This window comes from Phaseolus vulgaris, chromosome 8, assembly GCF_051622355.1.
Source record: "Phaseolus vulgaris cultivar YP4 chromosome 8, ASM5162235v1, whole genome shotgun sequence".
In the NCBI taxonomy this organism is placed as follows: domain Eukaryota; kingdom Viridiplantae; phylum Streptophyta; class Magnoliopsida; order Fabales; family Fabaceae; genus Phaseolus; species Phaseolus vulgaris.
The window spans coordinates 54,174,644-54,246,732 of NC_143505.1; the positions used below are offsets into that span (position 1 = coordinate 54,174,644).

At 30.7% G+C, this 72,089-nt stretch overlaps 3 protein-coding genes and 1 long non-coding RNA gene across 8 annotated transcripts; 1 reads left to right on the forward strand and 3 right to left on the reverse strand.

Moving 5' to 3' along the window:
- Positions 1–7,441: 7,441 nt before the first annotated feature.
- Positions 7,442–10,736, reverse strand: LOC137825748 (octanoyltransferase). Of its 3 annotated transcripts, none has more exons than XM_068631506.2 (6): positions 10,548–10,736; positions 9,087–9,137; positions 8,934–9,006; positions 8,722–8,759; positions 7,919–7,978; positions 7,442–7,666 (listed from the first exon to the last, which is right to left on the reverse strand). In XM_068631506.2, exons 1-6 carry the CDS (start codon positions 10,611–10,613, stop codon positions 7,613–7,615), a joined length of 342 nt encoding a protein of 113 aa, XP_068487607.1. In that variant the 5' UTR covers positions 10,614–10,736; the 3' UTR covers positions 7,442–7,612. The 3 variants fall into 3 exon arrangements, with proteins under 3 accessions (XP_068487607.1, XP_068487608.1, XP_068487606.1); XM_068631507.2 differs by having other exon boundaries at positions 8,934–9,000; positions 10,548–10,729; XM_068631505.2 differs by having other exon boundaries at positions 9,084–9,137; positions 10,548–10,729.
- Positions 10,737–14,523: 3,787 nt separating this feature from the next.
- LOC137823480 (ARM repeat superfamily protein) lies at positions 14,524–46,028 on the reverse strand. 2 transcript variants are annotated; one of them, XM_068628642.2, is made up of 35 exons: positions 45,722–46,028; positions 44,845–45,012; positions 44,521–44,610; positions 43,879–44,015; positions 43,398–43,488; positions 42,696–42,778; positions 42,459–42,565; positions 41,180–41,332; positions 40,010–40,074; positions 39,272–39,359; positions 39,108–39,186; positions 35,674–35,782; positions 33,860–33,919; positions 32,062–32,180; positions 30,940–31,306; positions 30,695–30,870; positions 30,524–30,593; positions 29,454–29,598; positions 29,201–29,370; positions 28,548–28,895; positions 26,821–26,988; positions 26,402–26,695; positions 25,862–26,038; positions 24,311–24,574; positions 23,507–23,605; positions 23,229–23,413; positions 21,390–21,725; positions 20,329–20,482; positions 20,103–20,213; positions 19,811–19,978; positions 18,114–18,237; positions 17,435–17,593; positions 17,239–17,351; positions 17,099–17,158; positions 14,524–14,921 (listed from the first exon to the last, which is right to left on the reverse strand). In XM_068628642.2, the coding sequence occupies exons 1-35, from the start codon at positions 45,905–45,907 to the stop codon at positions 14,736–14,738; spliced, it is 5,409 nt and encodes a 1,802-aa protein (XP_068484743.1). In that variant the 5' UTR covers positions 45,908–46,028; the 3' UTR covers positions 14,524–14,735. The 2 variants fall into 2 exon arrangements, with proteins under 2 accessions (XP_068484743.1, XP_090149876.1); XM_090293750.1 differs by lacking the exons at positions 35,674–35,782; positions 39,108–39,186; positions 39,272–39,359; ... (7 more) ...; positions 44,845–45,012; positions 45,722–46,028 and adding an exon at positions 35,119–35,221.
- Positions 46,029–49,350: 3,322 nt separating this feature from the next.
- LOC137826913 (uncharacterized) lies at positions 49,351–50,700 on the forward strand. Of its 2 annotated transcripts, none has more exons than XR_011083621.2 (2): positions 49,351–49,666; positions 49,775–50,700. It is a non-coding gene; the product is annotated as an uncharacterized LOC137826913 (long non-coding RNA). The 2 variants fall into 2 exon arrangements; XR_016515066.1 differs by having other exon boundaries at positions 49,414–49,666; positions 50,468–50,700.
- Positions 50,701–53,435: 2,735 nt separating this feature from the next.
- On the reverse strand, positions 53,436–55,747 carry ENODL18 (early nodulin-like protein 18). The gene is made up of 2 exons (XM_068631725.2): positions 55,331–55,747; positions 53,436–54,123 (listed from the first exon to the last, which is right to left on the reverse strand). The coding sequence occupies exons 1-2, from the start codon at positions 55,572–55,574 to the stop codon at positions 53,630–53,632; spliced, it is 738 nt and encodes a 245-aa protein (XP_068487826.1). The 5' UTR covers positions 55,575–55,747; the 3' UTR covers positions 53,436–53,629.
- Positions 55,748–72,089: the final 16,342 nt, after the last annotated feature.

Consider the following 72,089-nt stretch of genomic DNA (forward strand, 5'->3'; position numbering starts at 1 on the left):
TGTAATAATTATAATTTTTTCTTATAGATAACATATCGTATTTTAATCTATTTAAATATAAATAAAACATAATATTAATGATTAATTATGATAAACCTTCCAGCAGACACATTTTTCTATTATTAAACTTTAGGCCCGGTTATAAAATAAGAAATATTCATCATTAAATGTTTAAGTGTATAAAATTTTAAATATTTTCCTATTTCTTATATTTGACAAAATGGTATGGTTTTAGTTCTTTACTAACAACTTAAAAGCATGTATATATAATGGATAATTAAAATGACATACTTTTAGATATGAAGGTTATAAATTAATGGAGAATTATATATCTATATCTCTCTATATATATACTTGTTCAGATAAGGATGTAAGAAATTAGACACACGTTTCATTTTTAGTTGATTTTTAATTTGATATTTTTCATTTTTTAAACCTCGTTTAAAAACATTATTAAAAATATGTTGTTAATATAAATTTATAATTAAAAAGAATAATTTAAAATCATAAAAAACTCAAAATCAAATATATTATTGAATTGATTAAGATTAATTTTGTGTCAAGTCTTATGAAGTTACACAATTTTATAAGGATTTATTATTGCAATTCAAATAAGAGAAAACAAATGGAGAAGGTGGAATGCCTTCGAATTTATTTTTGTCGTACAATTTATTTTTATTGAAGTAAAGTTTAATATTAGAGAATAATGATTCGTATCATCGTCTCTCAAATATAAAAGTTTATAGTCACTTTTGTTTCAAAAATCTTAAACTAAATTAAAATTATATTTAATTAATTCGTTTTGTATTTTTGATAATTTATTAGGATAAGTAATAAAATGAGTTTTACATTTTCATTGAATGTTTTTCTAATATTCCGCTGGGATTCAAACCCAGATTTCAACTCATGAAATTAACCAGGTGTGCTACTGCGAATCACATATTAATAATGTTCATGAAAATATATTTACTTATGTCTATTTTTACTTAGAACTTTATAAAATTAATTTAAAGATTACCCTTTGAAGTTTTGCAGTGATGCAGATAACTTAACTATGAATCATACAAAGTGGTTAAAAATAATATATTTTGTTATAGTAAAAGATCTCTTCCTCTTTTGCTGATGGCTTCTTCTCCTCATTTATCTATATTGTTCTCTCGTTGCAGATCAAGCTTAACGTAATTAATTTGACATGTTAAACTAATACGAATACTTAATAGTGGTATTTGTTTTAATTATGTCCAATACTCTATAGTTTCAATTTGACTCTATAAATAAGTTGACCACAACCAAGCCAAAGTACACATTCTAATAACATTTATTACTCCAACTTTACCAAATATTAAAGACTGACTAAAGCGTTGAATGACTTTTTGTAGGTACCCTCCATGCAAGTCGACTATCGAGACCAAACCAAGACCAGACTAAGAAAACGCAAGCAGACAAACAAGACATTCCCGGTCTATACAAAAACAATTAAAAATAATTTTGAACTCAAATGATTTTTCATTAGTGATAAGTCTTATAAAATTATTAAGCAGGAGAGTGTTATGAAGATTTATAATTTAATTCAAATAAGATAAGTGGTGAAGGTGGGAAGGTTTGAATTTCATGTTCTAATATAATAATTTATGTAGTAAAATCTTATATTTGATAAGAATTCAATGTTAGAAACATAATTTTTTTTTTCAAATAATAATGCAACTAATTTTGTAGGATTGGGTTAGACTTAAAGTTTACTTTTTAAGATGATATCAGATCCTAGTGCGAGTAAGGTATAACAAACGCCCAATCAGTCTTCTATATTTGTCTTGATTCAAAAGTAACCAACCTTCACTTTTAGAGAGAAGACATGATGGTTCCATGGAAGAAGTGGTAGGTTTGCAAGCCAATAAACCTATATATATCTAGACAATATTTTTGTTGGTTGAGAATAATACCAAAAGGTGGAAAACTTATTTCAAATCCCAAGAAATAGTGAAGAGTACCAAGTTCTTTGATACTAAATGAGTTATGAAGATACACGTTGGATTTCCTATAGATTATTACTAGCCAACATAATGGTATCAACATATATCCACATAGTTATGAAAGAATGATTGTGTGTGCGAAGAAATAAAAAATTATCAGTTGCACTTTCAACATAACCAAGTTGTATTACAGTTTGAGTTAGTATTGAGTTCCATTGCCTATTTGTCTACTTTAGTCTATATAAAGATTTATAAGTTTACAAAGTTGCGTTGGATGGAAAATATTAAGACCTGTGGGAGGAGTCATGTAAAATTCTTCATCAAGATTGTTATGAAGAAAGATGTTATTCAAATCTAGTTGATGAAGAATCCATCTTAGCACTTGCTAAAGATTTAATAAACCGAATGGTGATAATTTTAACCACTGAAGAGAAAATCTCAAAATACTTATGTTTAGCTTTAAAAACCCATTTACACCTAATATGATGCTTTCCAGGAGGCAAATGCACCAACTATCAAGTTTCGTTAGACTCAAGAGCATAAAGTTCATGTTGCATAACTTCTTTCCAACAATCATGTTTTATTGTCTCTTTAAAAGATTTAGGTTCTTGGATGAAAAGAAGAATATGTAGATGAAAAATTATAATAAGAAAGATATTTTTTAATAGGATATTTAGTACCTTTAATAGGATATTTAAGTACCCGAAGAATGACTGGTAGCATTTTGAAGAGAATAAAGTAGTGTGATAGGCCTTTAAGTATCTAGGTTGTTGTTTCAGACGAGTAAAAACTCAAACAAATGGAGGTTGTGGAATGTTGGTGTTGTAAGACATCAATATCAGTTAAATGTAGGGGATTAGAAGAATCAATAGAAAGGGTATTGGATGGCAATGCACTTTCAGAAACTGTGAAGGAACAATATCACTAAAAAGTGTAGGCACAACAATATCATTATCATAAATAAAAGGAAACAAATCCTTAAATGGATATGTTTTTCCAAATTGGTATCAATTTTATCATCTAGGTGTAGGCACAACAACATCATTATAAGAAATAGAAAGAAGAAAATGCTAAGACGGACCATGTTTGTCCAAATTGATATCAATTTTATTATCAAGTAGCACCTCACAAGTTGAAGCATGTATATATTTCATGTTTAGCTTATATTAGTTGTCACAAAATAACTGAGGATATAGAGGTTTGGTTAACATATATCTTAAAAGTAGACTTTAAATCTAACTCAATTTAAAAATTTGGCTTGTAAGGTGAAATTTGCATCCACTTATATATTACGAATTATCTTTATCTCAAGTCGGTGTGAGATATTTAACACCCCTTTACGTCTCTTATGACTTTCTTAGATTTATTTTAGTACTATTTCTTTCTATTTTTACATAACTAATTGAAAAAAATCATAATAATATTTTTTGTATTAATATCTTTATTTAAAAAGTATCAATGTACATATATTTACAAAAGAAACATTATAAATATTAAGATTGTAAATGTTAGTTTAATTAATTACTTTGTACATCATTAGTAAGTTTAAAATATATATATATATATATATAATATCATTAATACTAAAAAGAAATATTTTTCAGTGTAAGAAATTAAAGATCAATCTCAATTTTAGTTGATTTTTAAATTGGTATTTTTTTTAAAAAAAACCTCTACTTTTTAGTTTTTAATTTTGAAAAAAAAAATATATTAATATACATTTATAATTAAAAATTTGATTTAAAATAAGACAAAATTCAAACTTGTCTCGATCAATTTATTAATGTATTGTATATACCGAGATATATCACACGTAGAGATACGATCACATTACTGAACACGTCTCGATCCCTAAAATTACATCTAACTAATTATCAAGCTTAACGTAAATAATTTGACATGTCATACTAATACGAATATTTAATAAAGGTTTTCATACTAACTAGCCCAACACGTTAAGAGACAAATTTGACTATATAAATAAATTGATCATATCCAAGTTAAAATAAATATTCTAATTGCATTTATTACTTCAACTATTAAATATCAAAGATTAACTTGAGAGTGTCAGTTCACCTTTTTGCAAGTACCTCCATGCAAGCATATTACCAAGATCAATATGAAACCATATTGAGAATGTAACTAGACATTCTCAATATGTACCAAAACAATTAAAATTAATTTTGAACAAGTCATTTTTTTTTTGTGATAAACCTTATAAAGCTATTAAGTTGGAGAGTGTTACGAAGGTTTATAATCTAATTTAAATAAGATAGATAAACTGTTGAAGGTGGGAAGGTTTTCAATTTCATGTTATAATAATATAATTTATGTACTAAAATCTTATACTTACTAAGAATGAAAAAAAAAATAATTATATGAATTTTAAAATAGAATGTCAAGAATGTTTTAATAATTTAAATTGAAGACAAATATAAAATAAAATAGCAAATATATGAACATATACATCTTCTAAGTATCAAATTTAAAAAAGTTACATATTATTAATATATCCATACAACTTACAACTAATATCTTTAAATAAAATTATGGAATATAATAAAAATGATGTATAACTAACTGTCACTCTCTTTTTGAATAAATCATTCTCTTTTATCTGCACAAATATCTTACTTAAACTTATTATTTCTAATTGTATATTTTAATCTATTTAAATATAAATAAAATTAATATTAATGATTAATTACGATTAACCTTCTTGAAGACCCATTTTCTATTTTTAAACTTTTAGGCTGGGTTATAAAATAAGATATATTCATCGTTAAAATGGTATGGTTTTAGTTCTTTACTAAGAACTTAAAAACATGTATATATAATGGAGAATTAAAATGAAATACTTTTAGATATGAAGGTTATAAATTAATGACAGTTTTATAAGAATTAAACAAATACGTGATTGATTTTTAAGGATTGATATTTAAATATTTAAATTGATTAGATAAATAAAAATGATAACCTTTATTAAGGACTTTTTGGGAGGCTTGTACCATTTTTAAAAGCAAGAAAAATATAATGATGAGGAAGAGATGAAGAATTTTGAACCCAGTCTTAGAAGTTTATGAAGCTACACAATGTTATAAAGATCTATTATTGCAATTCAAATAAGAGAAAAAAAATGGTGAAGGTGAAATGCCTTAAAGTTTAATATTAGAGATTAGTGATTCGTAACATCGTCTTTTCAAAAAAAAAAAAAAGAATTCCGCAGCCGGGATTTGAACCCGGATTTCAACGCAATGAAATTTAACCAAGTGTCCTACTGCGGATTATGTAGCAACAATGTACATGTAAATATACTTACCATCTCCTATTTTCACTTAAAACTTTATAAAACAAAGTTAAAGATTACCCTTTGAATTGGCATGAACTTTAATCAAATGATCCGCAATAGCACACCTGATAAATTTTGATTTTGAAATTCGGGTTCAACTCATTTTTATCAAAATGAAATACTTTTTTAAATTCAATGGAAATATAAAAGTTTATTTTATTAAACATTGTAATAAATTAATAAATCAAATATTTATAATAAAAAATAAATAATTTTTTTAATTGATTTTTTATAATAAAACTTGGAATAGATTTTTAGTCTTAAATCTTTTTTATTACACAGATAATAATGAACATTTTTAATTCCATAAGAATTAAGCAAAAGATCTATCAACAAACTCAACTTGAAAAATAAAATGGGTCCTCTATTATGATAATGATGAACCGAAACTATCAAATACCAGAATTATCTTATTTTTAGGGAGGTTTCCTGATTTCCTTACTCGAATTTGATGAAATGTGTTGATTCTCTACAACTGCTTTAATTACTATTTATTATATCTGCTTTAAATATGTTCTAACCCAATTGGCAGTCACCGAGGACCAAGTGACATGACTTGTTTGATAGCGACCGGTACACTAAGAACAAATAAAACACATTTTTAGTCGATTTTTAATTTGATATTTTCCATTTTTTAAACCTCGTTTAAAAAAAATTATTAAAAAGATGTTATTAATATAAATTTATAATTAAAAAGAATAATTTAAAATCATAAAAAAATTAAAATCAAATATATTATTGAATTTATTAAAATTAATTTTGTACCAAGTCTCATGAAGTTACACAATTTTATAAAGATTTATTATTGCAATTCAAATAAGAGAAAACAAATAGTGAAGGTGGAATGGCTTCGAATTTATTTTTGTCGTACAATTTTTTTTTATTGAAGTAAAGTTTAATATTAGATATTAATGATTCGTATCATCGTCTCTCAAATATAAAAGTTTATATTCACTTTTGCTTTCAAAAATTTTAAACTAGATTAAAATTATATGTAATTAATTCGTTTTGTATTTTTGTTAATTTATTAGGATAAGTAATAAAATGAGTTTTACATTTTCATTGAATGCTTTTAGAAATTACTATAAAAGATATTTATTCAAAAAGGGAATTCCGCAGCCGGGATTTGAACCCGGATTTCTCAACAGAAATTAACCATGTGTGCTACTGTGGATTAAATGATAATAACGGTCATGCAAATTTATTTAAATAAAACATTTGGGAGAGAAAGGGTTATTTAAAGAAAGATTTTGTGGTAAGAGGAAATGTGGGAGAGAAGTAACATTAACTTATTATCGCTTGCCGTAAACCCAAAATACAAGTCAGATACAGTGGACATGACATAGACACGTTTGAATAAGAATTTTTATTTTTTATAAATTAAAATAAAATAATCATAAACTTAAAAAATAGATAATTTCCTTCATAAATATTTCTAAAAGGAAAAAAAGTGAAAAACTATTTCTTAGAATTTTATGTTTTAACAGTCCATTTTAAATGTAATGTCAAATTTCACTCTTCTTGTAAACATGACACAGGCACTGTAGTGTCAGTTTACTAGTAGAATATCTCATTTCACAAAAGATATTCAATTTAAAATCTAAATATTATAAATAAAATGTTGAATATTGCTTATATAAATATTAAAGATTTCAAAATTAAGAATAAAATCTTATAGAAAATTCCCGAATCTTAAAAATAGAAAATAACATTTTATTAAATAAATATTTTTAAGGCGTAAAAAATTATAATACAAATAAAAACAATATAAAACAAAACTTTATAAGACTCCAGCATTGAAACAAAATACTTAAAAGTGATATTACAGAATCTTAGTTACGCAAATCTATCTGGTTCTTACTCGTCACTTTGCATGATACAACCCTTCTGTTCTTGATTTAAAAGAAACTATTCAGATCTGTTTGCAAACATTACAATCACTTTCAAAAACAACTATTTTTTATGAAATTTATTCAAAACAATTTATGATTTAATCAGATTTTACCGGAAGAGATATTTCTCTTTTGTGATGTATCAGTTTTGTTGGATATACTTTTCTTTTCTGTTTGCAGTTACACATAAAAACGAAGTTCAAACAATTGAAATGAAGAAAAAAGAGGCGGGGGAGAATATTAGTTCTTAATATTACAAAAGAAATAAATAACTACAGATAAAAATAAAAATGTCAAAGATATGAAGTTTATAAAATATTTTGATACAGTACAAAAGAATTACAATGGCGGATTGTTGAATCACAAGAAAAAGTCGAAAGCATGGACAATTGTTTGGAACTCTAGGATGATTTTAAGAAGCTTCGTGCAGCATCTAAACTCAACTCTTCATTCACCTAAAAAATAAAATATAATGGAAAACGTAAAAATCAAACAACAATTTTTTTCATCAAATGCAATACTACTAAGGAAACCCAGTTTCTATTTATTGAATTAGAAGCAACATTTTAAGTTTCTTTCCCCTTTTTTCATTTTCTGTAATTTCAGGGAGAAAATCTATGGTTTTTTACTGTCAACTTGTATAAAATATATCTTTCGTAGTATTTTTCATGGAACAATGAGCTAAATGAAACATAATTGGAACATACTAGTTTCTTATGGACTTGTCGGAATGCCTTGCAAAATCTCTCTGCTTCTTCTGCACCCATCTGTTGGAACATTAAATCAATGAGTTGAGTCTCATTCAAAGCATATGATGGATTCTGAATAACGTCACCAACAAATTTCAGACTTAAAGCAGAAATACTATGACATAACTCCCTTCTCTCTTGAAATAGTTTAAGAGTTATAGTTTCTCTAAAACAGGTTTACGAAAAAGAGAAGTCGCCGGAGAGTAACAGAAATAATAATATGAATGTTTCTTTCCTATAACCAAAAAGTCAAAATCCCATTACATTGGAATGCTTCTATTCTATCCTTATCTTTACAAAGTAAAGTACCCAAAAAAATTCTTGACAAAATAAAGGTTCATTATTAAATGAAAATTTCAACTGGGCAAATCAAGTAAACTAGGTTAGTGTTGCCACAAGGGAAGGAGGCAATGATGCAAAACAACTGATTTATTGACATACCATATGGGACTACAAATAATAATAATAATAATATTATGGAAAATGGAAATTTTGGGTTTAATCAAGAAAATGATAAGCAACTGACACAAATAAAGACCAATGCATCCCTTCATATGTCAAACTCCTCTTATGGAAGGGTAGGTTAAACTATGTATACATCTAAGACATGCCATTACTTCCTATTAAAACTTCACTATTCACATATTCCAGCTTCAAACTTTTTAAGAATTTAGGGTGCAAACAAATTTCTGATTATGTGCTATGATGCTAATTCTGAAACAAATTTCTATGCATATAATAACAGGTGAATTTTAGTGTACCTTCCTAGTAGCCTCCGTCTTCAGCTTGCTCCAAAAATCTGTAGATTTGAAGAATTCACGCAAGAATAACATGCATTAATATTTAAAAATCATAATTCTGTTTCCTACAAGTTATAACCAAAATAAATAATTCTATTGCCCTGTAACTCATGGATGTTGATGTGCTTTCTAGAAAACTGAAGTTGATAAAAACGTCCCAAAGATAGTGGTACCATGTTGATTAATTCCTTGCTTCTCAGAATCCTTATTTCCCCTTTCATCCCATGCATCTTGCCATTGCTTTAGCTACAGATACAAATTTGTTAGCTAACATGCATGACGTATATGCAAACATAAATGCATATAAACAGGTTCAGCATTACCACCTCATCCTGTGGTAGCCCAGATCGAATTTGTCTGGATGACGCTGCTTCTACCTGAAATTTATCTGTTATCAATTTGGTACTTGAATGCATTCACAGATATAATTCGTAAATTATTTAAGCTAAGAAACAAAAATTTTGAAATTTGGATCATATATAGTTTGAGAGTACGCTGAATCAGTATCTCAATTTCAGAAAATAATGCCATTCAAAGGGATAAAGGCATTTAAGGTAGAGAAAACCAATTGATTCATATAAAATAAAACGTCAGCATTGTGCACACTACATATGTAAGTGGACAAAAATGGGAAATTATTCCAATCTTGTATCAAATAAAAAATAAGAATAAGATGAGATAACATTAATTGATATTGACAACTTCCTGGGAAAATCCTAGCAACTGTAAGGCAATCTTCATAATTCAAACATCGCACAAAGGAGGCACAGATATAGAAGGAGAAAGGTCAAGGTTTTGTCTCTAAAATAGGCCAACTAGCATGTGCGTTAACATCATCCTAGCATTTCCCATTCATCAACCAACACAGAACAAAATAAGTAAATTTAACTGAACCTTCAAACCGTAACAAGCAAGAGAAGACTTTAGTTTTTCAGTGTGTTCAAATTGTTTCGATGAAGTTCAAATTGTTTCTGTAAAACAAGTATCATAAAATGAAAAAGAGAAAGAACACAAAAAGGAAGGAGGATGAGCTATCCTCCTAAAAGACTAAATAATAACAATAGAAAAAAAGAACACAACAATGAAACTTGAAAGTATTTAGAACAGATGATTCCTTAAAAAAACATGAGAAGGGACACAGGTAGAATCCATGAATTGAATATAGCCTAGTCCCACGAAAACTCCAAGGAGATGAAAATATCCTTAAACATAAAATCAATCCATTTCAATGAAATGCACCATAGATCTGCAAAAAATCGATAGTCTTACGCTCATTGCTCGCACCTCCTACCAATGCCTCTGGCTTCAACCCCAAGGTAAAACTGACTACATCTTCCCTAAAAATTTATTTCAACTCAATTAGAATATAATTAAATTACCGAATTTCACCACTACAACTGAAACCACATATTTCTTACTTATAAAATCCACCCAATTCATTCCTGAACCTTATCAAGATCTCATACTAAACCCTTCTCATAACTTATGGTATTGGTAACCTAAACCTTTCACCTTAAATTTCCTCAAGAATTGAGACACTACAATACATCAATCTGCACTACCACCTTAAACCAACGTCAAAGCCAAAAAGGATTTGATTGTATTAGAGGGAAGCATTACGTGAATTGCGAAAATCACAACATGGGTCTCTGAAAGATCGAAACTTTAACCCGCAGAGAAGCCAGATTGTTAATGCAGAGTAATAGAGATAAAACAAAAAAAATCAAGGAGAAGGCATAAAATTGTAAACCCTAAACAGAGAGAGGGTGAGAGAGGGAGAAAGGTACAGAGTAATCGCGAGAACGAACAACGGGGAAGAGTTGGAGAAGGCGTTGAAATTCAGCTTCATCCATGCTTGCACTGCAAACCCTTCTTTCTTGTTATTCTTCGTCTTCTTCTTGAAGGTGAAGACTTCACTGAGAACGGAGAAACGCAACCTCACTCACTATGATTATTGCTTTTTAATTTCTAATCATTTCAGTTGTTTAAAAAGGTGTCTATATAATTTTTGGTATAATGATTTTAATAAATTACTTAGTCTTAATTTCAAGAAAAAAATTACTTAAAATAATTTCATTTATGTTTAGCTATGAATGAATTTCACAAAGAAAATGTATACTTATTTATTTTAATATTTAAAATTTATCATAATTAAATTTATTATTCATAAATTTAAATATATTTATTCTTATATCTTAAATTAAAATACACAATTTAAAAAGATAATTTTTTTCTCTCTCTTAACTTTCTTACATAAGATTATACTTTTGATTATTAGGCTTTCTTGTCCTTCCCTTCTCCATACAATCAAACAAATAAAAATACTAATGATAAAAAATATTTATTTTATCAATCTAAACAACATAAAATAATATTAAAAGTTATTTAATTTTTTTCCACTTTTTTTTCTTCTTCTCAATTTCATTTTATTTCCTTTATTTATCCATACAATCAAACAAATAAAAAAAAACTAATCATAAAAAAACAAAAATATGTATTTTTTATTTTATCAATCTAAGCAACAGTAAAAAAAATTCCCATCCTTTTTCTCTTAATTTCATTTCTTATCCAAGCCAAATATTTGTTGTTAACTTTTTTCCGTCATTTTCCTCTCAATTTCATTTCTTATCCGAACCAAATGTTGAAAATGTCCCTCATATAATAAACTACTGTAAACAAAATAATATAAACTACTAAAAGCTAAAAAACTAAAGAAGAAAAACTATATCAAAAAAAAAATTCCAATATAAAAGTATTTGGTGAAATGTTAATATTTAGTTAAGAGAAAATTTTATTAAATTTTATTAAAATGATGTAAGTTTGCACTGATTTTACGATAATCGAGAGATTTGAAAAATATTAAGAAATAGGTAAGTTGTGTGAAGAATATGAGAATGAGAGATTTTAAAATATTAAGAAATAAGTAAATCGTGTTACACTGTATCACTTTCAATTGTTTGAAAAGATTATATTAACGAATTTCGTTTTAAAAAATTGTATGAGAAAATCATGTTCATTAAACACTATTTTGATTAAGGTAAGTATGTTGTTAAGTTTGTTTTTTTTAAAAAAGATAAAGTCTTTAGAGATACGACAACTTTAATATAAAAAATATATACATAAGTCATACATGACTATAATGATTTATTTGCGTTTTTTTTCCACAGAAGTTAGAACATGTGACTACTTCAATTCAACTTTTTATATTTTTTTCATAAAATTAATTTTTTAGTTTTAAAACAAAAAAATTGTGTTAGCATAAATTATAAATATTATGTTGTTTTACATATTTAAATGTGTCATAAAAAAATTGTAGGTTGTGTAAAATAAAATACATACTACACAAACATTATTGTCCTCAAGTTAGTCCAATTTCACCTGTTTAAAATGGGAATTATTGGTATAGTTATGTAACATCAAATTTCATACTTGATTTCCATATGGAATCCATTTAGATAATAAAATATTGTTTTGTAATATTTATTTAATAACATTATCTTTATCTTTTTATTATATCATCTTTATTTTAATGAACTAAATTTAATATATGTTTTTGCAGTAAAAAAATGTTTGTGCGGTATGCATTTTATGTTTTAATTTAGAATATTTTTATTTTAGAACCTACATTTTATTTTTTTATGCCACGTTTAAATATGTAAAACAACACAATATATATATATATATATAATCTATGTCATCACAAATTTATTACACATTTTTTTTGCTTTAAAATAAAAAAGTATAACTTTATGAAAATTAAAAAAAAAAACTGAAATCGTCACTGACTTCAGTGTAAAACAAAATACACAGAAGTCAACATAACCAAACACAACTTATGTGTTTTTTTAAACAACTTTTTGTCCCAAGAGACTTTGATTAAATTTAATCCCACATTAAAAAAAATAAAATTCCTAAAGTTATTTGAAGTGATGCAATTCGTTGAGTTGCCTCCAACTACGTTAAATGGTGAGATGTGACATATCAAAACTTTATCTTTTTTCTAACTGAAACAAAACTCTCTTAACCCAACTTCTCAAAAACCTAAACGCTCTTCTCTCCACATGTCCAAAAACCCACACCTCAAAAATCCATTACCGGTGAAATCATGTGCAGTAATTGTAATACTCTGAGTTGTTGTTAGACTTTGCTGCAACAGTTACTAAAACTAGGATTACCAAATTTTTCTCTCCCTTTTTAACTGATAGTCCCTTTTAAAAAGGTATAAGTGAGTTGTGTGGCTTTACAAACTTGAAAGAAAACATCGCATGGCAGTAAACATTAATAAAATAAAACATAACAGAACATACCAATAAAATTGTCTTTGGACTTATCCTACTACAAAGTCCTTCATCCAATTAGGTTCTCTTTTGTGTCTTGTGCTAGTGTTGAACCAGGGTATAATAGTCGCCTTGCAAGTGATTTGTGGTCGTGGAAGATTCAAGATTTTGACATATTTTTAAGGGTTTTGTCATTTTGCCTTGCAACGATTTCATTGATTCCATTGCAGTAAGGAAAGAGAACGATTGGAGAATAATTTTTAGAAAGTTTATTTAGTATTGTTTTGATTTTAAGTTGCCAATTGAGGAAAGAGGATATGAAACTTTCGGTCCAATCTCTTGAAAGAAGAGTTCAGGTTTGTCAATTGCTTTCGCACATTATTCCAGTGAAAAAGACGAAACTGTCTTAAAAAAAATTTTCAAAATATGTTTTGAATTTTTTTTTGAACGAAATTTTATATTATGGATTTTTTTATCCAGAATGGGTTTTCATTTTTTTTCTGGATTTTCATTTCCGAAACATAATAATTTATTTTCTGGTTTTTTTTCCAGAATGTATTATTTTTTAATTCTGAATTTTTTTGTCCGAAATAGAATTGTAATTTTTGTTTTCGGATTTTTATTTCCAAAACTAAATAATCACTTTCAGATTTATTTTTTTGGAATATATTATTTTCAATTTCAGATTTTTATTTCTAGAATTAAGGGCATTTTTTAAAATTAAAAAAATATGTTGGATGCAGGTTAAAAATGATTGGGTGTAGAAAGCATTTGCCTTCTGTTTTTTGTAAAATTGGGTTAAGAGGATTGAGCATTGCGTTTTGCTATTGTCAAGAAGATGAGGTTTTTTTTTCTAAACACTGGAGGACTATTTTAATTTTTAAAAAAATATGAGGACTAAATTGCACAAATGTTATAATTGGTTGTTTACCAGAAAACATTTTATGAATTCCGAATTTATCATTCCAAAAGTCAAAAAGATATTTGATAATAATTTTATCTTTTAAATTTCAACACCTTAACACCCTATTCCAAACGTACCCAAAACCGTTAAGGATGATTTTGGTATTTCAAAATATAAGGGTGCAGGAAGAAAAATTGTAAGAGTGCTCATAATTCAGGATGTTTACGTACCGCGTTAAGATTTTCTTATCAATGTTTTATTTTTATCACCATAATGTTCTTTTAAATTGTCAAAAAGAAATCTTACCATTAATAGTGGGACAACTGTGCATAATATTATAAGTACCATCTTATTTTTAGTTAAAATCACAAATTTATTTTAATAACTTGTATATTAAAGCTAGACACAAGTTACCAAATTACACTCAATTTGTTTTAGAGATCAATAGACAAAACAATATATGTTCTTCTCCTCATCTTATATGTTGCTTTAAGAGTTTTAATTTATCTGCCTTAAAAAAATGTTTTAATTTATCTAGAAACTATAATCATAATACTATGTTACTAACATCCTTCTTATTAACATTTTCCCCAAATACATAATCGAGTAAACTCTTTTTAATTGAAAACCTATTGTCATAATAATTTGTATAAAAATAATTTTCTTAAAAAATTGTAAATCCTTAAGACTAAATAGAAGTATAAAAGTACTAATTCACTACACCAAACAATGAAGAGGAAGCAGGATCATCTGAAAAGATTGTAAAGAAGGATTAAGGCCATAGCTCGTACAATTTATTGTTTCCAGTCTTGAAGAATGTTGACACATTTTCTTAATATTGACTTTGCACCTTCGTTCTTCTCTATCTCGTACTGATGAAGCAGCTCATCCTTGAATCCTTCATTGACGTCGCCAGCTAACGGGACGTCCATGGAAAGTTTCATGATTTCCAGAAGACATTCTGAAGCTGAAATATGAACCTGATTTTGGGCACAAGAATCTCCATTCAGCAAACACACAAAAAGTTACAAATCTAGTCCCTAAATTTCGGGTATTCTGTCAGTTTTGTTCGTTAGATTTTTAAATTCAAAATATTTCCTAATAAAATAATTTTGGCATCATTTCTATTTCCGAGTCTACTTTTGCCGAATATATAAGGCAACCAAATGTAAAGTATGCTGCAGTAAATTTCTCAACACATCGTATCTGTTGCGTTTAGTTAGTATTAAAGATTGGGGTGAAAATAAAATATATCACTGGGCTTTATTCACATCTCTGGTGCACAACCACCTTTTAAGTTGTACTACACGGGAACTGACGCATGTTACAGAGTCATGAGCAATTTTACCCCTCAACCCTCCCAAAAAAATGTTTTGAATACAACTGAGACTCTAAGGCCTATTTCTATAGCGTCTACAGGCTATATATACTCTGTAAACCTTCACTGGTTAATACACTGTTCATTTAACTCACTTTATCATATAATTGGTCTATTAATCAAATAGATGTAAAAAAATCGTTTATTTATGGTGATCTTCAAGAAAATGTCTTCATGATTCAATTCAACCACCTGGCTTTGAAGATGCCAATCCTCATCTGGTTTGAAATTTAATAAAGCAATCTATGGTTTAAACAAGCTCCACGTTCGTGGTGGTTCCAGAAGCTAAGTACAACTCCTTTATCTTTTGGTTTTTCTTCCACTATATCTGATACATCATTATTCATTAAATTTCAAGATAATATTACTTTATTTGTTCTCATTTATGTTAATGATATAACTATCACAGGAAGCTCCTCTGTAGCTATCACATCTCTCATTCAATATCTATAGCAACATTTTCGTTTGAAGGATCTCGGCAAGCTCCACTATTTTCTTGGTGTTGAAGCTTCGTGGACACCTGATGGTTCTCTGCATTTATCTCGACATAAATACATCACAGATCTTTTAACCAAATCTGAAATGCTACACTCGAAGTCTCAACCAAAACCAATGCTTCCGTCCACTCACTTAACTCATGATGGTATGACTGCGGTTGATGATGCTTCCCTATATCGCTCCATTGTTGAATCTCTTTAGTATATTCTCATCACACATCTGGAATTGTCATACAGCGTTAACAAGGTTTGTCAATTCATGCTTTCACACAACATCACTAGAAAGTTGTCAAGAGGATCCTCCAATACGTTGCAGGAACTCAAACTCATGGCTTTCTTCTTCGAAAGTCCTCTCAACTCAATATCACTGCATTTGCAGATGCAGACTAGGGTTCTGATCCTGGTGATAGAAAGTCTACCACAGGTTATACTATTTTTCTTGGAAAAAATCCTATTGCTTGGGCATCCAACAAATAGAAAGTAGTCTCTCGTAGCACAATTGAAGCTGAATACCAAAGTGGGCATGTAATCTTCTTCATGAGTTAAGTATAAAGGTGCAAATTCCACCCTTATATTTTGATAATCTTGGCCATGTGCTTCTTGCTGCGAATCCAATCATTTACTCCAAGACCAAACACTTTGATTTGGATCTTCACTTTGTTCGCGATTCAATACAGTAACGCCAGCTTCGTCTTATTCACGTTCCAAGCACCATAAAAAACGCAGACATTCTAACCAAGCCTTTATCAGCTTCTTGTTTTCACTCTTTTCAGGATAAACTAATGGTAGTTTCAAATCCAACCATTAGTTTAAGGAGGGCTATCAGTTTGTCTGTTTAGCATCTAATGCTTATTTCTATAGCGTCTACAGGCTGTCAGTTTGTCTGTTTAGCGTCTAATGCTTATTTCTATAGTGTCTACAGGCTAAAGTAAACCTTCGTTCACTGGATAAGCAATAAGACACTGTTCATCCGCATATTCTCTTTCCTTTTCTCTTCTATGCTACCTTTCTTTTCTCTCTCAGTTTCTTTACACAATATTTTGGAACTGGTTTCAGTAAACATTTCATAAATTATGTTCATCAAATGTTTAAAGGAATGCAATGAAAATATTCATGATTTCCAATTTAAATTGCACCTGCAACTCATGTCATTATAATTAATTGTGTTGTCTATTGAAAATTACTTCCAAAAAAATGCTGATTACCCCCAGGGATTTTTAGTTTATAGGGCAGGAGAATCTAACTCATGAACAATGTTCAACCAAATAAGACAGTGACGTACCTGTGCAATTTTTATTGTGCTTATGCAATGTAATATTTTTGGTGACAGAGAGTGAAATATCTGAAAAAGAATAAAGTTGATTTTAGATCATTCAAGAATTGAAGTTACTACAAGTCCAACTGAGAGTAAGCCTCAATTACCTCCTGGACAAAAGAAGTTGCACCAGCAAGTTCGTGATTTCCCTGGGAGTCTATTACAGCACTGTGGAGTCTTGAGCAAAGTTCTTTGATGGATAAAAAGGCTGTAGTTTTGACTGCACAACGATGACTTTCTTAATAAAGATTAATAGAAAAATGGAAGGGACTTTGAAAAATGAAAAAAAAGTATAAAGAATACCACTCCATTTATGTTCAGGCAACAGTAATGAGGTATACATGTGCATTAAGCTCTTTTGCTTCTCAAGAATATCATTTATATGTGCCACATGGATACAAGAGGTTAAACAGTCAACAATTTTGTTATATGGAATAGAAATCTCTTCAACACTGTCCAACTCTGAAAAAAAAAGGTTAAAATGGTTGCAGTCAGTAGCACTAAGAAAATTGTAACAACGAAAACTCAAATGATTTAAGTGGCTGGTCATTTGAATAACCATTGAACAGTAACAGTAACAAGGAGAATCGTCCATTTCATCAAGTTTCTAAATAGGGTGAAGTTATAAAACGTTTTCTATTTTCACTTTGTTTCCTATTTTCAGAAGGCTGTATAGGAAAGAGTGAAAGCAAAAATGGAAATAAAAATATTTTCGCTATTTCCTACACAAACTTTTGAAAGTTAAAAACAATGAGACCAAATGACCCCTAAATGAAGAATCTCGGAAAAAAAATCAATTCAATATCTACAAGAAACAACACTCTTAACTATTTGTTTGATCAGCATCAAACTAAACCAACTTGGCATGAGAAACTTAACCTCAAGAACTGCATTAAATGATTCATTGATGGTCATACACAGTCTCCTATAAGGAACAAAATCTGTTGCAAGATATAAATGAAGATCCAGAATTTGTCATAACCTGATTCAGCAGGATTACTGACCAAAGGTGCTTGCCCAGACTTCAGGGGCTCTGAATTGCATAGATCAAACAACAAGGGAAAGACCATATTAAAGAACTCTGGATCGCCGAAGGCTTTTATAACCTGGAAGCATACAAAAAATAAAGCAACTAAATATGAAAAATTGCTGAATTTACTATTGTTCTTATCACCAGTCAAGGAAACATGTAATGTCAATTTTATGAGCTAATAAAAAGAGGTACACTTAAAATAGATATCCTAAGAGCTTTACTAGAAATTTTCTTATCTGGTCTGTTGTTGCCCTATACTTATAATTTAATCAAACTAGAAGTGAATAATAGATCCTCAGATTACCTACTATGTTATGCTTAAACTGTTGAGTAAAAGGTTCATATATATGATTTCAACTTTATAGGAACTTGGTTATTGTGGGAGTCTAAGCCTCACATCAAGTAGTATAAGACGCTTGATGAAGTATTCAAGTGTTAGGTTTTCCCCCCTTAACATCTAGCTTTTAGGGGGTGAGTTTGTGAAGTACTTAGGTGCTTATCGTTGGTCTCAATTGATTATCAGCACCTCGAAAAGGACTACCTATAAAGGGTTATGACTGGTGAAAGGCTAAGTCTCAAATTGAATAGTATGGGATACTTGATGGAATATCAAGTGCTTGGTATCTCCCTTTAACAGCTAGCTTTTAAGGGGATGGGTTCCCCAAGTGCTTGGGGATTAATGTTATGTCTCAGAAGTTCCATTACTCCTTGTATAGATAGAAGCAGTGTCAAAAGAGGCCAGGCAGGCCTACAGGTCACTCACTCCATTTGACCTGAAAAAGTAAATGGGCTAGGACCCTTGAAATCAAAGTTCTGCTTCATCTCATCCAAAGACTTTTCAGAAAATAAAAATGAATGAGAACAGGATAAAATTCTAGAGCATATTTTGGTCATTAATCAACATTTTAGTACGCACTTTATGATGTTATTTTCAGTGTGTTATTATATGAAACGTGGTGCTTCACTCAATCTGTAGTGCTTTTAATGGCATTTTGCTATTTTTTTTAATTACTTTGGGATTTTTATGAATCATTGGGGGGAAAATAAGCCAGTCTAAGGAAGGCCCATGAACCCATTAGAACCAGGCTGCGACTCTAATTTTCTCATCCAATGACTACAAATTAAAATAAGACTGGCACAGCCAAATATATTTTGCTCTCAGTTATTTCTTTTAATTTTTATCTTTCTAATTAATTCTCAATAGTAATTAGAGATAATCAGGGGACAGAAAAACTAAGTGATCCAGAGCAGATGGCTTTGTGTTTTGATGGTTTCATGGGTGCCGTTTAATTTCAATATTTTAAATGTGGAATACAAAAGCATGGTAGCATAACAAGACGATTTGAGATTCTGTAGACTTTACCTAAAGCTTGACTTCTCAATTTCTGCCATCAAACTCATTACTACAATTTGGAGTGTCACCATTCTGTATGCTTTTAGAATTTAGTAGTTCCTAACACGTTTGGTTCGTAACTTATTGTGCATTGAGTTGTGACTTTTATCCATTTTTTTATTATAATTTATATTTTTCTTGAATATTTGATATTGCTTATATTGCTTTGTTGGTTCTTAATTCAATATTTACCCCAAGGAAGAAAACTTTCCCAAAATTAGTAACCAGCACCCACTATAAATAAATTACTAACCTGTTCAAGAGAGGAAAGTGCTGCTTCACGATACTTTTTCCCCTTTCTGGTGCATGCAGATGATACCAAATTCAGAATGGCAATGGAAGAGGAGGAACCTTCAGCTAAAATTGCTTTATGGCAGGATGTACATAGAGCACCTACTGCTAGCAGTAGCACGTCTTTACCCTGCCATATGTAGTAAGAAAAACAAGCCATTAAACTTGAGGCAATCGTCCATGATTGATATTTGATAATAAGTTTTTCTGCCAAATATATAAACTTAAAAAAGTGGCAGTCTTCATTATTTTACCTCCCATAGGCGACCAGGAATTTCCTTCACGAGAGACTGAAGCAAATCCTTATGGTGAGAAGAAAGAGATTCACCCAAAACTTCACTAAGCCTACATATAGCCAGTGCAGACTGCAGGTGACAGCAGGATAAAAAAGTGAACATCTATACACAAATCATAAAATCACCAAGCTGAATGAGGTTATATGAGAATAATAGAAAAGGAAGAAAACAAAGCAAGACTAACTTTTCTTTTACTTGCCCATGACGATGATGACATGCCCTCACAAATAAGTGAAACAATTTCTGTTAAGTATAAGTGGAGAGTGATTCGTTCCCCACTTGTATATTCTTCCCATAGTTCCTCAAATAGACCAGAGACATTTTTATCATCTTCAAATCTGCATGACAATTTTTAGTCCATGTGAAATGAGAATACTTTTATTTTTCAATATGAAGTTCTTAGTTTGTTATACGAGGTTCATACAATAAACACAATTTGCCTCAACTACCTTTAAAATTCAGAATCAAATGCCTACAACAATATATACATGATTTTCGAGAGTTAAATATAAAATCCATAATCAACCACAACGTAAGAGCTTAAGCTTTTAGCAAGTATGAATCCTTACGAGGCTGATGGGAACATACTCCAAAATTAAATTATAATTGGAGACAAGATCTGCTTTGCCAGTGCTTTGAGCTATGTCAGATATATAAAATTATTCCCAGCCTTCCACCAAACTTGTAACTTTAGGAGAGTTGGCCCTTCACAATAACTGAATGAACTTTGTCTTGGTGTTCCCATAATAATAATTTACTAACATAAACGACACTACAACCATAATAAACGACCTCGACACAGTATTCCAACTTCTATAGTAACCTACAGTTTGCTATTTTCAAAATACATTCTCAAGATTCTCTTTTCCAATGGAACATGCAATAATTTCTGAAATTGATGAGAATGCAACAGCATAGAGCATATTGCATCCTTTGAAATTAGTACAAGAGAAATTATAGTAAAAATAAAAGGACAAAACCAATCCTACAAATTCCACAATATAACAGACAAATGAAGTTGTTATATACATAAGCATCATGATTCATAATGACTCCTAGAAGACCAATTTACAAGGAAACACCCAACGCTCACCAAGAACAACAAACAAAAATTCTAAAGGACAGTGGCTGGCAGCCAATGACAAGCTTCTGCTTAAATTTATGATTCTGGATTTGTTATAATGTTGGTTTTTTTATAAAATATCAAAATAAAAAACCACGAGAAAAAAAGAGAATGTTCATAACCTTGAAAAGAAAACAACTGGAATAATAACTGCATGATATCCACCAACAACATCTGCTGCGACAGATGAATAGCTCTTTAAGAGAAATGCACATGCAATTTGAGAATTCTTGTCAACAGCATGCAAAGCCACAGTTTCTTCAATAAGCTTTTGTGCTTGTGAGGCTGGTGTGTACTTTAAGATTTTCGCACAGGCACTTGCAAAGGCACGTTTTGCAGCAGTACTTCTTTCCTCCTTAACAACTGGAAACAACAATCTCACCAGCATATTTGCATATGGCTTGATGTCAACACCAACACTTTCAAGCAACAACGTAATAAAATTGGCAACACCAACCCTGCACAAGCACAGAAAGCATAACTAAGAATGAAAAATAAATTATGAATATTACAAAAGTGCATCTATCAGAGCCAAATTTTAAATATAGATTCATTCCATTTATAAGAATCATATAATTATCAGCACTGCTACAATTGTGCTAAACATTATGTGATTGCAAGGAGAGAAGTAAAAATTACTCAGGCATCTTGAACCATGTATACATGATTGGTTGACACTCCCAAATATCAGAGTATTACAGAAGTTTGCTGTACAAGCTGGTACTAGTGTGTTTGGTTTGCCATTTGGAACCTTAAAACCATTATTTGAACCAAAGTTACAAGCTTTGAACCTCCGCCATCCCAGCAAAGGTTCCGCACTGTTTACTGCCAAGGTTATTCTGGCGAGTACCATCCTCAGACAACTTTTCTAGCTACTGTTGTTTACCTTTGATGTTTTCTGGCAAGTATTGTTTACTGCTGATTTTTTTTGACAGAGTATTGTTAATCACCATGCCCTCTAACATTTCTTAACAAACTTGACTCATATATGTTCCGACTTGAGGACGAGTGTTGAAGATATAATTTGAAAAGGTGATTCACATTGAAGATTGATTGTCACTTTGGCATAGAGAAGTCATGTCCAGGAAATATCTACCGACATTGATTACTTTGACAACTTCAGCAACCAACTGAATTACATGTTTACTAAGTCACTAAGGGGGTCTTGTATTGATGACATTTAAAACCAACTTTTCTCATATGATACATATGCTCAAACTTGAGAGGGAGAATTAGATATATGATTCGATTACATTAAATAAGAAGATATAATATGATTTCATAGAGAAATATCTTACTAAATATTTCCCATTATTGAATATTTATTGTGTTCCTTATTATTGTATATTTTCTTCATAATAAACAATAATACTCTGTGTACACAAGAAAAAAATCAATATATTCCTTCTTGATTTCTCTCTTCTCAACATGGTACTAAAGTGGCACCATCCTCTTTTACCTGTTTTAGCACTAATCCTTTCAACAATACCAATGCTAGGGAGTAAGGATACCTATGGCCATGCACGATATCAAATTTAGAGAATAATAACAAGAATGCTCCCTCTAAAAAATAATAAAGTTCGAATTCATTTGTTCTATTTTTTCCTTGTTTATAATAAAACAAAATTTCAGTAGTAAAGAAAGACAACTGTGCCTCATTGTAGGGCAGAATATTCCCAACAAGAAGGAAGAGGAAAAGCAAAGGAATATAAAAAATCACTAAAACAAGAAAGCTCGAGCATCAGCATCATAAGGGTGACAATATATTAATGCATAACACACAGTGGACATCAGCCAACTACTGATTGTCACTAATCCTACATGCTTTTTCTACTAAACCCACCCTCCTTGAATCAACATAAGCTCCATAAATTTTCAAACGGAAATATAATAACGAAATGACTCAAGGCAAACAATGCAAAAGAAAATACATTAGATGTTATAATAAGATAATAACAAACCTAGTATTGAGGCCCACTCCAGATCGCACTAAATGAGCAAGCCGTGGGATCAATGTGTTCAATGATTCTGCATCAACAACTTTTATGCATGAATCTAAAGTCTCCCACATAGGAGAGCCTTTGGCTATGGAAATTCTCAAACTTTCAAGCTTTTCGGACTGTATTCCTACATTTGCTGCATGAAGCTAATAAAACAAAAAACATAAAAAGTTAACATATAAATAAACAAAAGTTAAAAGTGAACTCATGCAAGAATTGAAAATACCATTCAATCTAACCTCGACATAATTGAGTGATTGATCTTCTAGGCTTGATAAACTTTCAAGCATGCAGCACACTAAATCAGACATATGTGGACGAATTGCAGTTCCAGCATGCTAAAATAAGACAATAATATAAGACGCTTATATTTAACAGCAGCATAACTTAATGGAATAATAGCACTATGTTATCCTTCCATAATAATCAATCATTATTCTTCTTACACAATCACAACACTCAGATAAACAAAGTCAAAGGAAAACCAGAAACTTCACAAAGTATAAACTAAAATCTAACACCAAAATAGACAATAAAAATATCCAAAATTGTGAATGAAACTAGCAACATATTATATGTGCTGGTTGGCACCAATCAAGCTTACTGGGAAATGAATTCTACAACAGTTGGTATTCTATTTAGTTATGTTTTTTGCAAAAGAAATTTGAAAATATAAGTACAAGAAAATAGGATAAGTTATACTCCTGAAACAAATAAACCTGGAAAGTAGTACCAAAAAAACAAAACATCGGTAAGATTATTAGTATTGTCATTGGAATAATGAACAAAGCAGAAAAAAGGAACAACCAACATCATATCTGATGAGAATAAAATAATGTCTAAATAGTCTTGTGGTATATTCCACTATACACACTAGAGCAAGTAAACATATACAATCCTACTAAGTTTGAATTTTTTTGAAGAAACAACTGATGTGAATATACAAAATTTACAATCGGGTGGAAGAAAGTTAAAAAAACAAAAAAGCAAAGTGATTGTATGAAGTAAGTTGTAAAGCTAAGGCAAAGCAAGACATTCCTAACCTTTGTAAGCTTCATAACGACTCCAATCGATGCTTTGCGGACACTGTCAACTTTACTTAGTATACCTTCTGCGAGCAAAAAGGGTAAAACAATATCCATTGCTTTGTGCGCATCTGACTTGTCAGTTAGAGAAACATCACAGAGCCTTGTTGTCAAGGAAGTTACAGCACGGCATAACTTTTCTCCAGAATTTCTGACAGTTTCCTTTATGTCATCCATTGCACGAAATGCTCCAGACCATAATCTCTTTAAATGCTTCCCAACCTGTGGGAGGTGAAGGATGAAAGAAAAGCACAAGGGAAAGAATGAAGACCTGTTGATATGCTTTAGAAATACCAAAATCAACCAGTGCTCAAACTGTAGATAGCGATGATAAAATTAATGGATTAGATAAATTTATCAAATGAAACATGGATGAATTAGATTTTTTAAATAATTTTTTAACGGATCAAAATGGATGGATATCCAATGGATCCAAAATTATTACCTCAGGTCCTATATATAAGAAACAAATATATAATTCATGAAGAATAAAAAAGTAGTTAAATTGGTTAGTTTTCATTAATAATGCCAAAAAAATTATTTTATTTAAGTGAAAGTTATATTTAATGACCCAACTCATAATTCAATGAATCACTTTTCAACTAATAAAAATTACTTATTTTAGTAAATACCCAATAAAGGCATTCATCTATAACAATATCAAATGAGGAATCTCCGCTTTGATGCACACATTTCATATTCCTATTTTATCCTTAATTATATTTTAAAATTGAAAAAATGGCAATAAACTACCCACACACACTTTATAAAGCACAACACAATATACTACAGATCACCCACTATTTTTAAATCTAACCACCATAATTAATTTTATTTTCTTAATCTATGATGACATATAAAGGGGATTCTCCTCTTTGGTGTACACATTTCATATTTCCATTTTATCTTTAATTATATTTTAAAATTAAAAAAAATGGAAGTAAATTACCCAAATGCTAAAAGTATACTCACACACTTCAACAGCCCAACACGTTATAAATCACTCACATCTTTCAACAGCACAATACACTACAAATCACCCACTAGTTTTCATGAAAGGGAATAGCACACCAAATATAAATAGCTCTCTTATCTCTTCAAATAAAAAATACTTAAACTTATTAACCATATTTTGACACCAGAGTAAAGCCAAGTAAACAACACAACAAAAGTAGGAAGGAAAAACAGAAGACCAGAATAACTAGTACTATTCTCCATTGACAAACATCACAAAACCCACAATGGCAAAATTTGCCCTGCTTTTTCCAGATGATGACTCACCATAACAGTAGTTACTTAGGTTTTTGTTGCCAAGTATTAGAGGAGAGAGAGAGAGAGAGAGTGAGAGAGAAGAGGATCTCAAAAGGCAACTTTTGTATTGATAAAATGTACAAACGAAAACAAGGATTCTCTTTATATACAGAATGAAAAGAAACAGTGTTAGAATTGATCAATGACAACTCTAAGCACACTTTTAAACTCAAGAAAAATATAAATAATCTTAATGACCTCATAAAATTTTCGTCCTTGAATAATGTCTGTAAGGGCAAGACATGATGCCTCGCGCGACCGCCAAAGCCTGGATCCACATTGTTCCAGTAAATCTCCAATTATAATATCTAAATTTTCATCAATGGTTTTCTTTGAATCATCCACAAGTGACTTCCATATATGTACCATTGCATCCTGGACAGAAAAAAATGCAAAAGCCAAATCGAATAAGTGCCTGAAAATAAGAATTCGTATACTCATTGGATATCATGCATAACATTGCATTCTAAGGAAAAATGAGTTTTTTTTACTGAAAAAGGTTGGAAAAGCTGCACAAAAAAAGGAAAAATTTTACAAGTAACACAATAGAGAACCAAACCGAAAATTTTAGAGGGTAAAACTACATTGAAGTTTGACAATGACATTAATTATATAATAGCCCTATAATGTTCTATCATAGATTAAAACTAGGTAAAGAACTTTTCTGGATTCAACTGGAAATCTCTTGGTAAGGATTAGATTGAATACCACGCTTACCAGATTATAAATGGAACTTACCTGCACATTTTTGTCAGGATCATATTGGTAGCGTACAAGCCTTGGAATTAAAGAACGTAAATATGGCTTAAGAATATCCCCTGATTGTTTTGCTATTTTAGAAAAGCCAAAAGCAGCACCCCTCTTTGAATTCAGAGAAGCTTGATAATTTGCTAAATCCATGAACTTATATATCAAGTCCGGTTGTCCCATCTCATTTGCTAAGTTACACAACTCCTTATAAGTGCTCAGTTTTCCTCCACTAGCACTTTCACCGAGAGTTCCATCCATAAATACTTCAGTATCTTCAACAAGCTGCACAAAAAAACTTCAGGAATGTAATTCAAACAAAAAATTAAAGGGAGCAAAAAACAATAAATTACCAAGCCTTATTCCACATAAGACAATTTTTAAAAAATACTAGATTACTACCAACTTACTTTGACAGCTCTTTTCCGTTTCCCTGACCCAGTCAATGTAATCACAAGTGCATTCACCAAATTCTTTTTCATTGATTCATCACCAATGTCATACACAATACTCATGCCTTGAGAAGCCAACTCTTGTGTGAGTTCATTTTGCTCACCAAGAAGGTGAGAAAAAGCCTCCTGCATATTTACATTATAATTGTAAATCCAACATCACAAGTTACAGGATTCTGCTAAAAAAATAGACACAGCCAAGAACAAAATAAATGGGTTAATGGTGTTTCTAGTCCCTGAAAAATGAACCATCTTTTTAGTGCCTGACTTTTAAGACTTTTTTTCTGCAAAGTAATAAATACAAAGACGAAAACTCGTGGATTTAAAAGTTGGAAATTAAACCAAAGGTAACCCATTTTTCTCAGACTAAACAAACCATTAACCAAAACAAATTGTAGGAATATCATGTTACAAGATAAGTCGTGGTTTCACAACAAGAAAAGCTCCATCGTAACAATTACAACAATTTATTAGAATGCTAACATGGAAGAACCTCAGCCCAGCATACAATTATATAAGCATATTCTCTGTTAGCTTTATTAAAACAGACATCATGTCCTATAGAATTATGCCCTGCATTTCACTTTTGGAAACCTAGGTCAGAACCTAATTATTACAAAGCTTCTAATTGAGGAATAAATGTAGGTAAGAACTAGTTAAAGTCATTTTGCAAACTGCACATAGTTCTGTCAGTTGCCTGGCTGGACAAACATAAAGTTTGACCAGTTATAACTTTGATTTATTAGGTCCACAGGATAGAGGACGGTTAACTGTTTCTAAACCCAATACACTGACCAAAACAAGCATGTGAGCTCCAAAAATATAAGCTGTATAACAAACCTTTCCATGTTCAAACCACCACACTAACAATGAAAACTTCAGGGGAATAGCAGTTTAATCTGCAGTATTCACATGCAAACCTTCATTTGTATCATAGGAGATCCCGTTCTCATGAGTCATGACAGCATCCATCAACAACCACATTAACTCATTTCCTTACATTACACCCCTATGATCTCGATATTAGGAGTTAGGCTTTTCCTCCAAAATGAGAGAAAGAGCCACAGATCCACTTCAGGTAACCAAAAGTTTGTCTTAAGAAGAACAACTGGCCTAATAAAAAACCACTTCCAATTGAAATTAAAAACACCCAATATCAACTATCAAACTACTCCAGTTGTGATAAATGGGATGCATTTAATATCTGACACAGGGAAGCACTTCCAAATTAAAAACTATTAGCACCCAAAGAATAGGCAAACTGAAGGAATTTCAGTAATGATATTATGTTAGACCATGACTCCTCCTTGGGTATGAAAGGTTATAAACTGGAGTCCAGAAAAAATTCTGAAAGAACTCATAGGACATAACAATATTCAACAAGTTTGAACAAAACAAAAATAAAATTACAACAACGAAGGGCTGTCTTCCAATCCATATATCACACTAACTGCTTTCTGGAATTTCCCTTTTCCTTTTTAAATATACACAGGAAACCCAAATATGGGGAGAACTATATAACTGTAACCATCAGAGATATCTTTAAATTGAAGAAAAACAAATCTCTATTTATATCTCTCCCCATATAACCATCGAAAACAATACAATATTATAAGTGAAGTTTCACAGGTTACTATAGAGATAGGAAGAAAAAAAATAGAAAATTTGTTTTGTTAATGAAAAACCTGAATTTCTGGAAGCATTTGCTGAATAGTAGGATGATGGCTGCAGTACTTTATAAGTGAAACAAGCCAAACAGTTCCAGCACATCTCTCTTCTTTCCTGCTACTATACAAAAGAACATCAAAGAGCTTTTTGGTAATTGCATCTCTCACATTAGCATGATAATCTCCACTATATTCACTTTGTTCATTAGAATTCTGCTTAGCCACAGAAGTCAAATCTCCCATCAAAAAATTTGAAGCCATTGACAGTGAAGTATAGTTTGTCTGAAGAATAATATCAGCATTGAAAGGAACACCACCCCACAAAAAAGAAAGGGCCTCCCCTGCAGCAAAGAGAATATCCTCAACCTGAAAATTTAGTTAAACCAATGTAACACTTTTTAACGGCTGCAACTTATAATGGACAAAATACTATTAGTGTTCCTTTTAGCTCAAAAAGAAAAAGAAGAAAATAACATCAAACTGTTTGCAATCAAGATTAAGGCATCCCAGAAACCAAAATCTAACTTTTCCACAACATAAAAGGAAAAAAACAATAGAGCAAAAATTAGAGAAAGAAAACAAAAAAAGGAGCATCAAAGTAACATCAATCCAACACGAGTCGCCCAAAATAAGCACATCATATAAAAAAACAAGGGGAAAAAATGTAATACCTTAGATCGACAGAGACTGAAAATCAAATTTAGTGCCATATCAAGCTGAGTAGATGATGTTTCTTTTACACATATATGTCCAATAGATATAACAATCTTCTGTATTGCTTTCATATCATGATCCAAGAGAAGCTTGTTCAATTTATCAGATAACATAATTAGAATTCCATCTGCAGAGTTAACCAGACACCCTTATGATAGCTCAACAAATAAAATCAAAACAAGTTCATCAGATTTTTAAACTTGAATTTACCTGAATTAGAATGAAGTGGGGGTAATGAAATACGTAGTCCTATATGACCCAGTGCTTGCATTGCAGTTGCAGCTAGTGCAGAAGTTTCTGAATTAACCACGTTAACCAGACATCTAAGTGTATCCTGGAGAAGTATTTCTGGCATCTGCCAAGATTATGCATGTACAATAAGTATAAACATATTTATAACCAAAGCAATGACGTTATGTGCAACAATTATGATTTCAGTTTCAGTGGATAATAGTAAATTTTAGAACAGGCAACTTTGAGCATGTTGATCAAGATCAAATCACAATTGCACATACTCATACTCATAAAACTAGCATTCTAAGAAACTGTGTTAAATCATTAGTATAAAATCTTAAAGAGGTGTATTCAATTGGGATTTCAAGACTTTTTCACATAAAAAAAGTCCAGTAGAATTTAAAAGATTTGGTAAGAATGTAATGATTTTTTAAGGAAAATTGACAATTATATCAACAGTTTATGAAAAAATGAACACTAGCATGTCACCATTTCCTTCTTGTTTGTTGCTTTCCATAGAATTCTTAATAGCTATATTTTCAACTCGTTGACCATAAACAAGTGGACCATGTTGCTGAAAAACAATCATGGTTAAAGGAAAATGTTTAAAAATTCAGTGAACAAAAGAACAACATCACATATAAAAGCCAAATCAGAAAACAGAAAACCCTTGTTTTCATTGATTGAACAATCATACATAATAATAATAGCAATAACCCATAACATTTGCAGAAAACAATTACTTGGACCAAAAAACATTAAAAATTAGAAGAGATTACTCTACTCATCACTATTGATATTGAGAAAAGTTTGAAATGAAGTAGAAAAGTCTTACATATTTGGATGAGATTGTTTCATGAGAACCATATTTATAAATACAATTAAAAAATCACAGAAAATCCATATAAATCCAGTCAACAAAATAATCCATTGAAATTGTATAATTTTAAATACAAGATGATTCTTTTTTAGTCTTGTAAATCTCAATTGAATACATCCCCCAAACATTGTTAGTAATTAAAAATGTGAAGTAAAATTATACTTACAGGTGTTCTAGATAAATAATTCGCAGTTACATATCCTATTGCACAAAGAGCGCCATGCTGAGTTTCAAACCTGTCAATAAATTAATTCAGCGTGAGCATATATCAAACAGGGAAAAAGCAGCAATTCTGAGAAAGTGAGCTAAAATAATTTAGTTCCACCAGTAAACAAACCTTGACTTGAGTGTTTGGCTGAATAAGGAAGTCAATTCAGAAATAACATCAGGGATTGAAAGAGCAGAAGACACAATACCAAGTATACGTGCAATGGATTCACGAGTCTCTAAATCCACATGACTTAGTAGTTTCTTAAGCCACGAAACCTTTTGGGCAAAATGTGAGGCTAACACCTATAACAATAAATATGTCAGATGGAACACAATGAAGAAAGCAATCAAAATACTTTAATAATAACTGACCTCTGGCATATGTGATCCAATTATAAGCAATGCCTTGGAAGCATTGACATGCAACTCAACAGAGCCTTCAAATGACATAGAATGCTCCAGGATTGAACAGAATGTCTTCACTGATGACATAATTTCGGATGATCCTTCTAAGTATTTGTTCTGCTCCAACTCTGACTCGAAGCACTTCAACAAAAATTTAATCATGACCACATATGTATTTGAAGGAAAAACAAGGTTTTGTTCTCTAGTTTCACTGGACTCCAACAACTTTGGCTGTTGTCGAAGAATGTAATCCAGCATCATGCCCAACTTGGGATACATAAGACCAGAAATTTGACTTTCGCTTTTAAGACAAAGACCTTCATGTGCCATTTCTCTGTTTCAAACCACAAAACAAAAACCTAATTTGAAGTCAATGATGCCAAATATAAGACTTCAAATTCTAAAAAACATCAACACTTAATTACCATGGAACCTAAATAAAGTTATAATTACAACTCAAGTTTTTCATATTATACAAAAAATAAAGTTTCAAAATCATCAGTTTGGAATAAAAGTAACTGTTTACAGCAAGAAGCATTACGAGAATCATAGTCTCTGATTTTAAAAAAAAGCAGTGCAATCTAAGAACATAACATGTTCAAGATAGATGGTTATTAAAATTGAACACATGCATTTGTCCTTTTCTCTTTACAGAGTTATGGAAAAAAAAAATACTACCAGACAAAGCAATCTTTTACATCTAGAATATAAAAGTCATGCTTGGAACATACATTTTCATGTGCATATTATAATGTTGTATACATGCTTTATAAAAATTATGACATTTGACAAGAGGCACAAACAATCACTTCAAACAATATCAAAATAAACATGTAATTAAGTGTTCATTTTGTAATTGCACCTCCTTTTTTAAACAAATATGCACAATAACAGGCTTAGAGGGTTTTTTCCTATTTTACTGATGAAAGAAGAAAATCCGTTCGGAGGATATCTCCAATGTAAAAGGAAAACAAAACAAAAAATGCAAAGCTAAACATTCCCTCGAAATATTTGTAGTAGAAATCCCCTTTTTAGAAGAATACATACTTTATAGCATGTCAGATCATCACTAAAGGAATTTGTAATTACCTGATGTCTAATTTAGCATCTGCTGCTCCAAGCATACAAATAAATCGACTTGGACAATGTTGAAGATCAAACAAAGATGTTGCCCATCTAACAGCACAAAAACGCACTTCACTTTCCTCCTGACATCACCAAGCAGCATGTTACGGTTCAAACCATGTGTCTGCTGAGTTTTTAATTAGATAGGATATTATAATAGCACTAATTTCAGAGGATTTGATTAAAGTAAAGATGCCAAAAAGCTACATAGTGTTCTCTGGCGGCAGTGTATTTGGTTGAATGAAAGAATCTTCTCAGGAAAGAAATTTTGTATTCAGTTCATTTGCCATCTAGTATTTTTTCTAGCTCCATTATGATGTTCTGCTCCTGGTCTTTGAGGGGTGTCCCCTTTGTTAGATCTCCACAGAGATTGGTATTTTTGTGATTGTTACTTAACTTGTTTCCTTTTGTTGTATCATCTTTAGTTCTTGAAGATTCCTTATCCTCTTTCTGTATCTTCCTTCTCTATCTTAATAAAATCTTTCCTTAAAAAAAATATAATAATAAAATTAAAAGTTCTATGTTCTTCTGATTGCCTCATGAAATGAGCCCTGTAAGAAGCCGTACAAAGTTCACCAAAGAGAAGCTATTGAAACAACCTCTTTCAAAAGAGTGAACTCTCACTCCAACCAAATACAGCATAGGTTAGAATGCCATATAAAGTATCAAAAAGTCCATTCCATCGTAACTAATGTTGACCAATGTAAAAAAAAAAAACACCATTCAGTTGTCTCCTTACAATAACAAAAATATCAAGTACCAAATTTGTGTAGGTCTTATTAAAATGTAATGGTTCATGCTCACAGGTCCAAATGGTAGCAATGAATGGGTCAGTGCCACTTTGAAACCTCTTCCCAAATATTGTCATATTAAAAGAATTTTATATGGGACAATAAATGAGAAAATACACAAGACAAAAAAGTTTTTGCTAAGGTAAGATACTTTGGAGAAAAAATAGAATAAAAGAAAACCATAAAACTTATAAAATGGATAATGTGTAAGACAGAGACCATACCCAAAACTCCAAATGGAGGCCATTAGACCTCTAACATCTAAAAAATTATATTTCATTATTTCGAGAGAAAATCATTTACAATTGACTTCTTTTACAGGGAGCAGATCAACCATCTCAATTTTTATAACAAGAACAACAATTCTTGATCACACAACTTTACATGGATGGCAGGATTTGTTTTACTGAATTCAGTCTAAACCATCCATGTACCGTATCATTGTATGATCTCTCTCTCAAAGTGTATGCATGTCTGTGTTTTGAACTGTAAATATCATTATTAGGAAAGTCAACCCACAATCCCTTAGATCAAGGGATTTATTCCGGGAGCTAATTTCACAATTACCTACTTTATTAGGATGGATTCTGTTTCACTTTTTATCTACATAGATCATATTATAAACTTTTGACGAACTACTAGTCTGTCATTCCAATTTCTTAATATTTGAAGAAGGAACTCAAGATTTTAAGGACTTAATATTTTAGGAGAATATTTGACTAAAATTGCAGGATTGAAAGTTGGAACACACTCAGCCTAGGGACATATGAGCAAAATAATACACAGGAAAATAATAAAAGCAATTTACAATAAAAATAATCTTACTCAATTCCCGAAGTTACAATAACCTAGGCAGCTAGTAAAGTGGAGTATGTTTATTATCATGTAATTTCCAACATAACAGAAACAAATAATATATATATATATATAACATCCTAGATAAGGGGAAAAGTCAGTATGTTTTGTCATACCACTTGAGAATTTTTTAGCAGAAGTGTCTCCAAATCTTGTAACACAGCTAATGGGGCTCCCTGATACACAAGAGATAAAAAGTACAGCGAATAAAAAGTAAGAGCATAAGAGATATACCAAAAAAAGTCCAAAAGTAAGAGCATGATAAGAGGTTTGAAAAAAGAGTCCACAATTATATTTTTATACCAAAACCTAAAGTCTTGTTGGTAAAAAAGTTCAACAATATAGCCCATAAAACAGAGTCCAGGAAAATTGAGTTTCTACTCTAATTTTATGAAATAAAAGAATTCAGTACAACAAAATCACACGAATGCAACCATTAATTAACTGTATAGCTTTACTAGTTTAATAAGTTACAATTTTTCGAAGTAATATGCTTCATACATCCTTGAAGAACTAGTACAAGAAACAATACAGAAATATCAGTAAATTGAGATGATTGTTGTTAACATTATTTAATTATAGTTGTGTAAAAAAGATTCTAACGAAAATGTTATAAAGGACAAGGAAACCATTCAGATCAAAACTAAAAGCAAACAATACCTAAAAATAAGGGTGAACATGGGTCAGTTTGGGCTCAAACCATACAGAACAGTTACGAAGATTGAGTCAAGTCAGTTTGGCTAGTTGCCTTTTTCAGTCACAGCCCAAATTGACTCAACTCGGTTACATTGGGTCAAGCCAAATTTGGTCTTTGGTTATCCATCATCAGAAAAATGGGGAAATGAGAGAGAGGATCAAACAGATTCACAGAACAGAGACAAAATGGAAATTGATAAAAAAATTAGCAGCATCTGTATTGTATTCTAATAAACAGCGTCAAGGAATTTCCATGGATGGATCATGGAATCAATTGACAACTGGTATTGAAAGAAACTATGAAAGAAAAGAAATTAACAATGGCACATTGAATCTGAAAATGGAAGCCCCATCAAGTCTTTGAACTATGTAGCCTTCAAACTTGTTGACCTTCTAATTCTCAACATTAATGGTGGTGATAGTGGATTTGTTGGGGAGTAAGGGGCACTATGTGCAGTGGCTTTGGAAATTGAAGTGTGGTTTGGTCATTGTCAATTGTCTGGAGCTGATTATGGTCAGAGAAGAAAACACCTAGGTTTGCTTCCAGTGTTAGGCATGCTAAGAACTGAAACAAAACACGATAGCACTCATTCACTACTGTTTCATACTGAATAAAATATGTACTTGAATAAGTTGGGGGTCATTGCTCTGGTTTGCAAACAAAAAATAAACTTATTACCCGACTTGATTTGTTCAGTTTCTTCTTTTGAAATTCAAACGAGTTTGGTCAAACCAACTTATTAAGATTCAGATCGAGTCAGGTTGATAATCCATGTTCACCCCTACCTAAAACAAAAGTTCATTGGTTCATCATAACTCTCCAATCTCTTGTATTATTTCTAAATTAACATATAATGATCAAAAGGAATCATGGAATATTTTCCTCTAAAAGAGATTAATTATGTTGAATATAAAGGCAGCTAAGCTTTGGCTCAACTTTGGACGTCCAATGGCTTATAATAATTTTCTTATAGCATAGACTTATGAAGGTACGAATAGCAATTGTACACTAAGCAATGCATTTGTTCAATTGTATAATTTTTTCAAAATTTCTAAAGAGACAAGCCACAATATGATGCATCCTGTATCATATATGCAAGTGAGGTAAGCATTAGCTGTGTGACTATACTTGACAAACTAGTTTAACTTTCACATCAGCTGTAATACAATTTATGTGACTGAGAAGAACATTCATACAAAAATAGATTCACCTAAATAGCAGAAAGATACATACTTTGTATGCTGAAGCAAGAGATATAGTTGCCTCTTGAACAACAAATCGAAGAGACTGAGATTCATCTTTCAAGGCGTGAAAAAGACGAGCAGCCATATCAATCTTTTCCCTGGCAGAACAGGGAGCAGCTTAGTAACTAAGTAGACATCACAGATGACCTAGCTCAAGGCAATTCTCTTTTTAGAAAAGAATTATTTGTTACCTTAAAAAAGAGAAATACATAAAAAAATTTTAAAAAAAAAAAGCAATAGCAAACCATCATAAAACCGTGCAAATTTAAAAGGTTAATAAAGAAAGAATTAACTGCAGAGCTATCCAATCCCAGTCCAAAGGATAGAAAGAAGAAAACTCTATCCCATAATGTAATACACACATAAGAAGAAAGAGCCTTTTGATGCCTACAACTCTACAACAATGAGAATTAGTAATTCTATTGTGTCTCACACAAACAAAAGACAGTCCCACCATATCACACATCCAAGATATAGCACAGGTAATATTAAGCTGAGAACTCCCCTGACGTGCAGTCCTTTCCTTGACCCGCCCGAGTGCTCTATTGCCTCAAGTATACCTATAACTATATGGTCTTGACCCATGGCCATTGAACTTTTTTCCCTTGTAATGCCTTTTAGGCCTCTCTCAGGTGACCTGAGCATTTGGTACTTAGATATTTTTTAAGTTGGTGCCAGCCAATGTTGCCAAATTTTTTATACTCACAAACTCATAATCCAGCAAGAAAGGGAGACGGCAGCAAGCTTGCACGCATGGGCTACCAAAATGAAATTGGCAGATTGTGCACCATGTCAATTCGTCTGTGCAGCCTGGGGTTCTAGTTACACAACTCATGCAGTTGGCCTTTTTTAAGTCAGGTTTATGATGACCTAATTTAAAAAAAAAATGGTCCTTTCTCGAGGGTTCCCAATCACAAATAAGAACCAAACAACTCTACTCGACTGCACTCATCATTGACAGCACTACCATTACCATGGGCGCACAACACTCACATTGTAGTTGCCAACGCTTGCTTCCTCATCAACAAGGTTCACTTCACCATCTTTGACTCTTGCATCAACATCGTCCGTGGTGCCATCATAGTTGTTGATCATTCCCTTCTTCTCCCACTCTATTGTGTTCTGTAAGTTTTCTTCTTAATATTTCCTTTCTTCTTGCTATCATTTAGATAGTGTTTTGTTCTGCTTGGAATTTGTAGGACAATAATGGCATCAAATAAAGGTGGTTCAAGTTATGTTGCTAGAAGAGGAAGTGGTATTGGAACAAGGACTGATTCAAGTGATGGGAAAGAAAGAATGTGAAGTGTAAATACTGAGAAAGTATTACGATATATGAACCTATTTTTACTTGTTATGAATTGGATTGTAATATTTATGATTTATTGAGTTATTTTTCTTGTCTTTATTATTTTTAATGCATGCAAAAGTCTGTAAATATAATCATTTATATATTCATTGCTATTACGAGTCAAGTTACAATCTTTCATCTCCCTTTCAATCCTCCTACGACCCTCAAGTTTGACAACATTGGTGTCAGGTAAATAAGGATCACATAAATTGTAGAAAAAAAAATCTGATGATAAGTTAGATTTTGAAACATATTAAAAGAATGAAATAATAAATTATGGAGGAACTAAGTTACCAACTGGATGAATTACTTCACTCGAAAGCACCCAAAGCCATTATTATCTTGCTATTATGCATAACTTTAAGCATTTAATCCCCGCTTTTGATAAAAAATCCAATGAGCTAACAGTGAGAAGTTGCTTTCATATCCCACTCATTTTTACTCTACGTCAAATTCCAACTCACTTTCTCTACAAAGCTTTCTCTTTCTTCATTTTCTTTCCATCCGAAAAGCTTTCCCTACAATACCCAACCTCTTCACTTACACTTTAAATTGCTTTCATTTTTCTCAATTTTAGATGCTTTTCTCATCTTTTGTAAAGTAATATGGATATTGTCTTCAGTTCTTCATAACAGCATTAATCCATAGAACCAAGAAAGGCAATATTGCAAGCAAACTCATGGAATCGCATGATTCCACAAATTAGCCATCCACAACCATGTCATGTGAAATCATGAAACATTAGAATCAACGGGATCAGCAGATAGATCATAAAAGTGGTGGAATCATGCAAGAATTGTCAGCACATAAAAATATCCAGGCTTTATATATTAAAAATGGGTTTTGAGCAAAACTCAAGCCCAATAATGGTTATAAAAAACCTAATCAAATGAAAAGACATGCTTGTTCTACAGTTTCTTAAACGACCCATGGATGATGTCATTTTTGCACAAAAAGTTCTTCTCCCTAGACTCCTCAAGACTTCAACTGCTCAAGAGCATTAGCTTCTCTTCTGTGCTAAGCAAACAGCACAGACAACACACATTTTTCTGCTCAGCAAACATTTTGAACCTCCCTCAACCTCAGGTGTGTGCTTTACCAGTCTTCTCTGCTCTCACACGACCCCTCTGTTTCACTCATCTCTTTTGACTCAAACACTCCGTTTTCACTCATCACTTTTACCTCTGTTTTCTGTGTTCTCAGGTCTCCATTTTCGTTTCCACCCCCTCATAATTTATACTTTGTTGCATCATCAACACAACTTCTAATCCACCTTCAGCCAAATTCATTCTACAGCTGTCAGTGCTCATGGTGATACTAGGAAATTTCAAAAGCAAATACTGTGAAAAGGTCTTAACTGGAGGGGTTTATCGCTTGAAGCACCACATGGCTTAGAACTCAAGGATGTAGTAGGTGCTTGCAAAAGTGTGACTGACTGAAGAAGTGAAAAAAAAAAGATGTTTGAAATTGTTGAAGGTCTGCAACAGAGATTAATGAACACAAGCTTTGATGTTGAGGATGATGATGCACAAACAGAAAAAGAAAGAGAACTTAAAGGGAGGATATGGGCAGCACTCAAAAATATTTTTAAGAAGATGGGAATTAGCTCATATGCCACAATTAATCAATTATTTAAGAAGGATCATAGAGAAACTGCTTTTAAAGACGTTCCACAGTTTTTCTATGAAAATGAAATGCCTTTTAAAGTGGTAAGTAGCAAAGCATTAGGAGAATGCTTGATTCAGATTTAAAACATGGCCCAGGATTTAACCAACCTTCATACCATGAGATCAGAGTAAACTATTTGAAGGAAGAGGTTCAGGCAAAGGGCTGAACTTATTGTCATGATTTATTTTAGTATGTTACATGGACACGATTAAGTGGCACAACCATCAATCTCTTCTGGAGGCATGAGTGAGAGCTACAGTCTACATGATTAACCTTCCTAAAAATATATTATATATTGTCCATTACTATATTTAAAGTGTCCTCCACCATTCTACTCTACCCATAGAAAAGGAATAGTAAATATGATAAAATGGCAAAAATTATGAACACAAGAAAGAGGTTGGAACCTAAATAGGTGAGGCATGCGCTGTGCAAGCAATCCAATTGATTGAAAAGCATAAGTTTTGACCTCCCGTGCAGTGGCATCTGAGTCGGTACTCAAAATTGAATTCAAAACAAAATAAATGTTATTCAAATAACATTAAAAAGAACTTTGAAGTCTCAAGCAAACCTGCTTCAGAACTTGGATAATTGTCAAGGGACTTCATAATTCCACTCAAAATAACAGGACCCATTAACTTAAGCTGGTCAATTTTTGCCTGCACCAGTTACAGATATTAGAGATGCTGAGGAAACAAAAGAACAATAAAGTTATAATGAAGTACAACCACTTTCCGAAAAGGTAATCAAAATATAGAAATACAACCAACACAGTAAAATTCATTTCAAACTGCAGATTCATGGCTTATTTTGAGCTTCAACTTAACCATTTCTAAAAAAATGTCTCGGAGGGCATTTAAAATGAATTCAACTGAATCATTTAAAAAAAAACACAAACGCTTCAAAATTGTATTAATGTTAATATGTAGTCAGAAAATATTTTTACAAATTTTTTTCTTTTATTTTCAAACTTTCATACCAATAAAGATGAAAACATCATGGTAACTAGATAAATGTAGCATTTTATTACATCTACGATGACTTTTGCAATTATGCATGCTCATTTTTAAAACATCAATTCTCTTTCTTGATAAAAACATCTTGGGTTGTTTAATGCTAATTTTGCATTAAGTTTATACTCTGCATTATTATAATCATAGCATATCCTATAGTTTTGAAATTTGGCATATCCCTGTGCTAGTGCAATATCATATCCATGTCCCATGTTGCATCCATACTTTCTACTTTCTAAACATTTATTAGGCAGAGAGACTTTTATTAACCAAAAGCCAAGTAACATTGCACTTACATGCTTAAATACCCATACAGTAAATTCCATCCCCCATTGCTTCAACCTTGATGTTGTACCATTCCCTATTAAATTCGGGAATATTAAATACTAAAGATAAAGATTAAAAAACAAAAAGACAAAAACAGAAGAAAAAAGATAGAGCAAACGAAAATCAGCACAGAAAACTCAATTATTGAGCCACACATTCTTGTGTGTCTGTCTTATTTTGATGATGAAAGAACTCTGTTTAAAACAAAGGAAAGTTGGAATTTTTAAATGATATAAAAGAGGACAAACTTCGTTAATATGAAAGAAGCTTTATTTGTAATTAAAAAAAATGTCCATTTGTTATTAAAATTTACCAAGAAAGAGTATAGTGTGTACAATTAAGTACAAAGTTATACTCCATTTTCCCCCACTAGCATTCTGTCCATGATTTAGTTAAGGGTATAACACTTGAAGATAAGAGAAATTGGGGCTATTGTTGGCATGATCCATGTTTACACGGTATCATTGAATATATTGTTTGATCAAAGAAAAATATTATCACCAAAGAAATAATATTTCAACACTTTTTATTTCCATCCTTAAGGATTTGCCCATTTTCATTTTCTATATCCCCTCCTTTTTTGTAAAGAAGAAAAAAATCAAACAACCTCAAAAGTGAGACAAATTCTAAGATAATATATTCATATGTACAATAATCATACAAACAACATACGAGAAATTGGGGCTTTTGTTGGCATGATCCATGTTTACATGGTATCATTGATAAATTGTTTGATCAGAGAAAAATATTATCACAAAAGAAATGTTATTTCAACACTTTTTTACTTCAATCCTTAAGGATTTGCCCATTTGCATTTTCTATATCCTCTCCCTTTTTGTAACAGAATATAGAAGAAAAAATCAAACAACCTCAAAGAAAAGTCAGACAAACTCTAAGATAATATATTCATATGTATAATAAACATACAAACAATATACGAAGCAATAAAGCTATCAATAGAAGTGCACAAGTATCATTACTATAGTTCATGTGTCATGGATGATAAAATCTTAATTACATTTGCCAATTCTTAAGCAATCAACTTTGCAACAAAAGAGCTACAAGTTTTGAAAACAACAAAAAAACATTAATTAGCAAATATAAGCTCAAAATCATTAAATAAAAGGATATTCTAGTACCATAAATGCAACCAAAAATGCACTGCAAGGTGGATGGGAAATTGTTTGCTGCTGCAATAGACCTGCAGAATATAGACATTAATTTTGCCTTTAAAGCGTGACTCCCAGGACTAACTCTTGATTCTGAATCACCATTTTCAACTCCAACAGTACCTACATTCAACAGCAATAATAAGAGCAAACAAAAAGAAATATATAAAATCCAAATTTGGTTTTAGATATAATAGTGCAGAAACTGAATTCACTTTCAAGATACAAGAGTTCTCTCTGAAAATAGAAAATGAAAGTAAAGCAAATGGCGAACAATTAATGTCTAGTATTACCAACAAAGTCATATAAACACCACAAAAGGCTATGATCTGGAAGAAGAAAACCACTAATATGATCAAAAATCACAATACTTGTACCATTTAGGTTTTCTATTTTTAGAGTAAATTAAAAAATTAGAAAACAAATGTAGGAGTACAATCTTGAGTCTATTAATGTTTTAAAAAATTCATAGCATGGAACAAAAGCAGTTACTTGTTGTCTAATTTTTTCTCTAACATTTTCAGATAGACTTGTTAGTATACAAAAAAACTTGCATATTTAATTGATAATTTTATTTTAACTACAAATTTATTTATTTTTTTAATAAAAATAGTCTGGGTATACTTGTGATGTTGTTCTAACTAACTCAAAGGACTGGGTTCACCCAGTTCAGAGGCCAGGTTGATGACACCACCCCAGGTTAAATGCCTTCCCGATCTAAACAGAGATTGGACCAGTTACAGGTCAGTTCCCAGGACAATAACCAATCAGGCTGGTCCACCAAATCTACTTATAGAATAAGTTGTTAGGCAGACAACTAAGGTCTTATATTTATTACAGCTTCAAGCAAGAGCATAAACAATAGATAGGCCATTTATCCGGTGTTAAATTGCACTTAATTATGAAAAATGGGTGCAGCCATTGCTGATAAAAAAAAGTAATAAAGCATTGAAGATCACCGACAGGGCACACAGTTCAAACATGAAGGATGTGCACAAAATGTTTACCAGAAGACACATGATATTAATTAATTGAAATGTAAAAAATAATAGGAAATTAGGAACAACCTTATTAGAATCAATTATACTCTCAAGCATACATATTTAATTTATGTATGGATCACGCAGGATCAAATTTTAAATTCAGGGGAAACTTAAAAATATTCGCATTTGATCATAAACAAATTGAAGAAAAAATAATTGACCAAAACATATTTCAGAATATGTTAACAAAATCTTTAATAGCATACCATTGAATAGCAAAAATAATCTGTTGATCAGATTTAAATCATCTAAATTAGCACCATAGGCCTTCTTCTTTAGAAGCTCCTCGCCTCTCTTAATAACAGGCTCTTCACTTGAGTTAATTGATCAAAAAACAGATGTGATTGTAATCATCCACAAATGAAACACCAAAAGATATAAAGTCAGAAATTTATAAGAAAGTGCTATAAATAAATTTGAGTAATATGGGAACTACAACATACCAATCTACAGAGGCAGCAACATATAAGGGATAAACAAGTTCAGGAGCAAGGTCCATAACTTGAACGACATTCAAAATACCCAACTGCACCAACAAAGACCAAGATAAGACATGTTGCAGTAGCTTTCTCAGTAAATGCAAGATTGGACATGTTTGTATGCGTTCAAACATACTGACATGTTATGTTAACCAGTGCATTTAAATGAAAATTTGAAGAGGTAATATATGTCAGAATAATATAGTTATTATCTAGTTGCTATCAGTTGCAGTAATTAATGGTTGGTTGGTTATAAAGCCAGCTCTACTAGCCCAGAATGTCAATTATTAAAGTTAGCTCCAGCTGTCACTTGTTAGTATTACAACCATCTATTATGACTTGTATATAAATATCACATAATTAGTATGGTCAGAACAACACAATAATATAATTTCTGATTCTCTCTAATTTTCTCTGAATATTTTCTTTCTCTTCCTACATTTCCTCTCAATCTTCAAATTATAAGGTTAAAAAATAATCTTATCATATTGAGTGATGGATTCTTCAATTACGTTTCTTCTGGCAAGAGCATAAATGTGAAGGATGATGATATATAGCAGTTGAGTGAGTTATCAGTTTTTAGTACTAAGTAACAACATCAACAACATATGCTATTTGACCTTCACATCACAAGACAATATTAAAACAATTGCATGATTATCTTACCTTTCTTTGTAAAATTTCATTACTTTGCCACTGTTGTTTCCCTGTAACACGATTGACTTGCACTACTGAAAGCCCAGGAGGGAGTCCACCACTGCAACAGAACAAAATCTAAAAAGAGTTCTAGAGAGAGAAAGTCTGCCAATCTTTATGCAAATAAAACTAAGTTTTCACTTTTCTATTCTTAGATTCAGATTCTGAGTATTCTGATTCTTATGCATACATTATTTTACTTTGTTCAACTAACTTCTAACTTACTGACAGTTACAGCAATTACCAACTAACATTCTAACAGATGACTTGACTTAGGACATTTTAGAATACAATTTACAATGAACAGTAAAGGAAAATGCACATAAAAAGAGGCACACATTATATACTCTACCAAATTGTCATTCAATTGAAATAAGAAGGAAACAGATTAATTCATGTCAGAACAAATTTAAATACCATTAGCTTCTTTTAGCAGAAGCCAGTTCCATACCTTTGAGAGACCCGCTGGTACAATATTGTATGAAGACAAAACTCAATAAACAACTCCCTATCCTGAGAGTTGTTCACTTTATTATACTTTGCAGCAACTTCCTCACCAATTTGACCAGAGTGGCATTCACCAATTACCTAAAAGAAGCAGAAATCCATTGGTAGTCCAAAGATAATAAAAAGAAAAATAAAAAAGCAACTAAGATAGCAAAAAAAAGAAAAGAAAAAAAGCAACTAAGATATATAAATAATGAAAATACACCAAGAAAGTTTCTTTTAAAAAAGGATGCTGGAAAGAAGCCCATGGATCCAAGAAATCCAAGTGCTCTTAATGGCAGTAATGGACTCTTCTTCCCACCAAAAAATCCCTTTATTTGAATTCCCAAGCTTAGAATTTCCATCAATTTTTCCTTATATATCCCTTCCAATTTCTTAGAAAGTCATATCTGAAAAACTGAAGCATTTCCAAGATAGAATAAGGAGAAAAGGGTCCCCCAATGCACTGAATAGTTATAATGACACCAACTCAAATACTGTGTACAATGCTGAAAAAAATCAATGAAAAACTCTTCCACAACTGTAATTACAAGCTACAACCATCACCATTAAGATTTGAGAAAAGTCCAATAGTGCATGCTGATACCTTAACAATGATTCTAAGGATGATTTCCTGATGTTGAAGTGGAAGTTTTGAGATGTTCACCAAGAGATCAGGAGCCAGATCTTCCTTTTCCTATTTGAAATGCGTGGGGCATCAGATAGTCTCCACAGTAAGCATTCAATAGCACAAAACAAATTATTTAAGAGTTCCAAACCAATCAATTTGTCTATTTATCCAATAATGAAACATTATTTACTTCCGAAAATTCAACAAGGTGTCAAAAAAGGAATTATCAGCATGAAAAATCACATTAAATCCACAAAATAATAACAACAAACAGGCACTAAGATATAAAGAACAAGAGACCTTTGCATTAACACGCTGAAAAGCCATCTCTATATACACAATGCAAAAATTCCTTATGATAGGGACAGCACTAGAACCCGAATACAACTTCCACAGGTCAGACAAAGGTAAACCAATTTGAGGCTGGAGCTTAACTCTCTTGTTCACGTGACTTAAAATCTCAAGCACCTGTCAGAAACACAAGTCAACCATTGTAAAAACATTTACCAAATCGCTTCACGAAATTATATCAAAGAGGACAAAATACACCGTGCAAAGCAAAAAGTGCAAAATGTGATCTCACTATGCCAAAAGCAAAAAGTATTCTTAGTAAACAGCAATAGCTTCTTCTGCTGATTCATACAGCAGAGAAGAGATATTTCATCTAGCCGATAATGTTCGCATAGCCAAAACACAATATACTTCATAAATTTACATCAAAAGAGAACAAAATAGACCGTGCAAAATCGATGTTCACGTAGGCAAACTCTTTGCTGTCCTTACAAGTAAGTTTCACTCGTACTATAAGCAAAAATCATTCTCGGTATATCGGTTAACTCAGAACTAGCAACAACTGAGAAGAAACATTTTCAATTTCCATCTAGAAGATAGCGTTTGCAGAGTCAAAACACAATCAATTTCCGCATTCGCGATTTTATTTGGAAACCCAAGGTAAGCTACAAACAGCGAGGTACATGTACGTAAACTGTTCCTTATTCTTAAAAGTGCAATACAGTCTTACTACCCTAAAGCAAAACTACTCTCACTGAACAGCAATAAGTTTCTATCCGCAGACTCAGAGCAATTCCGACAACAGAGAATAGATGTTTCAATTTTCAATTTACGCATTCATAGTTTGATTCAGAAATAGCGGAATTGAAATTGGGCGGTGGAGAACCTTGTTGCGAACAGCGAGGGATTGCGAGGAGAGGGAGGAGATGCAGAGAGGGAGAAGCTTCACAAGCAACGGTTCAAGCTTGGAATCGTCGCACAGAGCCAAACGAGTGAGCATTCGATCCAGCATTTCCTCTACCTCCGCGTCGGACTTCGGTGACAACGAAGACGACGATGATGATTGCGCCATTTTTTCCCTCTTTCTTCGATTCGTTTCTTCACCAACAAACTCAAACTCTTCTTTGTGCGCAGCGCAAGTTAATAAATATGAATTGGGAAATGAGGCTACTTGCGCTCTACGACTGCTTTGACTCTTCGTTCGAGATGGTCTCTCTCTGCCTATTACTTCCTGCACCCATCCCTTTTCTAAGTACACCTTCACATGATTTGAAATGGCAACATTGCCCTTCCCAGTTTTATCTGATGTTGGGGTTGTATTTGCCTTGTCTATTGTTGAACTTTTTGGTGAGATGTTGGTGCTGGATTACAGGTGCAATGCTGATTATGTTACCCTTATGATTGTTTTTCAATGTTTTGTAAATACTTGCTGCAAATGGTAGGAACTCTGTTCAAAATTTCTTTTAGAATATGCAACGTGGAAGGATATTGTCGGGAAAGTTAAAATTGTAATAAGTGGGGAATTTTTATATCATGGATCATGAATTTCGGAACATCAAATTCAGAAGTTCATTAGTAATCGTTCTGAAAGTTTATGAACAAACTTCCAAAATAAGTATCTCTCGAGATGGTGAGTGTTAGTTGCTTTTGTTGTTGGAGGAGTTGATTTTGTTTGTGAGTTTTGTACACTAAGTGTATATATCAAAATGGTGACGACTATGGAGAGGCAGTTTACAATGTGACTTTTATATTTAATATTTATGTAACACTAATATGATAAGTATAATCTTTTAAAATGTAGGATATGAAATATAGATTTATATATTATATAATTATGAATTATATAATTTGACAATGAATATTTAAGTATATAAGTATTTTTAAATTTTATTTTAGCAAAACAAAATATTTTTCATGACTGGTTAAAAGGATTTGTTCTTTATTTTTATAATCATAATAAAAATTTATACAATAAGTTTGAGTTTTTAAAAAATTAATGTATTTTTATTTTTTAAAATTGTGTTAGAACCGTGTTATAATTGTCATAAACTCAAGAAATATTTTTGAATTTGATATTTTACTGATACGTGTCTTACGAGTGTCGGTGTCCGATACATGTGTCCGACAATGACATATCATTTAAGTGGAGTGTCTGAGTTTCATAGATCATCTTAAAAAAATACATTTTTTACTTTTAAAAGTTAACCAACACTTCAAAACCTCAATTACACCTCCATTTTTGTTCCACAACTTAAATCATTATCTGTCATTGCAAACAATCAACCAACAAAATAAGTGTAATCATAAAAACCATTAAGATGTCTTTATAAATAAATGTTCCTACTAGGGAGATGGGACCTAAAGAACTATTGAAGTCTTCTTTCCTACTAGGGAGATGGGACCTAGAGAACTATTGAAGTCTTCTTCTCCTTCCTTCGGTCGGTCAATTGGTTGGGTGATGAGCTAGGATTCTTCTCTCGTCCTCCTGCTTCTCCTTCGGCACTCGGTCTCGGTTGAACACCGGATAGTGGGGTACCTGTGAAGGCACTCCGACACTCAAGTCAGTAAAGCGGATGTTCAACTTTCAGTAGGTGAACAGTAATAAATGACATACCTTACTTATTGGGATGCATGCTATTTATATTATTCTAATGGGCCTACCTTATTGGGCTCGTATATCGAAGTGGATACCGCTTAGGGTTGTATTACCTAATTCTTAATGATGGATTAACTTCACTGATCTTGGTTTGAGCGTTAACGGTAATAGGGGTCAGCCGTCGGGCCAGTTTCCCTGGTATGGTCGGCCATCGGCCAAATTCCCATGGTCTCGGTCGTCTCGACCAAGTCTTCTAAGGTATTGGCCAAGTGAGTCATCGGCCTCGTCATCTCGGCCAAATCTCTCAAGTCTTCGCCAGGTTCCCCTAGTCTCGGCCAGGTAGACACAGCCTCGGGCAGCCAGGTGGGTATCGGCCTCGCCCATACTGGTACAATAAAAATGATAAAACTAATTTTAGTATTTTAAAAAAATGTAAAGATGTAAGAAGAAACACCCAAATTTATTCTTTTATGATAAGTTAACAAAAATTCATACAATGGTAATGGAACATAAGTATTAGAATAAGTTTAAAATGGAATGGACGTACTTTTGTATATGATATGGATGTAGTTATTTTTTATTCAACAATGAATAAAATAATACAAAGGGTTGTAGTGATATTTTTCACGGTAGATAATGTAAATTATAGTTTTCTTGGAATTGTTTTCATGATTCAAAATGTCATTATATAGTTATGATGTAATATATTTTTAAGGATTTTGGCACGTGATGGTGACTTCTTGAGATGGGTCCAAAGAATTTTTTTATATTTAGCTTTTTAATTTTAATTACTAAAAAAAAAAAGTTTTAATGGAGGTTAATATAACCCTATGAATTGATTTAATTAATGGAGGTTTTTTTCTAAAACCTCAACAAAATAAGGGAGGTTTTTTAACCTTAGTTAATTTTCAAAGGTTTATTCTAAAACCTCAGTAAAATAATGAAAGTTTTTATAACCTTTGTTAATTTTCAAAGGTTTATTTTAAAATCTCGACAAAATAACGAAGGTTTTTTTAACATTCATTAATTTTTAAAGGTTTATTTTAAAATCTCCGTAAAATAACGGAGTCTTTTTTAACCTTAGTTAATTTCCAAATATTTATTTTAAAACCTCTACAAAATAGCAGAACTTTTTTTTAATTTTAGTTAATTTTCAAAGGTTTATTTTAAAACCTATACAAAATAGTGTAGATTTTTTTAACTTTCGATAAGTTTCAAAGGATTATTCTAAAACCTCATCAAAATAATGATTTTTTAAAATTTTTGTTAAGTTTGACATGTTTATGGTAAAAAATCAATAAAATATTTTAAATTTTCTCACATCTCAATAAATAAATGTAATTAAAGTTTTTTTATAAACAAATAATTAAAAATATAATTTTAATATATTTGATAACTAAATCGTTTTGAAAGTGTAAATTTAAATATGTTAACGTTTTTTACAATTAATCTGAAATATTTATTTAATAAAAAATTATTAAATTTTTTTGTTTATTTTATGTAATTTTTTTATTAAAAACTATCATAAACTAAAAATACTATTAATTATATTTTTAATATGTTTATAGAGAAATATTATATTAAAAGAAATTTATTTATCAATGTTTAATATAACTTTCAAAATAAATTTAATTAAGAAAAACTTTTTTAAACTCCATTAAATATCAAAGATCTATTTAACGAGATTTATTCGAAAACAAATAGTAGAAATAGTAGAGGTTTATTGAAAACCTCCCCTAAATGGCAGAGGTTTATTTGAAAACCTCTGGTAAATGGCAGAGTTTATTTTAAAACCTTTGGTAAATAGCAGAGGTTAATTTGAAAACCTATGCTAAATGGTAGAGGTTTATTTTAAAACCTTGGTAAACTATTCTAATTTTATTTCAAATTCTTTTTTTTTTCTTTTTTTTTTCCTTTCCTCTTCACTTCCGGTAGACCTAAACCCACCTTTCATTTCCATCTTCTCTTTTCTTCACTCTCATTTTTGTCCAACTCGCACCTCACTCCCATCGCACACCACTGGACCTTTGCTTCTACTGCTTCAACACGAAACGTGCTTCTACTATTCCAGCACGAAACATGGTTCTGCTACTCCACCATGGAACTTGCTTCAATCTTCGCTCCACCACAGAACCGCTTGTCTACAAAACGCAAGTATGTTCCGCGATTAGTGATGTGATATCTGTTATTTATTTGACGATCTTGGAACCCTAATTTGAAGAAGGTCGAACAAAGGTAATAATTAGTTTCTTCTTCTTCTTCTTCTGTTTCTATGAGTTTAATGTTAATTAATTTTGTATATGTATAGCTTAATCAAGAGTTTGATTATGATTTTGTTGATAGGTATCGATTCTATTCATTGGTACCATTTCCTCACAGGCTTCTTCTTCTCGTTCTCCCTTCAATCGATGAGTTCTTCTCTACCTTTTCTCTCTCTCCAATTTGATTTCTTTCTCTTACAGCACTGAACGATGTGTTTCGACTTAGATTCTTCAATTGCTATGTGTTTTTTATATCGTGTCAGATCTCTGTTTCTCCGTAATTTTTTTCAATTATAATTTTGCTCACTGTTAAAATAAATTACCTATTTAAGGTTTTAAAAAATACATAATCTGTCAAATGTTTGCTTTAAGAGAATTAAAGTAATCTATTTTATGTATGCAAATTCATCTTTTCTTTTCTACTTCTCTTCTGCGCAATTGGTAACTGACTATGATTGACATTTTTATATATTTTTGTTTAATAGCTACCTTTTAAGAATTTTTTTATATCTCCATAGTACTTTTACCTACTTTAAATATTTAATATAATATTCATATATGATAATGCTATAAAGAAAAGCTAAGGATGTTTTTGGCCATGGTAAATAGTTAATGTGTTGCAGAACAAAAGAAAATCTACTTAGCTTTCATTTGAAATTTGTTATATTATAAATTGTTAGTTAATTATGATAAATAAATAAATTTCCAATTATAAAGAAATTGTTTTATTTTTCAGATTATACATTTTTAATTATGATACATGCTTATATTGTAGGTTTCTCTGGACATCAAGAGGAGCATAGTTGAAGAATATAGTATAATGTAGAAATGATTTTTCCTATTTTGTATTTTGTAAACAATATGATAGGTTTTCATTTGTAGTACTTCATATAGATATTATTCTTGTATTGCTTTTTTCCTAGTTCTTTTAACTCATATTTTGTGTTTGAGTTTCAATTTCAGCGTGTATACTTGATATACTTTTATATAAATTATTAAATTTAGTTATATATGCATAACTTTTTAATTGATGCATATTATATCCATTTATTTGTTTTGTTTATTGAAAAGGTACTTTACATATAAATAAATACAATAGATGTCAATAATTGTGGTTGAAAAAGCACATGAATGCTTAAATGATAAATGAGTAAAAAAGAAAATGTTCTTAGTTCCAAAACCTATAGTATTTTATGGGTGTTTTGAAAGTCACAGTATTTTACAAAGGTTTCAAAAACCTATGGTATTTTATGTTTGAAACCTGTGGTATTTTACGGAAGTTTCGAAACCTATATTATTTTATGGAGGTTTTGAAACCCGAGATATTTTATGAGGGTTCTAAAACCCATGGTATTTTACGGAGGTTTTTAAACCCACGATATTTAAGGAAGGTTTGAAAGACTTTTCCTGGAGTTTAAAAAATTCCCGGGTAACACATTCCCCAGGGATGGTTTAGCGGAGGAAACTGCAACCTTGGATAAATGACTTAACGAAGGTTTTAACCCTTAGTAATGTAAAAATAAACCCTTGCTAAAACCATTTTTTCTTGTAGTGAATATTGGAATTTGATATATAAAATAATAAATAAGAATAAGAAAGAAATACGTTATAACATTGTGGAAAAAGAATATAAGTATAGAAGATAGAAGAAGGATTTAGAGTAAATAATAGTAAAATTAGAAAATATAATTATTTTGTATACTATATAGGATGAATAATGGTAAGTGGTGGATTGTGAGTTAGTTTGTGAAAATAATAATCACGACTTTATATATATATATATATATATATATATATATATATATATATATATATATATGTACCGGTATGGGCGAGGTCGAGTCCCACCTGGATGCCCGAGGTCGAGTCTACTTGGCCGAGACCAGGGGAACCTGGTTGAGACTTAAGAAGTTTGGCCGGATGACGAGGTCGACGACCCACTTGGCCGAGACCTCAGAAAACTTGGCCGAGGCGACAAAGACCACAAGGATTTGGTCGATGGCCGACCCATACCACGGGAACTTGACCGGCGGTCGAACCCTATTACAACTAACGCTCAAACCGAGATCAGTGAAGCTAATCCATCATCAAGAATTAGGTAATGCAACCCTAAGCGGTATCCACCTCGATAAACGGGCCCAACAAGGTAGGTCCATTACAATAATATAAATAGCGTGCATCCCAAGGAGCAAGGTATGTCATTTATTACTGTTCACCTACCTGAGAGCTGACCACCCGCTTTACTGACTTGAGCGTCGGAGTGCCTTCGCAGGTACCCCACCATCCGGTGATTTGCCCGAAGACCGAGTGCCGAGTATCGAAGGATAAGCAGGAGGACGAGAAGAATCACAGTTCATCACCCAGTCATCTGCCAGATCGAAAGAAGAAGAAAAAGACTTCAACAGTTCTCTAGGTCCATCTCCCTAGTAGGAACAATATATATATAGGTTATCCATATTGTTGAACAATTAATATCTAATAAGAAATTTCATGTTGGTTGATATGATATTGAAGTCTATAAGTATTTTATTGATATTAAAAAAATACAATAAAAGATAGAACGAAGAGGTTTACAAAGTAAAATTGAAAGAAGTCATATAATAAAAAGTGTTTTTTTCTGCACAATTTGCCACCACATTTTTTTCATAACAATTTTCGTAGACATAATATTTTTATGAAAAAAAAATTTAGCATAATGTGAAAAGAAAAATCTGCATTAGTGTTTACTATTGTTACTATAACCTTGCATTTTTTTTAATAATTAGATTATATATATATATATATATATATATATATATATTTCCGGTGAACTGAAAAAGGATTAACTTAAGATATGTAATTTTTTTACATTATGAATTTAACCCTTAAAAAATTATTTTAGAAATATTACCTTATAAATCTAACAATTTCATGTTTACCGGGACACGTAGTTTAGTTTGTTTTGATAAAATAATTATAATATTATTCACTTATTTTTTTATCAGAAAAAATAAAATTAATAAAAAAAATGTTTGTCTCAACCATTCAGGCTGTTAGGTGCAGGAAGAAACATTCACTTCATTTTTATTCTTACGGAAAAGTTGTATTCCGTAATGCAAATCATTTTTAAATTTTAAATATTGTTTTATTTTAATAGTTTTAAATTAAAAATAAAATTTAAAACACATTTTTTAAATTCCTCCAAATAATATTTACGAAAATATGATTTCTGAAAATAAAATATCATACATTAGAATAAACTTATGCACGAGAGTGAAAATCATAAAACCATCAATTTTTAATCTGCATTGTCAATGCTCCATTCATATAACTCAAACTGTAATATCAACTTAAATAAACAAGAAAAATGCATAAATTGTGTATATAATATTTAAAAGTAGATAAAAATAACAGATTAACTTTAGTGAACTTTTAAACTATTAATCAAAAATTAAAACCAAAAAACGGAACTAGAAAATTAATATATTTAACAATATAAGTATTCAAGTAAGCCCCCATACCATTAGTTATTAAGGAAAAAGGAAAACCTAGTGTCTATTTACATTTTAAAAATAATAATATATACTAAATAGTAGCAATGAGTAATAAGTAGTTTAAATAATGTAATTATAAAAATAAATTAAAACACACAAATTGTATAAGAAAGCTCCATATTTTTAATAAATAGTTATAGATATTTACTTAGAACAGTTTTTTAGTAGTAATCATAAACCTGACATAATAATTAAGTAACACAACCAATGTATATATATGATCTACATGGCAATTCATATATAGCAATGTAAGTAATTGTAACATTATTTTAGTTTACAAATAATATATGGTATATCCTACCTGGCAAACCCTATTATTTCACTCACCCAATGAATAAAAAAAGATAAAATAATAACATATACCTATAATTAAAAAATATCAGTATAAAAAAAATATTGACTCATCAAAAGAAGAAAAGTAGTGTCCCTAATAGGACAATGTGAAGTTGTGCAGACAGTGAGACTGAGAGAGAAGTAGAGTTTTGTTTGTCACTAGCTTTGTCATCATCATCTTCTTCTTCTTTGGGGTGGTTGAAGTTGGAAGGGACAATGGTGTCTGGTGCTGAATCATCATCTCCAGCAACACCACCAGCAGGAGATGGGGCATCTTCTTCTGGGCTTTTGAGACTTTTGGGCAACCCTTCTCCATAGGTCACATTTATCTTGAAGTGTTGTCCACTCCTGCACTGATCACCATCATAATCACCAGAGAAAAAGTACGTTGGGCCCTCCTTCATCAAAGGAATTGCCACTGTCACAGGATGTGTTTGGGTGTTGGATGGATCAGATGCTGACCACTGGGTTGTGTCTTTGTCTTGTGCATCATCGTAATCACATTCTTTGTATGTTGTAAAGTTGTATGTCTGAACCACAGAGTGGTTGGTGTCTGTGTTGAAAACTGCAAGAACAACACCCACAAGTCAAAAAAGTGTTTAGCAGTTAGGTAAGGATAGAATAAAGTGTTTTTTGCAATGGTAATCATTCAGAAATATGATAATTTTGTCAACCTTTATCATATTTAACATAACTTTTTGATTGATTAAGAATGTAAAACTCTTCACATGAGTGCATTGTTTGCAAGAAAAGTCCAACCTAATTTCAATGCATGTTATTGTGAGGTGAGATTAGGCTATCATAAATATTCATACCAAACTGCCAACACCTCCATGTTCAAAGAATTCAGTAGGCTATGAATTGAAAATTCAATTGTCGGCAACTGTAAAAAAGTTGGCATGGTCTGTTGTTCAAAGCACGACCTACTTTTCAGACCAACTGATTGCTGTGGAAATGGCTTATTCTGTGTTTGCCACAATTCTATATATGTTTTATAAAAACGTATGGCTCTTTTGAATGATAGCTCAATCATAGCCAATTACAAGTGTAGTGGTTAGCCTTAATTTGACTATTAGCTTAAAAGCAAGTCTCTTTCCTCTCAGAATATCAGTGTTAAATGTTTACACTAAAGAAAAATTAATCAAGTAAGAGTGGCCACTCAATAAGAGTATCAGAAGAGAATGTTTGTACCAAAAGAAAAGAATAAGAAAAAGTGATTGTCAACTAGTCATTTTGGGTATCAGATTTTCCTTTTTTCCCATTTTTACCTCAAAACAGACAAATGGTAACTGACAGTAATATTGGTTTACTATTTTGGCAAATTGAAGAGTGAATGAATACTTGATTTGTGACTAACGGTTGTGGATCCTGACAGACTCCATAAAACTACCACCAAAAGTGCTTCCAATTAAACCCTATAACTTTTCTAAATTTACTAACATTAATATATTAATATATGCCACAACGTACCCCAAAACCAGCTGATATGCTGCGGAGGAAACACACAATAATTGAAGTCAATCTAATTTCTGTGCCACTCAGAGATATATAATAAGATAACTATACAGCATATTCCGAAATCACAGTAAATCTGATTAGATATCATGGTAGTAAAGGATGTTAGTCAAAATTCAGAGATCAGGTAAAAGAATTGAAATCAAAATCAGAACATACACACATATATAATATCATGAACCACTTTTGTGAAATAGAAGAAGAAAACATGTTGCAAGCAGAAAAAGAAGATGAAACAGTGTGAGTGAGAGAGTTACTGAGAAAATCTCCTAAGGTAAATTCTTTAGTGTCAGCCCACTTCTGGTAATTGACATTGGAGTTCTCAGTGTTGTCAAACCAGCCTAAAGAGTCTCCCACTGTGTAATTCTTGTAAGCATGAGCAGATCCTGAGAGGCAGAAGAAAAGGAGAAGAGAAGAGAGAATTGATGACATAGGATGAAAAGAGCTTCTTCCTCTTCCCTGTTTCATTCTTCTTGGGGTCTGTGAAGGTGTTGGAAGCATAGAAAAACTGGCTTTTTATTACTGGGTGGCTTGAGAGAAAGGGAATGTGGGATTCTTGTGCTGCCAGCTATGGACTCACTATGAACCTCTCCCTTTCTGCTTAATTACTAAAATAGTCACTGCTGCATGTTGTTACCAATAATTTCTGTCAGACAAGTTTATTTCTTTTCTTTACACTTTCTTTTTCAGTTACATTATCTGCTTTAACGTCACAAACTATTATTTTAAATATATGAATTAATTCAATTTAATATTTTCACCATGAATAATCATAAGATTGATTTGTGATAAAAAAAAAATAGCATAGTTTAAGTATATATAATAAGTTTCGTTATTTTATAATAATTATTTTAAGAATAATTTCAAACATGATTTGTGATTAATTAAACATATACAATATAATTAAACTTATTTTGATTCCAACTCCAAGTCAAAGAGGATCCCATCCAGAGGGGAAAGTGCGATGGTAGTTTTAGTTTCATCATCATGACCCAGTTGCATAAGATATTCCTAAGAAACATAGCCATGTGATGGTTGACACGTGGAATGAGCGAAGACGGTGGGTGGGTGAAACATCTTGGTTACGTGTGTCTCCTTCCTTTTAAACATGGATTTTATAGTGTTTTTAGAATACCAAGGAATAAAGGGAAACCCTACTTACTGCAACTCCTCATCGTTCATATCTTATCTTCTTCCTAACACAATTCTATTTTAATTAGTTAACCCATTTATAATTAATTTTAAGAGTTGGCAGAGAAACAAATAATCTTTGAATATAAAAACATTCAAAACAAACTACAATTAATATTCTATTGTTTTCTTATTAATCACTTCATTGTTGCATTCACCTTTCTATTCTCTTTATGGTCCTTTGCTATTTTAGTTAAGACATTTGAAGTACATAGACAATGATAGATGAAATTTTATAAGTTATGAATCTTGTGAGAAATCTCTAATGAAATATATAGTAGTGGGTGATTATTATGAATTCATATCCTTTTATGTATAAAAATGCCTTAACCACTCCATTGGGTGTACCCTTTGTTCTTTAGTGCAGTGTATGAAGTTTACTCAATTATTTGAGTATAGCAATAAAACGGTGCTAACTACTTCAGTTTGACCTTCGGCATTTAGCAAGTACATATTAGTTGGTTCTGAAAGTGATATCCAAACCCTAGTGTGATGTCATTTTTTTGGGTTATTATTTGACTAGAGAGTTAAATTGGTTTTCACAACCCAGCAAAAAGAAAAGAACATGTGCTGTGTAAAAAGCACATTATTTTTTTAAGTAGGTAACTATGTAACACTCATATTGATACGAATACTTAAAAACGGACACGAATACGGAGATACGTATAATATCTAAAATGTAAGATACGGGAATACAAATATATATATTATATAATTATAAATTATATAAATTGAAAATAAATATTTATGTGCATAAGTATGTTATAAGTTTGTTTTTGGAACAGAAAGATGGTTTTCATGACTGGTTCAAAAAGATTTGTTTCTTATTTTTATAATCATAATAAAAATGTATACAATTAATGTATTTTTCTTTTTTAAAATTGTGTTAAAATCATACTATAATTGTTAAAAATTCAACAAATATTGTTTGAATTTGACACTTCACGGATACGTGTCCTACAAATATAATACGAGTGTCGATGTCCGATACGAGTATCTGACATTGACACGCTATTTAAGAGAAGTGTCTAAACTTCATAATTACGTAATTAAATGTATAAAAACTATTTCACACGTATAATATGATGTGAAGATTGGATATCACAAAAGAAAAAAAAATCTCATATCCTTAGTTTTTATATACTAATACCCTCTTGAGTATTTTTCGAAACGGTGTTTTTTTTCTTTCAAAATTATGTAATTACATTTGTTATTTTTATAATGGATTTTTTTTTTCATTGGACAAGTCGTATTGCATATGTACAAAATAATTGAACAAAAATATTTTTTGAGCTAACGACTTCTAATGATCAGAAAAGAATTTCAAAAATATCATGCAGACAACACACAACTTCATTGTTAATAACAATCACGTGATTTTAATTAAAATTGAATAAGACATCAATAAATTAATTTAGGTTGTAGTGAATGAGATTTAGAATTTTATAACCATTATTAATTTTTATACATTTTTTCAATCAAAATAACACAACTCAATTTTCCTTAATTTATTCTATCATTTAAAAAAATACCTAAAAAAATATAAAAAAAATAGTACAATTGAAGTTGTGCATGATAAGTACAACTTAAGTGTACTTTGATATATCATTAGTCTCGAACACGACTTCAATTTACAACATTACACTTAAATTTTACTTACCATACACAACTTTAGTTATACAAATCTATTATGCGCTTCATTCAATCTTAATTAAAATCTTTTGTCTCAATCACGATTTCTGCACATTGATGTGCAATTGTTATTTACCTTGAAGTCGTGTCTTCTCTACACAATTTTTTGGAATTTTTTCTGGCTATCAGAAGTCCTTAACTCGGAAAACGAGTTTTGTTCAATTATTTCGTGCATGTCAAACAATTATTCATAGAGAATCATTTCATTAATATAATATACTTTCATCTAGTTTGTTCTTATAATTCTTTATGAATAGGTATAGTTTACCTATGTATCGGTTTTGTTAATATGTGTTAATGTTCTTTTCTTTTATTATTGGGTTTGGCCCATTTTGTATGTTAGTTCTACTTCTAGGCGCTTTTCTATATATGTATTGTAGCTTTTACTAAATAATAATAATAAGCTTTTACTTTTTCTTTACTTAGTTCTCGATCTTTATCCTTCACTTTGTCTCTCTTTTTGCTTTTTGCATTCATTGTGCACAGGGTTTGCCACTAGCAAATCTTGCACACATATTGTTCTTTACCTCTGTTTTCCTGCTATGCACCTTCAATATGGTATAAGAGCTCTTCGTATGAAGAGCTTTGTTGCGCTACTCTATTATCTCCCTTTCTCTTTCGTTTTATCTCATGTTTTCAATTTTTTGGATTTCTTTTATCGTTTCTTTTCCTGTTATTCTTGAGCGTTTTAATTTTCTCTATTTCTTGCACAAATTAATGGCTGACGAGGAGGTTACGTCGCCCATTCAATCGGAACAACCGACTAATAATTTCTTGTATTTGCACCCAAGTGAAAACCACGCAACCTCTCTGGTCTCGCCAGTTCTTGACTCCACCAACTACCATTCTTGGAGTCGTTCGATTATTATCGCCCTAAGCGCTAAGAACAAGGTTGAGTTCATCCTCGGTGATCACCCTCGTCCTTCAAAAGATGACCCAAATTTTTTTGCGTGGTCACAATGCAATAACATGGTGGTTTCCTGGTTAGTTCATTCTATTTCACTCCCAATTAGGCAGAGTATAATCTGGATGGATGTTGCTATTGAAATTTGAAACGATTTGAAAACTTGCTATTCTCAGGGTGACTTATCCCGTATTTATGATTTACAATTACAAGTTGTCTCTCTAAGTCAAGACAATCTTTTTGTCACTGACTACTTTACCAAACTACGTATTATTTAGGATGAGTTAGAAAATTTTCGCCCTAACTCTCTATGCACCTGTTGTTCGTGTTTTGTTCAAACTGTGATAAACCAAAGAAAATGTGAAGATCGTGCTATGCAATTCCTTAGGGGTTTGAATGATGAATACAGTAACATTCATTCACATGTTTTGCTCTTGGATCCTATACCTCCCATTCCAAAAAAAAATTCTGTAGTTGTTCAACAAGAACGTCAATTATTTGTTGTTCTGCCTATGCATAGTACTAATGCTAGTTGTATTGCTTCATCCAATCCTTTGTTGTGTGGTTTTTGTGGTAATCTGGGCCATAATGAGATTGTTTGCTTTAGGAAAGTCGAGTTTCCTACTCCAGACACTAGAAACAATACAAACCAATATGGTAGAAAAGTCTGCACCTATTGCAATAAAACTGGTCACACCATTGACATATGTTACAAGAAACATGGTTTCCCTTGTGGATATAAAACCTAGAATTTTCGACCTGCACAGATTCATAATCTGATTACTACTGATGATCTTTCTGTTGATGATACTTCTAAAGAACAGGATATTAAAGATTTTCGACTTACTTTTCAACAATGTCAATTCTTGAGTGATCTCCTGCGTCAGAATATAACTGCTGCCACTTCTACTCAGGCGCAAATGAACCAGGTTGGCACTTTCTTGGTTGATACTAACAACAACAACCACCAGTCTCCAATAGGTAATTTCTCTTCTTTCACACCTATCATTTATAATTCATGGATAATTGATTATGATGTCACTGATCATGTTTGCACCAATCTTTCTGCTTTTACACACTCCACAAAAATTACTCATGTTCTAATTAATCTTCCTAATGGTCAAAATTTGTTTGCACACTATTCAGGATTAGTGAAATTTTATGATAATTTTTATCTTATCGATGTGCTATATGTTCCACAATTTAAATTGAACCTTATTTCAGCATCTAAATTGTCTTTACAAGTTAAATGCACTTTAACATTTAATTCTACTCACGGCATAATACAGGACAATCGGTCACACAAGAAGATTGGTATAGTTAAGGTCATTGTTGGACTATACCTTTTTAATGTTTTTTTTGTACCATCACACACCACACCACAAATTAACATTCTTTCTATTAATTGTAATATTAAGGATAAACATTTGTGGCACTATAGAATGGGTCACCCTTCTCATGAAAGATTAACTATCTTGAGTGCTAAATATCCCTTCATTACTGTTAACAAACTTGATTTGTGTGATACTTGTAATCGTGTCAAACAAAAGAAACTGCCTTTTTCTTTGAGTACTACCGGTACTGCTGCTATCTTTGACATTGTACATTTTGATATATGGGATCCTTGTTCCATTACTTCTATCCAAGGTTTTAAATACTTTTTGACTGTTGTAGATGATTTCTTGCGCTATACATGGGTTATCATGCTTCGTAATAAATCTGAAGTTCGTAGTAATATCATAAACTTTACTCATTATGTAGAAACTCAATTTCATAAGAAAATAAAATTCATATGTACCGATAATGGACCAGAATTTAATATGCATGCTTTCTTCGCTTCTAAAGGCATAATGCATCAAACTACTTGTGTTGAAACACCTCAACAAAATGGTATTGTTGAACGTAAACACTAACACCTTTTAAATATTACTTGTGCCTTACTTTTTCAAGCTAATTTACCTTCTTTATTTTGGAATTTGCTGTTAATCAAGCTGCTTTTTTAATTAACTGCACCCCCACCCCTATCCTCTCTAATCTTGCTCCCCATGAAAACTTTATGGCACAAAATGTGATTTATCCTTTCTAAAAATCTTTGGTTGCCTTTGCTATTCTAGTACTCTAACTGCAAAGAGATTTTTTTTTTATGATAGAGTTGTTAAGGCTGTTTTTCTCTGTTTTCCTTCCAATACTAGGGGATATATTGTTTTGAATTTGAAATATCATCGCATTGAAATCTCAAGACATGTTATCGTTGGGTCTATTAGTGTCTAAGTTCAAGAGGGGAGGGGTGAATTGAGCTTATAAAACTTTCGCAAGAACACACAATTTTTCAGTATTCCAGAGGCAAAAAGAACAGATTGTTTTTACATGAAACAGATTGATTCTTCAGAGCAGTCTTGGCACAATTTGAATTTTGTTCAATGTAAAATTGTGATCAACAGAGAATTATGACATAACCAGATCAGCTTAATATAGTGAGGATGAAGGATACAACTATGCTTAGAAATCAACCAAAAATTACACAACACAAGATTTCAAGAAGTATGATCCTTTCTTAGGTTTTAATGAATGATCAGTTTGTTCACAATCCACTTAAACCATTATATGCAACAACCTTGTTTATGATCAGAAAACTTTAACAAATCAGGAAGAACAGTTTTCACTTAACCCAGAATTAACAGATTCAATTTCAAAAGAACAGATTTAGTTCTTGACAGAATTAAGCAAAAAACCAGAAAAGAGTGCAGGGATGAGAATACAAGATACACACGTTTTTATACTGGTTCACTCATACAGAGCTACATCCAGTCTCACCTTACCCCAAGGTGGAATTCACTAAAAACAGTACCAATCACTTACAAAACCAGCAGTTCTTGAACACTACAAGAACACCACACACAATGCTGAAAAACCCTATTTCAGCACACCTTGCACTCCAAGAAACCCTATCAAGGAGTGACTAACACCTACACCTTTACAAAACAGAATAAAGGAAATATTACACCTGAAAAGAAGATGCAAGAACTCAAAACCAGTAGTTCAATTTGCTGCAGAACTGCACCAGCACCTTCACCAAGATTCAAGGTTTCCTAGAACAAGCACACTTGAAAATCTCTTTGGAAAACCTTTCAAAACCTCTTTCAATCCTTCTTCTCACATGGAAATTGTTTGATCTCTGTCAAAAGCGTAATTCCTCAGCACTTATTCATGTGAGATAGACTTTTCTTTATATAGAAAACAGTTTCTAACTTCTTTTCAAAAAACAGTTGAAAAGCAGTTAAGAAAACAACAGATTCATTTTTGAACTTAACAGATTTATTTTGTGAAAACTGCCAACTCAGCTTAACAGAAATAACTGTCTGAGTGGTACCTTTGGAGCCCTAACTAACTTGTGAAAAATCTTTCAACTCACCAAGGAATAAACCTGTTCTTTCTTAGTGAAACAGATTAAAATATAGCACACAGGCCAGCTCAGCTTTAACTGAAATAATTGTCTAAGCTTTACCTGTGGTGCCCTAACTGAATTTTAGAAAAGCCTTTTAACAGAGAAGAAATAAACAGATTCTTTCTCCATAAAACAGATTTATTTGTGTACTGTTTTAAAACTGTTAAAACCATTTTAAAAAGCTTTTCAAAAACCATTTAACCACATCATGTGCTTGATCTAGACTTGGTTAGGCATCTAGGATAGGTTACACAACAAAAGGCAATCATACACACTTACAAGCCTAATTACAAATGAATCTAAAAACCTATTACAATCTTCAAAGCACTCAAGCCACTTTCTTCATCAAACACACATCAAGCCTTGGTAGGGAAGAAGCTTCCTCCAGCTTCAACAGTTATCTTTCATGAAACTCATTTTCCATACAAATTGGATGATGATCTTGATAGGGGACCCAACATTCTGTCTTTACCTGTTCCTACTAACTATAACTTTGATTATGATTTTTTTTGTTGAACCTACACCTCTCCCTAATCCTGCACCTACTAGTTCCATTCCTCCCGCTTCTCCACCAACACGACGCTCCCAAATAACATGCAGACCACCTTCTTATCTTGCTAATTACGCCACAGCATCTGCAATTACCACCAGGTATCCAATTACTAATTACATCTCTTATGCAGCTTTATCTTCTTCCTTCAAACATGTTATTTTTGCAATAAATTCCAACAATGAACCTCGCTCTTACAATGAGGCCTCCAATTATCCTTGCTGGCAAAGAGCCATGCAAGATGAGCTCTCTGCTCTTGCTTCCAATAACACTTGGCAACTCACCATTCTTCCCCTCGAGAAGAAACCTATTGGTTATAGTTGGGTTTACAAGATTAAACATAACTCTAATGGTACTCTAGAACGCCACAAAGCCCATCTAGTTGCTAAAGGTTTCACTCAGGTTGAGGGTCTTGATTTTCTTGATACTTTTGCTCATGTCGCTAAATTAACTACTTTATGCTTATTACTTGTTGTTGCTACTTCCCAAAACTGGTTTCTAAAGCAACTAGATGTAAATAATGTTTTCCTCCATGGTGACCTTAATGAGGAGATTTACATGACTCCTCCCCCCGGTCTCCCTATCTCTTCACCTCACCATGTTTGTAAATTACAGCGTTCTCTTTATGGGCTCCGTCAAGCAAGTATAAAATGGTATTCTAAACTCTCTCAATTTCTTTTAGATAACCATTTTGTTTTATCTTCTACAAATCACTCATTATTTATTAAACATTGATCTTCATATTACTGCAATACTAGTTTATGTTTATGACTTGATATTAACGGGTAACAATGCTGAGGAAATCCACTCTATCACCACCACTCTTGACCATAACTTCAAAAATAAAAATTTGGCCAATCTCACCTATTTTCTTGGGTTTGAGGTTGCCAGAAATAGCACTGACTTGCACCTCAGCCAGCGAAAATATACACTTGATCTTTTGCAGGAAACAGGCATACTCAATTCGACACCAGTCTCAACTCCAATGGCTTAGTCTTCAAAACTCACGTCTTTAGATGACACACTCCTATCACCTGAAGACACCTCCGCATACCGACGACTCATTGGCCGCCTCATTTACCTCACCAACACTCGTCCAGACATCGCTTTCACTGTCAACACTCTTAGTCAGTTCATCTTGGCCCCAACAACATTACACAAACAAGCCACTTCCCGACTTCTACGCTATTTAAAGGCCAACCCTGGTGATGGTCTTTTTTTGCCAAGCACAAGTTCTCTTCATCTTCGTGGGTTCAGCGATTCCGACTGGGCCACCTGTTCGGACATTCGCAAGTCCACAACTGGCTACTCCATCTTCCTTGGCAATTCTTTAATCTCTTGGAAGTCCAAGAAACAACAAACCATCTCCCGTAGGTTCTTCTGAGGCTATATAGAGTTCTTGCAACCACAACTTGTGAGCTCCAATGGTTAACTTATCTCCTCACGGACCTCTGCATCACTTTCGACCAGCAGCCACTCTACACTGTGACAACCAATCCGTCATGCAGATTGCATCTAACCAAGTCTTTCACAAACGGACAAAACACCTAGAAATTGATTGTCACCTTGTTCGTGAAAAGCTGAATGTTGGTCTCCTCAAGTTACTTCCCATCACTCCCGCCACACAGATTGCAGACATTCTCACCAAACCTCTTTAAAATCCAAGTTGGGAATGTGCAACATCTACTCCCAGCTTGAGGGGGGTGTTAATGGCATTTTCTTTTATTATTGGGCTTGGCCCATTTTGTATGTTAGTTCTACTTCTAGGCTTTTCTATATATGTACTGTAGTTTTTACTAAATAATAATAATAAGCTTTTACGTTTTCTTTACTTAGTTCTCGATCTTTCTCCTTCACTCTATCTCTCTTTCTGTTATTCGCGCATTCACTGTGCACAAGGTTTGCCACTAGTCAATCTTGCACACACACGGTTCTTTACCTTTGTTTTCCTACTCTGCACCTTCAATAATATGGGTTTTGGTTTAGTCTTCCATATTTTTTTTTTAAATTATTCCTTTTTTCATGTGAAATTATTGTTGTTACTTGAGGTGTCAGCCTATCTGAGATGTCAAGTTGCATATTGATACCTAGCATAAAAGCTTTTATTAAAAAAAGAATATTAATATGATTTTTTTTCTTAAATTCTCAAAAAAAAATTTAATAACCAAAATCTCATATAATAGAAAATTTGTGCACATTACATGCTTGAGTCATGATTTTTTGGAATGATATTAGATATCATTGCTTCAATATTTCTTGAGTGACGAACACATATATTCCCTTCAAGCACAAAAACATAGTTTTTTTTTTCAAATTGAACACAAACTTAGTATTTTACATTTCAATTGTTTTTTATCAACTCATACGTCAAAAATTACCTACTTTGATTCAAATTGATTTTTCAATACTCAAGTTTTTTCAATAAAAAAATCACCAATTCGAAAAAACAAGTTTACAAGTTATTAACAACCATCACATAATTAAGAGCTATAACTATTTCCATTTTCACAATCACTTAAACAATATCCAAAATTCACAAGTAACCATTCAGCTAAATATACACAACATTAAATCCATCAACTTTTATCTGAAATCAAATCAAATAAAACTATCATTACATTGGAGAAATCTATAATTTGATTTATATATTTCAATATATTTTCTTTTAAAATATAAATTCATCAAAATAAACATCTCAGAGTTAATTTTTTCTATCTTAAAATTTATATTTTAAACAAATATTCTAAAGAGAATAAGTCAGAGATACTGTAACTTTTTCTTATAAAACTCATATCAACATCAAAGTTCACGTGACATCTTCTAAAAAGAAGAAATGACAATAACCTAACAAAAGTTTAGAAGAAAATAAAATTATACACATATTTAATTATTTAGAATAATGAAATATTTATTATTCACTTTTCCTCTCCCTCTATTTTTACTCATAAAAAAATACATTCTTACACTAGAAGAGACCATTTACAATCAATATCAATCTTTATAGAATTCAACTCTAATAAACTTTTCGATGGAAGTTAAATTGTACTGATCATTTGTGTTGAATGTTATTAAAAATATATTAAGTTTACAAGATTTCATGCAATTTAAAATTAATTAATATTATCCCCCACTATTTTATTTTAATAACGTGCATTTAAAATGTATTAGAATTTAGAATATTATTAAAAAAAATTGAGATATACTTTTGTAAATAAAATACTGTACACCATAAAAAATTGCATTATTTTACTACTAAGAAGATAATTTGTAAAATATATTTTAAATTTTAAAAGTTAAATGAATATTATATAGACATGTTGAGATTTTAAATGAAAAAATTAAAGATAGTGAATACAGTATTTTTTTTATGTGTTGAGATGTTTATCATAACTCAATCCAATTAAGAGTTGGATCCTTTGGCAAAAATATTGTATTTGAAACTAATAGAAAAATAAAATGATGCAGTTTTTAATAGAAGACAACAAGAGGGAGAACATTTTATATATATATATATATAATATAAATTTTTTTAGAGATTAAATAATTAGTTATTGTATTGACAAAATTAGAAATATTTTAAAAGATTAAACAAATTTTAATTTCTAAATTAATTTATATTATTATTAAATATTTTTTATATTTACTAAGTAACAATTGTACTTTCTGAAATTGATTTTTATTTGGTGTTGATGTTGCAATCCGGGTAAATTCCCTATCTAGCACCATTTAGACTTTTATTTCCCTAACTAGCACCCTTTTGTTTTTATTTCCCTATCTAGCACCCTTTTATTTTTTATTTCCCTATCTAGCACCCTTTTATTTTTTATTTCCCTATCTAGCACCATTTCAAAAATAAATAAATAAATAATAATTTATTTATTTATTGATAATTTTAATTTTGAATGCATTAAAAAATAAATATTTTTAATGTTTAAAATAGTTAGAAATATAATTAATGAATAAAGAAATGAGTTTTTATAAAATAAAATAAAATAAAATAAATTAAAATGTTTAGTTTAAATTATTTTTTTTAAGAATGAAGAAAATAAAAAATTAAACCCTACAACAACATAAAAGTTGAATCTATAAACATAAATTACTATTTATTTTTAATTATTATTGATGATGTAATCATGTTAATTTCAAGTAAAAAATACATGACATAATTACAAAAAAAAACAACAAAGTCAATTAGTATTAATTAATAGTGGATGCACAAGTAATATTGAAGTGTCTATCCTAAATGCAAAATCCTAAAAAAAAAATTAATGCAAATGTTACACTTAATGCTTAAAAATGAGAAGCAAAAAATGAAAAAAGAAATAAGTCTAGAAAATAAAAACAGCAACAATAAAAAAAAATGGTAGAAAAAAAATAATAACTAAAAACATAAAAGATATAAAATAAAGGCAAAACAAATTAAGATAAAGATAAAAGATATAAAAATAAATCCAAATAAGATAAATATAAGAAATATAAGGCGATACTAAATAAGTATATGTTGATCATAAAAATGAAAATAAATGCAAGATGATAATTCATTTAATATTTTCTCAATGGTACATTAAATAGTTTGTGCGAAATGAAACATAATTAATGACGAGAAATGCACAATCCAGTAACGTTGAGACATATTCTTTATGTGTGTCTTCATGTTTGACAATATGAACATTTTTTTTTCGATCATGTTGTTCTTTTATATCCATATCAGTCCTTATTTAACTTTGTTTTTTTATAATTATGTCGTGTAATTTTTCCTTGAAATTAACATAATTACATCATCAATAATAATAAAAATAAATACTAATTTATGTTTATATATTCAACTTTTATGTTATTGTAAAGTTTAATTTTGTATTTTATTCATTCTTAAAAAAATAATTTTTAAACTAAACATTTTAAATTTATTACTTTTTTATTTTTATTTTGTAAAAACACATTTCTTTATTCATTAATTATATTTCTAACTATTTTAAACATTAAAAATATTTATTTTTTAATGCATTCAAAATTAAAATTATAAAAATAATAATAATTTATTATTTTTTAATTTATTTTTTGAAATGGTACTAGATAGAGAAATAAAAAATAAAAGGGTGCTAGATAGGGAAATAAAAACAAAAGAGTGCTAGATAGGGAAATAAAAACAAAAGGGTGCTAGTTAGGGAAATAAAAATGTAAATGGTGCAAGATAAGGAATTTACCCTTACAATCCTTCTTAATTAACTTGTGCAATTTGAAGGTCGGATTTACAACATAATAAATATGAAACCATCTTCCCAAACCTTTTTCACAAACCTCTTAAAAAAAAATTAGATTGTGAAATGAGACTAGTCAAAGTGAAATAATTGCTTCAAACCGTTTAAAAGAATTTTTCATTTTAGATGCTCTTAGATTTTGAAACTAGTTGTGAAATTGTAATATATATATATATATATATATATATATATATAAACAAAATTTGATTTCCAAAGCTAAAACTTTAACTTATTCCAAAATTAATTATACGCTAAATATTAATTATATATATAAAAAATATTTAGATATCGATAATTTTTTAATTTTAAAATAATATTTAATTTAGTTAATATAATGATTAATTATTTTTTTCTAAAATTAATTTTTATTATAGTAATTATTAAGATTGTTTTGGTTGATTGATAATTTGGTCTATAGTTAAAATCTATACATGAAAAAGTAAAATGTCTAAAATTTCTTGAAAATGTTTGAATGAGTTTTTTGGCAAACAGTTTTAAGATATTAATTTTAGTTAGTATAAGTCTTATCGGAATAAAATAAGATTTTTAAGAAAAGACTTATACTAACTAAAATTACTTTATTTAAAAAATATGTCAAATTTTTTTACTTATTAATTTATGTATAAGTTGATTTTATGTGATGAAAAATTTATTTTATTTTACTTTATTGGTATACCTTAATGGTTTATTTATTTCCTGTACATAAAACAAAAGATAGAAAAGAGTAAAAGAAAATTTTAAAAATAAGACAAACTTTGATGTATAACTTTCTAAAAAAATTTAAGATTAATTATATTACAAATATTAATAAAATATCTAAAATATAATTTATTATATTTAAAAATATAATCGCTTATAGATTTTATTAACATTTACATTTATAATTAACTAGACGATAAATATAACTAATTAAGTTTAAATATAAAATAATAAAATATTTTTTTATTTATTATATAATTAATAATTAATAATTAAAATAAAAATAAATTAAATGAAATAATTTAAGTTTTGAGATTTTGTGAAGTAAATTATTTTCATATTCAAAAATTAGTTTTATAAGAATTACAAATTCATTTCAAATAATTTTTTTATATTTTAATTTTTAAATTGATATATAAAGAAAGTTTTATTATTAATTTTTAAATTAATTTTGATTTCATAAAATAATTAGTACATAACTAATTATCCTTCACTTTTTTTATTCTTTTTTATTAAATTTTCATTAAGAATATTTTGACAATTCATTACATTATTTAATTTATTTATTTTATCACTTTACTTAAACTTTTCACTTATATTTTATTTTTCAAATATTTTTTCTTCTTCTATTTGCTTTTGACTCCCTCTAGAATCAAAGCAAAACCTACGTAATGGGCAAAATAGATATATTACTGTAACGGGATGGAGGGAATCATTCATAGGAGCGTGTCTTAGAAAAAGCACTTATCCACCAATTCTCACATGCATGCACGTGCCTCCTTTTCCTTACAACATGTCTTCTAATATAAAAAAAAAAAGTGATTATTTCCTTTTAAAATTTATGTTTTCAAGAAGTTTATCCATCAAGTATAAATATTTTTAAATAAAATGTCTTCACATTTAGCCCCTTGTAAAATTAATTATTCTTTATTGTCAATTTAATAAACATTTATTAATGCTGTATAAAATATTATCTAAAACATTGAATTACACTTCTAAAAGATATTAAAAATATAATGCTTAAGGTTTTACATTTAAGGCGTTAATTAGTAAAACCTTTACAATTTTCATCACTTAATATATCTTGTAATTGACAAAATTATAGTCACCGTTAGTTATTACTACTGGAGGGAAAAAACCTGAACTATGAGGATTAGTTTAAATTTATTGTCTTGGGGGAAATTCTATTATAAAAGGGTTTAGAAAAATAAATTCAAAAGGGAAGGTTATGTTTAACTTTAATTGCATTTCTTTTATGTTGGTACTTTAGTGATTGTACACATTTTTGTCTCAACTTTTTTGCTCTTTTAATTTATTTATTAATTTAACGTGGAATATTTAATGAAAACATTAATGTGACAATGATATACTGTTGTGTTCGCGTATTTACGCTAAATATTAATGTTCTACTGTATTGCATTGTCATAATCAACATTTCTATTTAACGTTACAATTAAATTAATAGATGAACTATACTTATAAATTATTAAATTACTAAAAAAATAGGAGACTATATTTATTGTGAAGTTTCATTTTTATCTTTTTATTCTCTTATTTACCTTCATTCTTTAAATCTTCTTTATGTTGAGAGTTTTCTGGTTTAAGTCAAAAGTTTTTCAATAGTGAATAATTTGAGGTAAAGGAAATTAATTTAGATGATTCTAGTGGATGGATTTAAACTATAGTCTTTTTGTTATGAAAAATTTTAGGAGGAAAAATTTTCTAGTACAAGTTTGAAGTTCATTTGTTGTAAAATAAAATGGGGATATTCACCACTTTTGAGGCATGAGTTGTCCATATAAGAGATAAGATACCATATTCAATAGAAAAGTTAAAGACTTAGTGTTTGTGGATCTTTTTTCTTTATATGTCACTCAACATTATCATTTATATTTAATGTGAGATTTTCAATTCATACTTTGATTCCTAATAGTCTCCCTCTTAAGTGTGAGTTGAATTTTCTCATGAGTTTCCACCACAACAGACTCTCAAGTGTGAATAGGATTTTACCATAGGTTTCTACCACAACAGTATCACAATAGACGTAGTTGTCTCTGTTTGAGTCTGACACCAAGCTAACCATTGGATCTAATACCATTATTAGGATTTGTTAGGAAAATAGACCAAGGAGATTCACCACTTCTGACATATATGAGTTGCCCATATAAGAGACCCGACATCACCTTCAACACAAAACCTCAAGACTTAGTGTTTATGAGTCTTTTTTATCTATATGTCACTCAACATTCTCATTTCTATTCAATATGAGACTTTGAACTCATAATTAGATTCCTAACAACTAGAATTCATAACTACTCAAGTGGATGTTTTGTTTAAGTCACTTTGAGTGTTTATTATGATACCCTCGGAAAATTCTAAAATGTTTTAGCAAAAGTTTCTTTTGAGTTACTTCAATGAGTGTTTCATATGATACATTACTTGACAAATTTAAAGCGAATGTTTTATTTGAGTCACTCTAGTGAGTGTTTCATTTGATATTCTCACTTAGCAAATTTTGAAGCACTTTAATGAAAGTTTTGTTTAAGTCACTTTAGTGAGTGTTTTGTTGATATCCTTGCTTAGTGAATTCTTAAGTGCTTTGATGAAAGTTCATTTAATACCCTTGTTAAGCGAAAGTATTTTTGCTCTAGCAAATATATTTCTGATGTCCACATCTTATTAGTTTTTCTTAGCTTTTCAAATATGAATATTATGTAAATATATGTTATATGCAAAAATCATTGAATTGTATGTTGGAACAATTTACCGCTTTAATTAAATTGAAGTGTAATATATACATGTAATGTGAATGTAAATAACATGTTTATGTATGACATGCAAGAGATGCGAGGTCACAAGTTTGAGACAATTTTGCGAACCATAAATGAATGTATGTATTAAGCAACTATATTGTAATAGAGATCTCTAATAATTTTGCTAATAGTCTAAGTCATACAAATTAAAATATCAGGTAGTGAAAAAAGTAAATGAGAGTATTATACATTTAAAAATGTCATGAGTTTTTTAATTTTTGGATATCTTAAATTTATCCTAACTCATGTAGTAAAATAAATTAGATGTTAGCCATTAGTAGAAAAATACTTAATACCAATATTTTGAAAAACATCACTATTCTATTATTAAGATGAAAAAAGTTATAATTGTAATGTCTTGATAATTTTTGTTGATAGCTTACTTTTATATTTATTATTTATATGATCATATGCTTTTAAATATATTATGTACAAGATTAAATTTATATACAAACTCTAAAGTT

Coding starts and splice junctions, on each gene's coding strand:
- LOC137825748 (XM_068631505.2), bottom strand. CDS start 10,613: ATGGATGAAGCTGAATTTCAACGCCTTCTCCAACTCTTCCCCGTTGTT. Junction 9,138..10,547: donor TTCGTTCTCGCGATTACTCT/GTACCTTTCTCC, acceptor GATAAATTTCAG/GTAGAAGCAGCGTCATCCAG. Junction 8,760..8,933: donor GCAAGGAATTAATCAACATG/GTACCACTATCT, acceptor TCAAATCTACAG/ATTTTTGGAGCAAGCTGAAG.
- LOC137823480 (XM_068628642.2), bottom strand. CDS start 45,907: ATGGCGCAATCATCATCGTCGTCTTCGTTGTCACCGAAGTCCGACGCG. Junction 39,187..39,271: donor TTATCCAAGTTCTGAAGCAG/GTTTGCTTGAGA, acceptor GTACCGACTCAG/ATGCCACTGCACGGGAGGTC. Junction 26,989..28,547: donor AAATGCTTCCAGAAATTCAG/GTTTTTCATTAA, acceptor GTAAATATGCAG/GAGGCTTTTTCTCACCTTCT.
- ENODL18 (XM_068631725.2), bottom strand. CDS start 55,574: ATGCTTCCAACACCTTCACAGACCCCAAGAAGAATGAAACAGGGAAGA. Junction 54,124..55,330: donor TACCTTAGGAGATTTTCTCA/GTAACTCTCTCA, acceptor TTGTTCTTGCAG/TTTTCAACACAGACACCAAC.